Genomic DNA, 71482 nt, shown 5'->3' with positions numbered 1-71482 from the left:
ACTCACGCCCTGACCAACTAAAATGAATACAAAACAAAGGAAAACAGGTCAGGAACGTGACAGAGATGTTTATTAAATCAGTTATTTTGGGAAAACTTTTTATCTCAAAGGAGCCCATGGAGATGTTTTAAGATTGCGTGCATTGTATTCTAATGTATTTGCAATCTGCTTGTAGGTTTGGGAGGGGCTGGTGTTTTGGACAAAGCAGAGCCCTGAGGGCCTATCTACAGGTGGTTCATCGCCCCTTGATTCTTCACCTCCCGGCCCCTTTCCCCGAAGGCCTTCTCACCAACACCCAACGTACTGTCCAGGTGCACCCTTGCTCTCTGCCCTGCAACTCATCAACCTCCGCTCCATCTTTTTGTTTTTCCAAGATGGCTTAGCAGTTCAGACGTCATTTTTGTCCTCGTACTGTCTTGTCCTGTATATATATATTTACATATATATTTACACCTTCTTCGCATATCTTTTATATTTTTTATTATCCAAGAACTCAACTACAAAAGCTTTCCTGCAACCCGCCTCACCAATTACAACAAAAAAAAAGTATTATTTACCTCAAATCTGAAAATCCACAGTGGAAGCTAACCAGGGGCTAATCAGAAGTTAGCCAGAAAGCTAACCAGAAGCTAGCCGAAAGCTAGCCGAAAGCTAATCTGAAGCTGCCCTGAAGTTAGCCGGTTTGCTGGCTAGCGTTGGTGTTTCAGCTGCCCACGTTTTGTGGTCATCAGCTATTCCTCTAGCTCGATAATCTACCGGCACTTTTGTGCAACGCGACTCGGACCGGAGCACACCGGGCCTTTTTTTTTCTCTCAGTTTCCCCGGATTTCAGCCGCAGGCTCTGGACATTTGCACCTTGATTTCGCAGCTAGCTAGCTGCAAACCGTGTGACTATTGGCTTACGTCGATCCCGGAGCAAACTTAAGTTATTCCGGAGCTAGCCAGCTGAGGAGTTCCATCAGCCATTCCTGGGCTACAGTCACCTATCCGGACCCGATTTTTTTTGCTGCAGATACGGAGCCCCACCGGGCCTTCACGATTGACTGCCGACGTTATCTGCCCGAGGGAGTTATCCAACTGGCACCTCCGTCGCGACGTTACCTGAACGCTCATCTGGGGCCCGCTAATTGTTAGCTGTCTTATCGGCTGCTATCTGAATAAGTATATCGGCCAATTTTTTTTCTTGGGTCACTATATCTATTTTGCCAATTGGATTGATCCCCTCTACAAGACACGGAACCCCACTAATCTACCGACGGAAACGCACGAGGTGTCTAAAAATAGACCTCCATCCTATGCTATCTTGCTACCGATAGCCATCTACCCGGCCAGCTGTCTGGATCGCCGTGACCCCAACCAACCTCTACTCACTGGACCCTTATTGATCACTCGTTTAAGCATGCCTCTCCTTAATGTAAATATGCCTTGTCCATTGCTGTTCTGGTTAGTGCTTATTTCACTGTAGGGCCTCTAGCCCTGCTCACTATACCATATCCAACCTTTCAGTTCCACCACCCACATATGCGATGACATCACCTGGTTTCAATGATGTTTCTAGAGACAATATCTCTCTCATCATCACTCAATACCTAGGTTTACCTCCACTGTATTCACATCCTACCATACCTTTCCTACCATACCTTTGTCTGTACATTATTCCTTGAAGTTATTTTATCGCCCCCAGAAACGTCCTTTTACTCTCTGTTCTAGACGTTCTAGACGACCAATTCTCATAGCTTTTAGCCGTACCCTTATCCTACTCCTCCTCTGTTCCTCTGGTGATGTAGAGGTGAATCCAGGCCCTGCAGTACCTAGCTCCACTCCTATTCCCCAGGCGCTCTCTTTTGATGACTTCTGTAACCGTAATAGCCTTGGTTTCATGCATGTTAACATTAGAAGCCTCCTCCCTAAGTTTGTTTTGTTCAGTGCTTTAGCACACTCTGCCAACCCGGATGTTTTAGCCGTGTCTGAATCCTGGCTTAGAAAGACCACCAAAAATTCTGACATTTTCATCCCCAACTACAAGATTTTCAGACAAGATAGAATGGCCAAAGGGGGCGGTGTTGCAATCTACTGCAAAGATTGTCTGCAGAGTTCTGTTTTACTATCCAGGTCTGTTCCCAAACAATTTGAACTTCTACTTTTAAAAATCCACCTCTCTAAAAACAAGTCTCTCACCGTTGCCGCCTGCTATAGACCACCCTCTGCCCCCAGCTGTGCTCTGGACACCATATGTGAACTGATTGCCCCCCATCTATCTTCAGAGCTCGTGCTGCTAGGCGACCTAAATTGGAACATGCTTAACACCCCAGCCATCCTACAATCTAAGCTTGATGCCCTCAATCTCACACAAATTATCAATGAACCTACCAGGTACCACCCCAATTCCGTAAACACGGGCACCCTCATAGATATCATCCTAACCAACTTGCCCTCCAAATACACCTCTGCTGTTTTCAACCAAGATCTCAGCGATCACTGCCTCATTGCCTGCATCCGTAATGGGTCAGCGGTCAAACGACCTCCACTCATCACTGTCAAACGCTCCCTGAAACACTTCAGCGAGCAGGCCTTTCTGATCGACCTGGCCGAGGTATCCTGGAAGGATATTGATCTCATCCCGTCAGTAGAGGATGCCTGGATATTTTTTTTAAATGCCTTCCTCACCATCTTGAATAAGCATGCCCCATTCAAGAAATTTAGAACCAGGAACAGATATAGCCCTTGGTTCTCTCCTGACCTGACTGCCCTTAACCAACAGAAAAACATCCTATGGCGTTCTGCATTAGCATCGAACAGCCCCTGTGATATGCAACTTTTCAGGGGAGCTAGAAACCAATATACACAGGCAGTTAGAAAAGCCAAGGCTAGCTTTTTCAAGCAGAAATTTGCTTCCTGCAACACAAATTCAAAAAAGTTCTGGGACACTGTAAAGTCCATGGAGAATAAGAACACCTCCTCCCAGCTTCCAACTGCACTGAAGATAGGAAACACTGTCACCACCGACAAATCCACTATAATTGAGAATTTCAATAAGCATTTTTCTACGGCTGGCCATGCTTTCCACCTGGCTACCCCTACCCCGGTCAACAGCACTGCCCTCCCCTCTGCTACTCGCCCAAGCCTTCCCCATTTCTCTTTCTCCCAAATACAGTCTGCTGATGTTCTGAAAGATCTGCAAAATCTGCATAATCTGGACCCTTTCTTTCTAAAACTATCTGCTGAAATTGTTGCCACCCCTATTACTAGCCTTTTCAACCTCTCTTTCGTGTCGTCTGAGATTCCCAAAGATTGGAAAGCAGCTGCGGTTATCCCCCTCTTCAAAGGGGGGGACACTCTTGACCCTAACAGCTACAGACCTATATCTATCCTACCCTGCCTTTCTAAGGTCTTCGAAAGCCAAGTCAACAAACAGATTACCGACCATTTCGAATCCCACCATACCTTCTCCGCTATGCAATCTGGTTTCAGAGCTGGTCATGGGTGCACCTCAGCCACGCTCAAGGTCCTAAACGATATCTTAACCGCCATCGATAGGAAACAATACTGTGCAGCCGTATTCATTGACCTGGCCAAGGCTTTTGACTCTGTCAATCACCACATCCTCATCGGCAGACTCGACAGCCTTGGTTTCTCTAATGATTGCCTCGCCTGGTTCACCAACTACTTCTCTGATCGAGTTCAGTGTGTCAAATCGGAGGGTCTGTTGTCCGGGCCTCTGGCAGTCTCTATGGGGGTGCCACAGGGTTCAATTCTTGGACCGACTCTCTTCTCTGTATACATCAATGATGTCGCTCTTGCTGCTGGTGATTCTCTGATCCATCTCTACGCAGACGACACTATTCTGTATACTTCTGGCCCTTCTTTTGACACTGTGTTAACAACCCTCCAGGCGAGCTTCAATGCCATACAACTCTCCTTCCGTGGCCTCCATTTGCTCTTAAATACAAGTTAAACTAAATGCATGCTCTTCAACCGATCGCTGCCTGCACCCGCCCGCCTGTCCAACATCACTACTCTGGACGGCTCTGACTTAGAATATGTGGACAACTACAAATACCTAGGTGTCTGGTTAGACTGTAAACTCTCCTTCCAGACTCACATCAAACATCTCCAATCCAAAGTTAAATCTAGAATTGGCTTCCTATTCCGCAACAAAGCATCCTTCACTCATGCTGCCAAACATACCCTTGTAAAACTGACCATCCTACCAATCCTCGACTTCGGTGATGTCATTTACAAAATAGCCTCCAAAACCCTACTCAATAAATTGGATGCAGTCTATCACAGTGCCATCTGTTTTGTCACCAAAGCCCCATATACTACCTACCACTGCGACCTGTACACTCTCGTTGGCTGGCCCTCGCTTCATACTCGTCGCCAAACCTACTGGCTCCAGGTCATCTACAAGACCCTGCTAGGTAAAGTCCCCCCTTATCTCAGCTCGCTGGTCACCATAGCAGCACCTACCTGTAGCACGCGCTCCAGCAGGTATATCTCTCTGGTCACCCCCAAAACCAATTCTTCCTTTGGCCGCCTCTCCTTCCAGTTCTCTGCTGCCAATGACTGGAACGAACTACAAAAATCTCTGAAACTGGAAACACTTATCTCCCTCACTAGCTTTAAGCACCAGCTGTCAGAGCAGATCATAGATTACTGCACCTGTACATAGCCCATCTATAATTTAGCCCAAACAACTACCTCTTTACCTACTGTATTTATTTATTTATTTTGCCCCTTTGCACCCCATTATTTCTATCTCTACTTTTTTCTATCTCTACTATCTCTACTTTTTTTCTTTTTTTTTACTTGCTATATTGTATTTACTTCGCCACCATGGCCTTTTTATATTTTTATTTATTTATATATATATTTTGTTTGCCTTCACCTCCCTTATCTCACCTCACTTGCTCATATTGTATATAGACTTATTTTTCACTGTATTATTGACTGTATGTTTGTTTTACTCCATGTGTAACTATGTGTTGTTGTATGTGTCGAACTGCTTTGCTTTATCTTGGCCAGGTCGCAATTGTAAATGAGAACGTGTTCTCAATTTGCCTACCTGGTTAAATAAAGGTGAAATAAAAATAAATAAATAAAAATCTCCCTGACCCAGCTCCAATGGCCAATTGAGGAAGACAGCTGAGGATCCTTTGGACACTGACATTATGCAGCAGGTGGATGACTTGAAACGTCAACAGTGTCTAGCAATGGCCATCTTCGATGTCATGGTACCATGGATGGTATTTATTCCAGCTGATCAATGTCTCCCGTTTGTCTGGGACGTGATGATGTACTTTCACAGGGCCATCAATCAGTAGTGTCCGCCCCGTCCACTCTCGAGTGAGACAGAGCCCTCCGTCTCACTCCAAAAATGTGTGTTGTGTGTCACGTTCGTCGTAATGTGGAAGAGAGGACCAAGGCACAGCGTGAAGTGAATACATTTTTCTATTTATTTAAGAAGAAACACTAACCAAACTAATACAAAACAACAAAACGAACGTGACGCTATATATAACAGTGCAGACACAGGCAACTAACACATAGACAATAACCCACAAAATCCCTAAAGAATATGGCTGCCTAAATATGGTTCCCGATCAGAGACAATGATAAACAGCTGCCTCTAATTGAGAACCAATCTAGGCAACCATAGACATACAAACACCAAGAATAGAAAACACGCCATAAACATACAAAACCCCTAAACAAGACAAAACACATAAATCCCCCATGTCACAACCTGGTCTAACCAAAATAATAAAGAAAACAAAGATAACTAAGGCCAGGGCGTGACATTGTGTGCTTTTTTTCTTATTCACATGTAAGGGTGGTGGGTAATTTACAGGGTTTTTTTTGCATGATTTTTTTATTGACTGAGGAAATAATTATTGTTACTGGTGTTTACTTAGTTTTTTCTCTTATTTCCCCTTTCACCACACTTTTACCCTGTGTTTTACGTATCACTATTTTCCTATTGAGACAGTAAATAAATATCTAAAAGGTCTGCAAATGTATTTGTACTTGTGGCAGAAAATATTACTGTTTTGAATTAGTCACTCAGTAAACTTGTACTACTTTGTAGATTAGGTTAATGTCTTGGGGGTCTGTCCTTATTGTCTACAGCTGGACACTCAATCTCACCCATGTACTATAGCAGGAAGGTCTCCACTGAAAGGCCACTACACATAACAAGGTCTAGCCTCCAAAGAATATGAAAAACTAAAACAAGGATGAAGAGACTGTCATTATTGTAGTCTTTATTGTGATTTGTAAAGTGTGAATAAGAAGAACAGGGAAACCATTTTGTGTAGCTCAACATGACAGACATCAACCAGAATAAGAGAATGTATGTAAACACGTTTTCCAAACCACACTCCAACATTTACATGTCTTTTGTTACATGTCTGTGGTGAGGGTAATTGTTGACGGCCACACAGGCCTTCACAATGGTCTCAGCTTTCTCTAGGATCCTCGTGTCTTGTAGCAAGGATCCCAAAGCAGTTCTCTGAAATTCTTTTGGTTCTTGAGTGGCAGTAGCTGTAGATCTTAGTGTCATCAAGGCCATAAGACCCTTTGAATAAAATAAGCATTTCCATTAGTATTGAACAGGAATATGAAGGCTATCAATGTACTGTAACAACTGTGTAGCATATGCTTTGGACATAGGCCCTTATTCTCTTACTAAGATGCTTGATCACTTTTATGCATATCAGTACAATGTCTATATTGGTATAATTTTCACAAATGTATATAGTCACATGTATTCAATGTATCTTACCTGGATATGGTCGCATCAGGTTTACCCTCAGAGGGAATGCCTCGCATCCCACAAAGACATATGGGCTTGGTGTTTGGGTCCCCAGCAAGCACTCTGGCATTGGTAGCAGCAGCTGGCCTGCAATGAGTGGGTAGCCAAAATTGATAGACTGACATGTAACTAGCTAGCTACAAGTATTTGTAAACAGGCATGTTGTCTTTAGCTAAAGTAAAAAAGAGTGTCTCGGCCCCTATAGCTTGGTCAACTACTCTGGCTCCCCAAGCCCCTAGTGGATATACACTACACAAGGCGGACTTCCTCTCTGGGTGGAACGCAACGAAAAGAGTCCGCTGCCCCAAAAAATCCCACTCCACCGATGTGCACACACGTAGATCAACAGAGTGGAGCCTCGAGCGGCCTTATATATATGCATATTGAGACACAGCCCATGCAAAAAAAACATTGCTAACTTACACTAACAGATTTTGAAAGGGATCTTTGTATTATGTTACTTAGATTGACGCACAGGTGCGTCAACAGACTCTTAAGGATTTAAACTGGTACTGGTTACCTTCAGACGAGTCCATGGAGTGGTCATATTAGTTTGTAGGCCAAACCGTTCGTAAGCTACATAGCTAATTTTCAAATTGTACTTGTAGGCGTAGACCAAGTTCAAGAAAAGTTTTTTTGAATTTCCTGTCTCAAATATCACAACCAAATCAAATTTGTCACATGTGCCAAATACAACAGGTGTAGACCTTACCGTGAAATGCTTACTTACAAGCCCTTAACCCTTGACCAACAATGCAGTTCAAGAAATAGAGTTAAGAAAATATTTACTAAATAAACGAAAGAAAAAATGTAAGAAAAAGTAACACAATAAAATAACAATAACGAGGCTATATAAAGGGGGTAATGTGCGGGGGTACAGGTTAGTCAAGGTAAATTTGTACATGTAGGTAGTGGGGGGGGGGGGGGTCAATGTAAATTGTCCTGGTGGCCATTTTATTAATTGTTCAGCAGTCTTATGGGTTGGGGGTAGAATCTGTTAGCATGTGAATGACAGTATTAAACTTGTTACGCATCCCAAATTGTTTCATGAAGTAGATTTTATTGTTATTTGAGTCATCTGTAACTTTAACTTTTCTATTTTGAAAACAGCTTACAGTGTTTTGTAACATTGTAACAAACACTTAAACAAATATGTACAGTAAGTTTTGAATATCAGTTCAGTCAAAACAATATTCACTCTGTAAAACAATGTTTTGTTGCTATGCCTTCATTTAGCTTTGGTTATTGAAATCCATCTTAGGTCAGATCAAAAACAGCAAATGTTCAAAACAAATACACAAAAAAGTCTCAAACACTTTTTCAAAGCATATCTGGACCTTACCTGCAAGCCAGAACAACACTGTAGTCAGTAGAAGTATTTTTGTTGTTCAATGTTTAATGTTCAAAATATCAGGTAAAACCGAGCAGAAGGTGGTTTTGTCAGTGTATGTCAGTGTCTGAGGGGCATGTCAGAAAATGGCCAACCAAATATATCGAGCCTAATAGAGAGCGCGCTTGTTTTCTTCTTGTTTTTGCATAGTTGGGTTGATTTAATCACATTGAATCATATAATTAAAAGTTGTGAATGTTTAATAGGCAAATATAGGATAGCTTAGTACACATTTAGAAATGTGAATGGAAGTTGTCCTGATATCTGTAAAAATAAAAAACAGCTAATGACTGTAAGAAATTGAAATAGAGACTGGAAACTAGCAATAACTACACTTCAACATAAGCCATATATTATACAAAAACACACATACTCCTCATTTCTCTTGGATATATGCTGGACTTAAGACACCAACTATAGACACACATAATTCCCCTCCCCCATAATAACCACAGACACACCCAACCCATGGTTGGACCTCAGGACAAAGAACTCTCAGGAACCAATGGAACGTGGACACCAGGCCTGATCAGGACTACCCAAGACCCAGATCGACCAACCGGAAGGCCGGACTCGCAGATCTACCTACTTTGCTTGTTGTCTATATAGTACTGAACATTTCTGGAAACTGCCTCTTTCCCGGACGATTCACTAGGAGTCAGACTGGAAGAGCCTTGCTGCAAGATTTTACTAAGATATCTTTACATGTAATTAAACGGCCTTATTATAAAATTATCCACCTCGTCCTATTGTCTCCTCTTGTTCTCCTGTCAACAGTAAACGTTTTATTAACAGACTTGGTAAGCAGAGGATGGTCAAAACATATTTTAATTCGGCCCAATAGAAAATTCATAGGACAGGAGACGAGAGGGAGAAAGATTCCAGAGGAGAGGTGACCTTTGAGGGAGAATCGCGATTCAACCCACACAGGAAACTGATCAGAGAGCTCGAAACTAAAGAGGTGAGCAGAGACCCGTTTAACCGAAATCTGTATATTGTATTATAGCCAATATCTAAATTTAATGATCAGGAGTACTGTGGTGAGTGTGAATTGTTGCTAAATTTATGTGGAATTGTTTAGAATCTAAGGCATAGTGTAAGGATATCTGCGTTAAAAATGTATTCCAAGTAGTCTGATATACCAGTGAGGAATTGAATAGCGAACCTGAGTCTACTGGAGTTGGCATTCCAGCAGACAGAAGGCTATGCTGTATGTATTCCAAGTAGTCTGATAACAGTGAGGAATTAAATGAATTTTGTCTGAAATGTATTCCAAGTAGTCTGATATACCAGTGAGGAATTGAATAGCGAACCTGAGTCTACTGGAGTTGGCATTCCAGCAGACAGAAGGCTATGCTGTATGTATTCCAAGTAGTCTGATAACAGTGAGGAATTAAATGAATTTTGTCTGAAATGTATTCCAAGTAGTCTGATATACCAGTGAGGAATTGAATAGCGAACCTGAGTCTACTGGAGTTGGCATTCCAGTAGACAGAAGGCTATGCGTGGTATTCTGTATGTATTCCAAGTAGTCTGATAACAGTGAGGAATTAAATGAATTTTGTCTGAAATGTATTCCAAGTAGTCTGATATACCAGTGAGGAATTGAATAGCGAACCTGAGTCTACTGGAGTTGGCATTCCAGTAGACAGAAGGCTATGCGTGTTATTCTGAATGTATTCCAAGTAGTCTGATAACAGTGAGGAATTAAATGAATTTTGTCTAAAATGTATTCCAAGTAGTCTGATATACCAGTGAGGAATTGATGAAATTAAATGATGAAATATGAAATAAGTTGCATGAGCAGAACCGAGACTAGTCGATAACGCCAAATCAATCTGGGTGATTGAACGTTCCACGAGACCGAATGCTACTAATTAGCTATATGCTAAGTTCAGGCTGCAGTTCATAGTGACCGCCGAGTCAGAATCTGTGGGCCGCGTTGAAGCAGCCATTTGCGGCTGATGAGTTGACCTGCTTTTCCCCTCTTGTGCTGTTGGCAAATCCTTAAGGGTTAGAATTCATTTGAAAATTATTATAGAAGCGCGTGAATTACTAGTATATTGTCCCAAAAGGAAATTTCCGAAATGTTTTGGCAAAGTATTTAATTAATCGAAAAAGTTCAAATTAATCAGAAAAGTTAAAAGAAATAATATCTTTCGAATTAAAGACCTTATAGTTGCCATTCCAATTATATCAGGAGCGCCTAAATTCGTTAGTATATTGTCCCCAAAGGAAACTTCTGAAATATTTTGCCAAAGTATTTAATTAATTAAATTAGCGAAAAGCAATAATATTTTTTATTATAAGTACCTAAAAAACTGTCATTCCAATTATAACAGGAGCGCGTGAATATATTCGTATATTGTTTCAAAGAGATATAGCTGAAATATTGTTGGAAAACGAAAATAATTCATCGAATACACGGCAATAAAATCCTTTGTCCACGCGAGTCGGACACGAGACTGGGGGAGCTAGGGGAAGAAAAATACATCGCTGGTTTCGATCAGTGACGGGCTAAAGTATACAAAGATAATAATAGACCCAGACATAGCTTAACGACAAAATGACCACGACTATCGTCCCCAAACACAAATTCAACGAATATTTAGATCAGAGAATGAAAGACAGAGCAGGCGGGAAATTACACTACAAACCCGTTAAAAGAATTTGGGAGGAAGTCAGGCTAAGATGGACTCAAACAGGTTTCCTTAGTGGAGTCGCCCCATCAAAAGGGCAACTCCTCATTATGGAGAAAGAATTGGAGGAAGCAGTGAAGCAAGGGATAGAATGTGAAGTTGAGAAGAATAAGAGTCACTTATTTAAAAAAGAAGGGACAAAGCAAAGGGAAAAGGCACAGGATGAGATGAGAATAGGTTTATGGGCAATTGAGGAAATTAGGAAAGCTCTCCCTTACCGGAAACCTGATACGATGGGAGTGGTCACTGGAGCACCAACTGACACCAAAGAGGGCAGGCCCAATAATAATGATGGCCCACCTACCACCACAGCAACCCCATCGGCCCCCACCCATCTATACCCAGAACTGCCACAGGGAGAGAAAAAAGCACCACCTCCCTATTTTCAAAATCCATTCACTCAGCAATCACCTCCCCCCTTCCAGGGCATGTCTGACGAATATGCTCCATGGCCCTGAAGCTGCGCACCACTAACCTACACTCATCATTGACCTGGACTACTGAAGCATCAAAGGCTTTTGCACTCTTGAAAACAGATCTCTAAGTGGCAGTAGCCTTAACAGCACCTGACTAAAAAAAAAACAAGTTCCATCTGGATGTTTCTGAAAAGGAAGGATTTACATCATCCATCCTTTTTCAGAACCTAGAGGGGGAGAGAAGAGTGTTGAGGTATCACTCCTCCAAACTGGACTACATTGAAGAAGGACAAACCACATGCTCCAGGTATGTGGCTGCAGTGGCAAAAGCTATTGGAAAAACAGCCCACATGATAATGTGCCATCCATTGGAAATCCACACCCACCATGGGGTTGCAGAATATCTGATGAGCAAAGAATTCACGTTCAGCGCTGAAAGGAAAACGAAAATCCAGAATAAATGCACACAATCACACATCACATTTGTCAACACTGACAAAAACATGGCAGACGCACTCAATGCTGAAGGTCTACCCCACTCCTGTGCAGAAAGAGCTGCACAGGAACTGAAACGGAGACCTGACCTGGGGAATGAACCACTCACCAACACACACAGATATGGGGAAAGACAATGTGACTAATGGAAAAAGGTACCTGTTAGTTATGGTAGACAGGTTCTCTAAATGGGTTGAGGCAATACCAACAGCAGGGGAGGATGCAAAATAGGTCATTAAGTGGCTGCAAACCGAACTCATGTGTGTTGTTTAATGACAAACGCTCCATGTACCAATAGGGTCGGATGTGTAAATGTCAACTGATTAATGTGTATTGTGTAATGACAAACGCTCCATGTACCAATAGGGTCGGATGTGTAAATGTCAACTGATTAATGGATGTTGTTTAATGATGGGGTTAGTGTACAGGTCACAATCTCATAAGTCTCGTGGAACGCGCCAATCAAATGTATGTGCAGGTTTGAAGTTGATTTGGGTTGAAGTCCTGCCCCTGGCGTTGCTGGCCATGATAGCCTCTCCAGGTGCAGGCACCCATCTCTCTCCTCATGAGACAATGGCTGGAGGAGTCATTCTGGGTTCACCAAGGAAGGGAGGTCATATGCCCGCCCTTGATGTACAACAAATTGTAATGTTTGATAATTGACGGAACTTTCTGCAGCTCTCTCCACACAGATTCACAAGGTCCAACGGGGAAGCAGAAGGGAGATCTGGCACACGGAAGGTAAAAATTGGTGACTGGGTGGGGTTAATGTCCACAAGAGAAAGTGGCTAGAACCCAGGTGGACTGGACAGTACGAAGTGAGGGAGGTTACTTCACACTCAGTCCAGGTCAAAGGTAAATCAGGCGCACCTTGGCACCACCTCACACATTGCACTCCAGCCCCAATCCCTTCTAGAACACTGACAGAAGTCAGAGCTGACTTAAACAGCTTAAATTCGATTCCAAATGAAGACATTTCTGACTCGGGTGATGCGGAATCAAACTCCGCCTCCCCTGATAAAGGAACCTCGCCCAGTTAGAGGGATATTTCTCCCTCCCTGGGCAAGGCTAGGGATATCTGGCCCCTTATTTGTGATATTCCTACTGACATTTGGGGTGTCCCTGGGCACTTTCACAGGGTTAATAGAATAACTATAACCGGATCCCCATGGATGTATGTCACGGAGACTCTAGTCTAACTAGGTAATAATAGATTAAAAAATTTAAAAAAATTAAAAATTTAGAAAACAATAGTTAAAATAAGAAACTAATATGGCTCAAATTGAGAAGGTTGAATAAGAGTGGGTGGAGAGCTATGCAGAGAATGGACAGAAGATGGCAGTATTGCAGCACCCAATGGTCTCCCAGCCGACTGGTTGAATGCTGGTGACATAATTTTGTTTTTTGGAGTAAACATTAAGGTTAAGGGTTTCCGTGTACCCAGAGATAAGATATCTTAAAAGAATACACTCATATGGGAATAGGAGTTTTACTTTCTGAGTTTTATTTAGGCAAGGGACTTTGAGAAGATAAAGGGTTCTTTTGGTATGTCTAGATATGGAACACGAATGTAGGTGTAACATTTTGACCTGTTTTCTGTTTCCATTGCATTTTCCGGCGACTTGATCACTCGCGGGGAAATGTAGTGAGAATAATGAGATTGTGTCATTTGGGATACTAGTTTTGAGGTAAATTGATTATAATAGAGTTTATAACTCTTGACCATAAGGTAAGCATTTGTTTTGGCCATTAGAAGATAGAGATAGGTTAATTAAGGTTATGTTAGGACTTTAAAGATTGACACTATAAGACCTGTTGTTATTTTTAAATCCATGCAGATAAAGTCAAAACAGTGAGACACTTAGTTAATATTGTAAAGGAACACATAGAAAAAGGCAGACAGATGGGTCTACCCCGCACTGTTGAGACCTTGAAGGTTTGAGAGCAGAGTGGGGAGGGTGGACCAGGAAATGAGCAAGGTAGGCTGTGAAATAAGATAGGAGAGAAAGGGGTTAACATATATAAGCAGCACAGATACATTTCAAAGTAGATAAGTCACTTGACAGAGAATTGGAAAAGAATAGATATGAATGTACGCCCAAGGGAGAATTGGAAATGCGGGGAATAAAAGGGACGTTCCTAGAATATGATGTACTAAGTTATTATTTAGAGTAGGTAAGGTTGATACCTGGCCAGAGCCAGGTATCAAACGAAGGAGGGTACATTGTGGACTAGGAAAGGATGGGGCCTATTGGATAATAAACTTATTTAAAATTAAACATTTATAGCTAAAAAAATAAATAAATAATTAGGCATAGAAGTTAAATATATAATCAGAAAGAACAAATGAGGAACTGTTTGCTAACCAAACCTGTATGTCCAAGAGTTTATACATTGCAGGTGAATTAAGGGAGAAGGTGAATCACTCGACCTGGGGGCATATCGCACTTGGAGGGTGAGACACACCGACACTGCCGAATGATCACAGAGTTAAGGAGAAGAACTGTTGCTAATAAAGCTCAGGGGTCAACTCCTTAATGAAGAATTCCCTGACCCCGACCTTTCCTCACTGTGTTCGTTCATAGAAGTGAAAGTGTTGCTTGATCTCTGGCTGATGATGTGTTCATTGAGAGAGGGTGGGGTTTTACAGGACTGCTTGTAGTCCTGAGCTGTCTGATAAGGATATGATGGGGAGGTTACCATCGCAGTGCTGCCGGAACCACCACCAGTTCCAACGGACCAGGGTTCAGCCGGCCTCCTCCACCACTTCAAGACCAAGTCCCACGCCATCACCTAAGCTCTCCAATCTGGTACAGATAATAAATATAAAAGACATCTCAGATAGTGAACATTTGGGGACTGAAACTGTTTGAGGAAAGGGAGAATATGTGTTTGGCCTACAAAACACTTAATAGAAAGGACTGTGTCGTATGTGGACATGCCAGACCTATTCTGGCTGCTCACCCATTTGTCCTAAGTAATGGGGAAGGTTGGATGTGCATATTGGAAAAGTTCGAGCCAAATTCAACCCTGTGTAAAACTCTGAGTCTTGTGTTCCCAGTGGTCCCTCCCCAGAAGGTACCGTGGGGAGTTAAGGCATATGGGGGATGTAACAGCTGTATCCCTGGCACAGGTAGCGGTATGGACTATGGAAGGCTCCCTGCTACTACCTGCATCACTAATACCACTAGGAACTAGAGGTGTTGCTGATGTATGGTGGATGTGTGGACCTGCCAGGCGGTTGACCCCATTTTTGAAAGGAAATTGTCGTTGCTCATGTGTTTTGGCCAGTCTGATACCACCGTTGCCTATTATGATAGCTAATCAACTTCTGGGAAGATACACAGGACACAGAGGCTTGGGACCAACCCAGGAGACGGCAGAAACGTGACGCTCCTTGGTCCGAGGGTACAGATAACATGCACACCAACCTGTTGGGGGTCCCAATAGGGGTCCCCCACGAATTCCAGACATTAACCAGGAATGATGGCCTGTGGCATCTGATGCCCATCCTTGGCCCAGCTATTGTTGATGTTAAAACAAAAGGTCTGGATCAATTATAAACACACCCACACAGGACTTACAGGGATGGCTGAACAATTGGATGCTGCCTCACAAACCAGTAGACACAATAGACTAACACTGGACATAAGTCTGGCCAACAAGGGAGGTGTAACAGTGTTGCACGTTTGTTCCTAACAATACTAGTCCGGATGGGAGCATTTCAAAAGCTCTGAGTGGGTTGGCAAGGTTATCAGTGGAGATGAAGGGTCTTGCAGGTGTGGAGGAGAGTGGACTGTTCCCCTGGCTGGGTGGTTGTTTTGGTAAGTACACTGCAATGATGATTACTGGATTTCTGACACTAGTTGTGGTTTTTCATTTCTGTGTTGCCTGTATCATACCTTGTTTGAAGAAGTTTGTTACAGATGTGTAAGGAGCCTCTAGTATGATGCCGTTGCTTGATGCTCCAGTTGGAGAGGCTGATACGAAAACGAGCTTCCGCAGGAGAGTGGGCTGACAGAGGAGGACCCTTGGTTTGGTGTAGTTGATGTTGAATGAATAAAAAGTGATGTTTGTCCTCCCTGTTGTGAAGGTTTGAAGTTCCCGGGTGGCGACGAGCCCACCTGGTACAGGTTGCATAGAGGGATGGACCTGAGGGTTTAACATATTCTCGTTTTTTGGTTTACTAATGTGTGGTTGGCCACTCCAGGGGTAGTTATTGGAGTGGTCTCCTTTTTGGTCCTTGCTCATTTACGACTCAACTTACATTGATGCTATTGGTGTCCCTAGGGGGTGCCAGATGAATATAAACTGGCGGACCAAGTGACAGCTGGGTTTGAATCATCATTTGGTTGGTGGTGTACAGTTAATAAAAAATGTGGACAGAATTAACTACATTCATTTTAATGTCCAGAAACTGGGCAATTGGACTCAACAAGGCTTCGAGGCGGTCCATGGACAATTGGCAGCTACGTCCCTGATGGCATTTCAAAATAGAATCGCGGTTGATATGATATTGGCTGAACGGGGGGGGGGTCTGTGCAATGTTTGGTGCACAGTGGTGTACCTTCATTCCCAATAACACAGCTACGGATAGGAGTCTGACTGTAGCATTGGAGGGACTTCGTACCCTTAATGGTAAGATGAAACAGCATTCTGGAGTGGACACTACTATGTGGGACTCATGGATGGATGCCTTTGGTAAATATAAGACGCTGGTTTCCTCTATCCTAGTATCAATTTCTGTTTTTGCGGCCATTCTTGTAATAACTGCAGCCATAGACCCTAATCAGGAAAGGGCCCAAATGTTCCCATTGCTTGAGGATGGGGAAGCTGGACCTGTCTATCTATTTGAGGACTAAGATACTTCTATGTCACGTCTCTTGTGAGACGTGAAGAGAGGGAATTAAAAATGTGTCTTCTGACAAATTTTATCCCTTAGCTTTGTCTTTTTATACTTTTATGTCACGTCTCTTGTGAGACGTGAAGAGAGGGAATCAAAAATTTGTCTTCTGACAAATTTTATCCCTTAGCTTTGTCTTTCCATACTTTTATGTCACGTCTCTTGTGAGACGTGAAGAGAGGGAATCAAAAATTTGTCTTCTGACAAATTTTATCCCTTAGCTTTGTCTTTCCATACTTTTATGTCACGTCTCTTGTGAGACGTGAAGAGAGGGAATCAAAAATTTGTCTTCTGACAAATTTTATCCCTTAGCTTTGTCTTTTTATACTTTTATGTCACGTCTCTTGTGAGACGTGAAGAGAGGGATTTGTAAGAAATTGAAATAGAGACTGGAAACTAGCAATAACTACACTTCAACATAAGCCATATATTATACAAAAACACACATACTCCTCATTTCTCTTGGATATATGCTGGACTTAAGACACCAACTATAGACACACATAATTCCCCTCCCCCATAATAACCACAGACACACCCAACCCATGGTTGGACCTCAGGACAAAGAACTCTCAGGAACCAATGGAACGTGGACACCAGGCCTGATCAGGACTACCCAAGACCCAGATCGACCAACCGGAAGGCCGGACTCGCAGATCTACCTACTTTGCTTGTTGTCTATATAGTACTGAACATTTCTGGAAACTGCCTCTTTCCCGGACGATTCACTAGGAGTCAGACTGGAAGAGCCTTGCTGCAAGATTTTACTAAGATATCTTTACATGTAATTAAACGGCCTTATTATAAAATTATCCACCTCGTCCTATTGTCTCCTCTTGTTCTCCTGTCAACAGTAAACGTTTTATTAACATGACTCAAATATGCGAACGTTAAATGCTAATGAATTTCCAATATTTGGTTCAATCAATGTTTCTTATGGCTTGTACCTGGGACTTTTATTTTTCGATGGCGCGTACTTGTCATCTAGCTAGACAGTTTTGCTCACTGCCATTGGCTGTTGGCGTATCCAATGAAATAGAGTGTTGGTGTCTTCCTTACAGCCTCCCATGCGTGTGAGTGCGTGTTAGCAAAGCAACACAATGGTAAATTTACTGAATATTTGTTTAACTTTTAATAATCTCATATTTGCTTAAAACATCAGATTATTTCTGACTCCAGTGTAGAAATTAAGCAAATATTTTGATGTCGGACTCTGTTTAAACGTTGCTGATCCAGGTTACCATGCTGGCTAGCTTCTTAGCGTTAACTAGCTAGCTAGTTTGCTAGCCAAACACAGCCAAGTGGACATTTTGGACTGTTGTGTATTTAAGATTTTATGGTGTTTTTTTTGTTTGTTTTTTTACTTTAATCCATGATACTGTTTTATGAATGAATGATACAGCCAGCGTTCAACTGTACATGGTGTGTTTTTGTCTGATTGTAGCTTCGCCGAGAGACGAGACTGAGACGGGAGTATCTGTATAGGAAGGCCCAGGAGGACAGAGTGCGGACGATTGAGGAGAAGAAACAGAAGCTGAAATCTGCTCTTGATGGTGAGGATTGCATGTAATTCAGAAGATTGGGTGAATGATGAACAATCTTAAATGTTTTGATACTTTTTAGGATGGCAATAGACATGGCCTTGAAAACAAGTGACAATTTGGGTAACATTAGTTAGTTCCAAGACTTTGACTCTTATTATTTATTTTTTTCGCAGACAATCGTCTCATCCCTACGGAGGTACGCAGAGAAGCAGTACAGTTACAGAAATTGCTGGAGTATGACGATGAGGGAGCGGAAGGTTTGTTCCATAGAAATAGAATGACATTCTCCATATAATTCAGTTTTTTCCGCACATCGGGTTCTGCATCTGCACATCCACTGTAAATATTATGTCGCTCATGACAATGAGCAAACCAGTGACTGACTGGGACCTTCTCTGTGCGTGCAGGTGTCAGTTCTCACATGGATGATGAGTATAAATGGGCTGGAGTGGAGGATCCAAAGGTCATGGTCACAACGTCAAGAGACCCCAGCTCTCGACTCAAGATGTTTGTCAAAGTCTGTCCCCATTTATATGTCTCAAGATATTGGCCCTTTCTCAATTTGTCTTTCCTTGATTCCTTGCATCTTCCTTACTCGCCTCCTTCTAAAAAGGCTTTGGAGAAGATAGGGGGCAAGGAGATAGGATTAAGGAATCGTAGTAAGATTAATTGAGAGATGCGTTCTTGTTAAATGTCTGTCCTCTGATCAATCTCTAACACAAAGTATGTTTACAGTAATGACTACTCCTCAATTGTGCCTGATGTGTAACTTTTGCTGTTGACAGGAGGTGAAGCTGATCTTTCCAGGCGCTCAGCGTATGAACAGGGGAGGTCATGAGATCAATGCTCTGGTACAAGCCTGTAAAGCCAACAATGTTACAGACCTGGTCATTGTTCATGAAACCAGAGGACAGCCAGGTAAGCCCATCCATAACCAACACCAAATCCTCTCATTTAAGTATCATAGCCCTGCACTCTTATTTCTCTAGGTTTAATAATATTAGGTGTTTAATGCGAACAGAGGTTGTAATTATCCAGTCTGTTTGTGTTATATCGTGCTATTTCCTTGTCACTCCTTGCCAAGTTTGGCTTCACAGAACAGCAATAGTGTAGGCAAGAGTGCACAAATGGATCTGGGTAGACTATAATGACTATTTCCAAGTATAAAAACACTGCATTGAGGTAACCTTAAAATAACTACTTTTATATTGCCTGTGGTATTAATAGATGGGCTGGTGGTGTGCCATCTACCTTTTGGACCAACTGCATACTTCACCCTTTACAATGTGGTAATGAGACATGATGTGCCAGACATTGGAACCATGTCTGAAGCCTACCCCCACCTCATCTTTCACAACTTCTCCTCACGACTTGGCCAGAGGGTGAGCCTTGACACTTAATAAATGTTTAGACTTATTATTTGAGTAGTGAATGCAAATGTTTGACACTGACTGTAAGTAAATCTCAATCAGGTTTCCAATATCCTCAAGTATTTGTTCCCAGTGCCTAAAGAGGACAGTAGACGAGTTATCACATTTGCCAACCAGGAGGATTTTATATCTTTCAGGTGAGTAGAGGGATGCTTTGGATGAGCTATTTGGGAAAATGTACCTTGTGTTTTTTTGATTCATTTTCTAGACTCAGTCAGACTTATTCACTTAAAGTAAGGACCTATTTTCATTGCAGACATCACACTTACAAGAAAACGGACCACAAGAACATTGAGTTGTCAGAAGTTGGGCCCAGATTTGAAATGAAATGTAAGTGCAATGTTTTCCCTTTCTCATCATTAGCAACATCAAAGGAGTTTTTTTTTTTACAAGGTGGAGTTTTGTATTAATTGCAGTTTTACCCTTTCTTGCACTGTAGCCCCTATACCATTTGTGTATCTTCCTCTTGTGTGTTTTGATGATGTACACACATTATAATTGTTATATTATAAAATAGTGCTTTAACTGGTTTTCCGTCTGTAGTGTACATGATCAAGCTTGGTACCCTGGAGAATGAGGCTACAGCGGACGTTGAATGGCGCCACCACTCGTACACACACACTGCCAAAAAGAGGAAGTTTCTCAGCGTGGAGTAGCCTCAACCAGTATTCCCCTTTCATGGACCGCTCATGGCAAAAGCAGCCCAACCACATAGTTGCATAATGCTGTGTTAAGTTTTACACACCATTCCTCGGATATGTATTTCATGTTAATATGGTGTCAGACCATGGATGATTTCATGGAAACAGACTCTACCAGACAAGTCATGTATAATACAAACTAGATTTTGACTGGACTGAATATACATTTTTACTTCAGTGGTTTTGTACTACATATGGGTCTTTATATAAATGAAGGGGCCAATGTGTGACATCAGGGTAAACATTTCTAAATGGTTTGATATACATGTGATTTTCTTGCAGCTTCAAATGTGTAGTTTCAGGAATACGAGTCTAGATAAGCACAATGAGACCATAACTACTAGCAACAACAAAACATCTACATGTCATTCAAAATGTCACATGAAAACTGCATGTTTCTTTGTCATGCCTAGTAGGCATGTCTGTTTGTGCTTTAGTCAACTTCTCTAAAATGTATAGCCATGCTAAACCTTCCAGAAGAATGAAAAAGATAACAGCATTTCAATATTTTTTTAGTCGTTTATTTAATACAATGGGTTCTGTAAACAAAATGATTGACAATAACCACAACAAGAAATGTTCACTGGTACCCAAGTTTAGAGAAAGACACAAATTTGGGCTCCTGAGTTGCACAGCGGTCTAAGGCACTGTATCTCATGGCAAGAGGGGTCACTGCAGTCTCTGGTTCAAATCCAGGCTGCATCACATCCGGCCGTGATTGGGAGTCCATTTGGGCGGCGCACAATTGGCCCAGCATTGTAAATAAGTATTTGTTCTTAACTGACTTGCCTAGTTAAATAAAAATAAATATGGACTGTATCTGAGCTAGTGACTTGCCCAGAGATGATCAACATGTGAAAATAAAAGCAGTCCCAGGTTTTAATCTTGTTTTTACTTGCTCATATGATGCAAACCACCTTCCCAATTTACTGCAAAAAAATCAGGATCATACATACTGTACATTTGCTTTATCACAGAATGAGGTCCAACCTCCATTTATTGCATGTAGCTATTTAAAAAATAATAGTTATGGATGTGCCGTTTAATATGGTAGATTCAGATGTAACAATGTTCCCCCCGGATATTTAATAGGTCAACTGAATCATATCCACGTCGTTTGTAGTTTACTGTAACATAAGTTTGTACAATGTAACTTAAAAAAAAAAATGTTTACTTGTAACACCCGCCCCTTTACGTTATATTATGTTATCCAATGAGCGAGTGTACATGTGAGAATTGACCAATAGGGAGCGCGCATCACGGAGGTGTTCCGCTTTCCAAGAGATTCTACTTCTGATTGAGAGCATTCAAGATGGCTCCTTCAGGTAAGACTATTCCACAACCAAATTTGCGGTTAGTTGTTTATGAATGACTCGTTTTGCAATGGTATTGAATTGCCAATTATGTTTTCGGCAGTTGCTTATGTTATTACGTAAATTAGAGTGAAACAAGCTTTTCGTTACTTCATAGTATCAGACAGCAAAAGTAGCAACCTAAAGCGCTAGCTGGCTCACAGCTAGCTAGCTAATCCCTTTCCGCCTCATGAAAGCACTCACTCGAACGTGAAAAAAACACCTGACAGGAATTAAGAAACTATTTATAACAGCCGCGTCGACGCGGTATTGTCATTCCGTCAAAATAATATAAACGAATTGCAAGCCTCAGTGGTAGCTATGCTGAGAAAAACATGGCTTCCAAAATGTGGAAATGTCATATTGTTAAACAGTCAAATATCATTACTATATGCTAAGCTAGGATAGCTACGTAATTACATTCCCAACGACTTTAGCTATAACATTTGTAGCTTTACAAAGCCAACAAGGCTCCTACGTTACTTGACAGCAATAATGCAATTTCGCGTGCACATTAAATGTCTGGCTGTGAGTCAAAGTGCAGCGAGACATGTTGTAGTAATGAACGTTAACTAGCAATGTCTAGGCTACGTAAAGTTGCCTTTGAAGTTAGCTAGCTAGTTAGTAAGTTTAACTAGTTAAAGTGTCAAAGTAGTAATCATCCATGATAAATAACATTTGTTCGAGCCATTGACAACCTACACCAACTCAGCTGTTTGGTACAAGCAACCCTTTTAGACAGTTTTTACTGTGAGCAGCTATTTTTTTGAGACGTAAAAATGAGGCCTCTTCTGTTTATTTAGCAGTTCTTTACCTAGTTTACACAATGTGGTATCATCCTTGCATACTTAGTCAATCTATGTTCATAATTATGGGCACATTTGTCTCACTCGTTTGATTGGATTCAGATGGATCGTAGCTAATTCGTAGCACTGTCTGTTCCAGGTAAGGGCTCACTCCCCCGGATCCCCAGTGCATGAAGTTCGCCTGCGGTTGAAGCATCTCAGTGCTGCCTCCCCTGCTCCTCCTGCCTTTCATCATGTCCTCCAACTCCTCCTCTTGCTCCTCCTCTGGTGAGACCAGTCCAGAGGACGTGCCCCGAGGTGGCGGCACCATCCGCGTCTACCTCCCCAATAAACAGAGGACTGTGGTAAGACTTTCACAATAATCTTTTGGGCATTTATATTACACGAAAAATTGAATTATTTTCAACACTAATGATTCACGACTGCATCATTGATTAACTCCTAGCAGACAGTTGGTGTTGTCCCATCTGGTGCCTAAGGCCCAGTTCCAATCTATTTCTTATCATGTTTCTCAAACATGAGAAAACACATGATTTACCATAGAGATCCAAATAATTCACTGTGAATATGTAACTCACACAATTTCATAACTGTAAACGGAGTTGGTGCTGTATTTTATTATGTGAAAGTAGTTATCTTTCTCTGACACAACAAGCCACTTGCACACCCTACTTGAAATTGCTAAACTACATGAAACGCCCTACTGTTTGTGTCTGCAGGTGAATGTTCGCCCTGGCCAGACCGTTTATGACAGTTTGGATAAAGCCCTTAAAGTGAGGGGCCTGAGCCAGGACTGTTGCGCAGTGTTTCGACTCCTAGAGGGGTAAGTGTCTGCCCTAGCCCATTTTAATATCTTGTTTTGCACCATCTCCATTTTTAAGCATCTTTCTTGTCTGATCTGGCAAGGTGTGTGTACAGTTCAATAAGTAAAAGGTTCTAGCAGTGTCTGTTTACTAAATAATCTGTAAGTGGTTCATTGTTGATGCGTCTTAACCTCAAGATACATTTCTGTCAACATTTCTTTCATGGTAATAATACAGTTTTCTGATTTTAGATTTGTTTTTCTTTGATATCATTGTTTGGTTTTTTTAAATCTGACCCTCTCCCCCGCAGTCGCAAGAGACTAACTGATTGGAACACTGACATCACCCCGCTGGTAGGAGAAGAGCTGCTTGTAGATGTGTTGGATGATGTCCCTCTCGCCATGCATAACTTTGTAAGTAGCTCTTGTAAATGTTTCACCTTTGCATTTGTGTATTGTAAGGCAACACTTATTTTTCCAGTAGTGGTTAACACCACCACCTTCTGCACACATGTGCTTCTGACTGTGTGGGTTAGTATAGCAGACTTACCACTACTTTTTCACAACTCTCACCTCACTTTCTCTTCAACTGAAATGTCTGAAAAATATACTTTCACATTATTTTTATTGCAGGTACGGAAAACCTTCTTCAAGTTGGCCTATTGTGACTTCTGCCACAAGTTTCTGTTCAACGGCTTCAGATGTCAGACATGTGGCTACAAGTTTCACCAGCACTGCAGCAGCAAAGTTCCCACTGTGTGTGTGGACATGGACACTATGACAAAACGGTGAGTCTGTCGAGGACAGGGTTTTAAATTTTCATTTTTCATTGGTAGCACTAGTTTTCCCACAAGTCTAGGAGTGCCAGAAGATATATATTTTTTTATATTAGCTTTCTATATTGTGTAAAGGCACAACCTAGTGAGATGCATTACATAGACAATTCTACCCTGTCTCTTTAAGCACGTCAAGTTTGTGAGTGACGACATGCAAGAGATCACTCATTCATTCATTGTTATGATCAGTGGTCTTCTAAAGAAGCTGTCCCTTTTCCTTTCTTTTTGTGCCGTCAAATGTTTTGATGTACTGGTAAAGTAACCAGGTTGTTAGCTAATGAGGTAACCTGACTGAACAAGGTTTAAACAAATGCTCATGAGTGGTTTGGGAAGGACGCGTGACAGTTTTTAGGCCCTGTTCATAAACCAACGTTTTGGGCCACCAACCACTGTGGCAGTTGGATGAAAATAACTACCAGCCACTCAGAATTCTTACCAGTCAATACATTTATTTGCCCCCCCCCCCCCTTTCTGGTTTTCACTCTAAAAATCTCACTTTTCATTGAAAACATTTGGATAACAATGATTAAACCACAGCAGCAGACCACAATAGAATATTTTGGTAGGTATAGTTTCCCTTTAATTTCAATTACGCACCTCAAGAGACTGGTGTTTGGTTGGCGGTGTTTCTGTACTGCATGTGGAATAGAGTTTGCAAAACAAAAGACCACCCGATTGATACAAATCATCATGATATATCATTCTGCGAGTTAACATTTTAATTTGCAACGTTTTTTGGGGAAGCCTTGAAAAATAAGTTTTGCCTACACAGTGGTTGACGCAGGCATTCCCATGCCGTGACTTCTACAGAAAATTGCAAGAAATACAAATCACTGAAGCGGTCTTTATTTTTCTTTACATGTAGGCTTTGGATTAAAACAAATTAATCTGTGCTTGCTTTTTTCTCTAGGGGACTTGGAAACATCTGCACAGTGAAACCTATCATTACAGCAATTATCTGGGTGTTTATTTTTATTATATGTTTTGTCTCACCGGTGCTCCCAAAATAATATGTAATGTCACAGCAAAATATCTAGGAGCATGTGCGATCCAAAGGGTTGTACTTTAGAGCCCTGGTCGAGGACATGGAGACGGAACGGGGATACTGTTCTAGATTGTATGAGTCAATAGTGAGGTAACTATCCAGTAAATTGTGATAGCATTTACTAGGGTTGCTTCCTTGTGGGGCTATAGAGCATTGCATCCCTTTGGGCTAAACTGTTTAGGATAGATGGCGGTCACCCTCTGTTTACGCTGCTGAATTTATCTCCCAGGGATGACTTGGCCTACAGGTCATGATTTAATTATTGTGAAGATCTAGATTATAGACTGCATTTCTTGCACATACACCCCCCCTACCCCCTGCCTTTTTTTAATATATATATTTTTTTACATAGAGCACATACATGCTTAATACAAATTCAGGGTACATTATGTTTATGGGTAATTTAGATTGGTTCACATGGGGGGGACCAATGTGTGGGTTTCCCTGTGGGTCTAGCCTTTTGTTTCACATCCATGGGCTTACTAACACTAAAGATAATAAATGGCAACGCTAGCTATTCTTTCTTGGCATTTGAAAAGCCCAAACTGTCCTTATTAAACGTTCCAGCTTTCTTGATATCCTAATAAGAAACCATGTTGATATAGCAGTGACCCAAGAAACACACCTGCTCCAAAAGGACTCGCATAGAATAGAGAACCATTTGTACAAAAGGCTGCTTTTTTATTAGCCCCAAACAAAACTAAAGGTGTAATCATAATATACATTCCCAATACATGGGAAACTTAAAATTACAATTCTGGGTGAAGACCAAGAAGAATCACTTTTTTTTTTTAAGTTTATTTATTTCACCTTTATTAAACCATGTAGGCTAGTTGAGAACAAGTTCTCATTTGCAACTGCGACCTGGCCACGATAATGCAAAGCAGTTCGACACACAACAGAGTTACACATGGAATAAACAAACATACAATCAATAATACAGTAGAAAGATCTATATACAGCATGTGCAAATGAGGTAGGCTAAGAGAGGTAAGGCAATAAATAGGCCATTGTGGCAAAGTAATTACAATATAGCAATTAAACACTGGAATGGTAGGATGTGCAGAAGATGAATGTGCAAGTTGAGATACTGGGGTGCAAAGGAGCAAGATAAATAAATACAGTATGGGGGTGAGGTAGATTGGATGGGCTATTTACAGATGAGCTATGTTCAGGTGCAGTGATCTGTGAGCTGCTCTGACAGCTGGTGCTTAAAGCTAGTGAGGGAGGGTGAGGGGGTCTCCAGCTTCAGAAATGTTTGCAGTTCGTTCCGGTCATTGGCAGCAGAGAACTGGAAGGAGAGGCGGCCAAAGGAAGAATTGGCTTTGGGGGTGACCAGTGAGATATACCTGCTGGAGTGAGTGCTGTGGGTGCTGCTATGGTGACCAGTGAGCTGAGATAAGGCGGGGCTTAACCTAGCAGGGTCTTGTAGATGACCTGGAGCCAGTGGGTTTGGCGACGAGTATGAAGCGAGAGCCAGCCAAGGAGATCGTACAGGTCGCAGTGGTGGGTAGTATATGGGGCTTTGGTGACAAAGTGGGGAGGCTATTTTGTAAATGACATAGCCGAAGTCGAGGATCGGTAGGATGGTCAGTTTTACGAGGGTATGTTTGGCAGCATGAGTGAAGGATGCTTTTTTTGCGAAATAGGAAGCCGATTCTAGATTTAATTTTGGATTGGAGATGTTTAATGTGAGTCTGGAAGGAGAGTTTACAGTCTAACCAGGCACCTAGGTATTTGTAGTTGTCCACATATTCTAGGTCAGAACCGTCCAAAGTAGTGGTACTGGACGGGCAGGCAGGTGCGGGCAGCGTTCAGATGAAGAGCATGCGTTTAGTTTTACTTGCAGTTGGAGGCCACGGAAGGAGAGTTGTATGGCATTGAAGCTCAACTGGAGTTTAGTTAACAGTGTCCCACGAAGGGCCAGAAGTATACAGAATGGTGTCGTCTGCGTAGAGGTGGATCAAAGAATCACCAGCAGCGAGAGCGACATCATTGATGTATACAGAGAAGAGAGTCGGCCTGAGAATTGAACCCTGTGGCACCCCCATAGAGACTGCCAGAGGTCTGGACAACAGGCCTTCCGATTTGACATACTGAACTCTATCGGAGAAGTAGTTGGTGAACCAAGCGAGGCAATCATTTGAGAAACCAAGGCTGTTGACTCTGCCAATGAGAATGTTGTGATTGAGAGTCGAAAGCCTTGGCCAGGTCGATGAATACGGCTGCACAGTAATGTCTCTTGTCGATGGCGGTTATGATATCGTTTAGGACCTTGAGCGTAGCTGAGGTGCACCCATGACCAGCTCTGAAACCAGATTGCATAGCGGAGAAGGTACGGTGAGATTCGAAATGGTCGATAATCTGTTTGTTAACTTGGCTTTCAATGACCTTAGAAAGGCAGGGTAGAATAGATATAGGTCTGTAGCAGTTTGGGTCTAGAGTGTCTCCCGCTTTGAAGAGGGGGATGACCGTGGCAGCTTTCCAATCTATGGGAATCTCAGACAATATGAAAGAGGTTGAACAAGCTAGCAATAGGGTTTGCATTAATTTCGGCAGATAATTTTTGAGAGGGTCCAGATTGTCTAGCCCGGCTGATTTGTAGGGGTCCAGATTTTGCAGCTCTTTCAGAACAGCTATCTGGATTTGGGTGAAGGAGAAGTGGGGGAGGTTTGGGCGCGTTGCTGTGGGGAGCGCAGGGCTGTTGACCGGGGTAGGGGTAGCCAGGTGGAATGCTTGGCCAGCCGTAGAAAAATAGTTATTGAAATTCTCAATTATTGTGGATTTATCGGTAGTGACAGTGTTTCCTATCCTCAGTGCAGTAGGAAGCTGGGAGGAGGTGCTCTTATTCTCCATGGACTTTAGTGTCCCAGAACTTTTTTGAGTTTGTAATACAGGATGCAAATTTCTGTTTGAAAAGCTAGCCTTAGCTTTTCTAACTGCCTGTTTATATTGGTTCCTAACTTCCCTAAAAAGTTGCATATCACGGGGGATATTCGATGCTAATGCAGAACGCCACAGGATGTGGGCAGACAGGACTGGAGTGAACCAAGGGCTATCTGTTTCTAGTTCTAATTTCTTTTGAATGGAGCATGCTTATTTAAGATGGTGAGGAAGGCACTTTTATTGTATCAATAATGCAAATGGTCTCTTATTAATGTACTCTTCAAATTCTTATGATCCTACGTTTTTTTGCATTTTCTGAACTGCATATTGTTAGAATTAACTGAATTCCATCTGGTTATTGGGACCGACATGAATGGTATTTTGGACATGTGGAACAAATCTAATAAGACCAACTACAATCCACACGCAACCAAGGCTCTCCAGCATATACTCTCTGTTTACAACCTCATTGATGCCTGGTGAGCACATAATCCTAAAGTAAAAGAGCACGCTTTCTACTTAAACAGGCATAAATCATTCACAAATTTCATACTATTATCTACACCTCTATTTTCTTTAATTAATCAATATATGAGCTTGTCTGACCACCACGCTTTTCACTGCCAACTTGAAATGTCAGAATCTCCTAAAAGAGCCACAAAATGGCATTAGAACATTTCATGACAAAAAAATCCTATATTCTGTGATCAATTTGAAATTGAACTAAATTTTATTCATAATGATCAATCAAAATTAAGTCGATTTTCCCCCTGATCCTATGAGATGCCGCTAAAGGTTTTATTAGAAATAAAGCAACTACCTTTCATCTGGGTTGAATAAATCACAAAGACGATAACAATTCCAAATCTGCTATTGATGTTAGAGCATTATCAACGAACACTATTTTCAGACCAGGTAGCTATTACTCTTTCGAAAATCAGGACGGTACTTAAGGTGCGTGCACTAAGCCCAGACAAAGTTTAAAAAAAAATTACAATAAAAGTTAGTAAACATGCCAAACGATGTTTAAAATCAATCCTCTGGTTGTTTTTGTCATAAAATAATCAATATTTCAACCGGACGAAAGCTTCGTCAATAGGAAAGGAGAAACAAAGGTGCGTTCCCGATCAGGCGCATGGCTGATGAATGGAAATTTCCACTGGCCACTGATTGAAAGTGCTGTATCTCCCTCATTGTTCAGAGTAAATGCCTGAAACAATGCCTAAAGACTGGCCACATGTAGAGGAAGCCACAGAGCTCGTGAACCGGGTCCTAAGTCTTTGTATGGTGGATAGGCTTTCAATGGAAAAACAGCCTTTCAAAATAATAGTACTTCCTGGTTGGATTTTCCTCTGGTTTTCGCCAACCATATCAGCTCTGTTATACTCACAGACATTATTTTAATAGTTTTGGAAACTTTAGAGTGTTTTCTATCCAAATCTAGTAATTAGATGCACATCTACCTTCTGGGCCTGAGTAGCAGGCTGTTTAATTTGGGCACGTTTTTCATCCAACATTTCAAATGCTGCCCCCTACCCTAGTGAAGTTAATTTATACTGAACAAAAATAGAAATGCTAAATGTGAAGTGTTGGTCCCATTCTACTAAGCTAACATCTGGAATTGTTTTCAGGTGGTGATATCGTGGATCATATAGCTATTTGATTTAGAATTTTAGAACCCCTTTAGGTATCCCCCACCCCCCCCCAAAAAAATATATTTCATAGAATATTGAATTTGGCCTTTACTACTGTAGCCCATAGAAATGCATTGAATAACACATTCATAAATTGCAACAAAAAAAAGACAGTCAAAAAGTAAATCATATAGAGTAAGGTGTAAGAGTAAAGTGTCTGTCCTATATGTAGGAGATATAAGAAAGCTCAGAAAAAAAGAAAAACAAGTGGACACTTAACACCTTATTTTTGTTGGCACAACTACCTCCGTACTTCCATTCATTTGACGAGTCGCGTGACATTAGTGGGGGTTGTATAGAAAAACGGAGAACACCATTATGTTCGAGAGTTTCATCTTTTCATAGTTAGGCCAAACCATTTGGAAACTACAGACATTTTCTTGTGAAGACAGGTTTTGATTAGATTTTTTTCTTCCTGGGATATCTGTTCATCTGACAAACCGTTGTAGCTCTGCCACTTTCCACTGCAGATGCGGAAGAGCGACATAAGGGATGCAGTGGATAGACACCATACAAAAAAAACAGTCCAATTTTTATTATTATTATTTTTAAATGGAGACTTATTTATTGTGTTCATTGTTAAGATATTCTGCAGGTTAAATCCTTATCAAAATTAATACATTGTCACGGTTGAATTTCTGTAGTTCCACCCACCCCGCCCTTCAAAAAGACCGAACGAAGTAAAAAGTTGGTCACAAACTAAAATAATCAAATCCCATAATGTTCTCCATGCATTTTGTTGTGCTTTTCACAATGTCACCAATATCACTTCTTATTTGTTTTACTGTTAGCATTGTGTGACTGGAACAGCTCTTTACCTTCTGCTTACCCTCTGTGTGTGTACTGTACCTTATTTCCAGGTTCACACCTAATCCCTGCACAGATGAGTACCCTCAGATATCCATACTGTTGCCAGACAACTCCATATCCCAGAGCGACATAGCCTTAACCCCAGATTCTTCTGGGTAAGTGGATCTGAACCATAGTCACATGCGTTCCAAAGGACACCCTATTCCCTATATCAGGGATGGGCAACTTTGATGGGGGTGGGGGCCACAAAAAATCTGAACTCATGAGAGACCGCAGTGACTCGTGGGTCTGCATACCCATACATGCAGTCAGAGCCGGCCCTAGCCTTTTGGGGGCCATAAGTGACATTTTGTTGGGGAGGTCCCCCCCACCTTACAAGCAAAACATGCTTTGCGGCACCCCTCTTGACAGCGGATAAATATTTTTAGAGTTAATTTCCTGCAATTCGATACATTTTGTCATGGGGCGGAGTGAAGATTTAGACATTTTATAACACATTTCATGCATTTCTACTCATTTTGCCATAGGGTGGAGAGAAATGTTTGCAGTTTTGAATATGTCTGAGTGACTAACAAAATGAATGGGTGCCCCCTGGTAATTTGACCATGGTTACTAAAAGTTTAGATGGCTGGTTAAATTAGTCAAAAAAATGTAGCTGACATGGGCTAATTGAGTGACTGACATAACAAGAGAGAAACTGATGATGCGATGCCAAATTTCGAAATTATACCTTTTTATTCTAAGTCAGTAAGTTGACACCGACTGAATTTTTATAAATGTTTGGTCTTAGGAAATTGCTCTGCGGACCATGCCTTATATAGTGCACTACTTATCCCATAGGTCTCTGGTCAGAAGTAGTGCACTACTTATCCCATAGGGCTCTGGTCAGAAGTAGTGCACTATAAAGGGAATAGTGTGCCATTTAGGATGCAGACACAGAAACCATATGGTATTGGTGCCCCCTCAAATGGATAACCGTAACTCTTCAGAAATGAACCAAACCTGTTCTGTTGTGCCCCTTTGTGTCTTGTAGGCATGGACTTCTGTCCCCGACCTCTGCCTTCCTGTTCCCCCCGCCAGTTGGAGATGGACCATCCCTACAGAGGCATCGGTCCACCTCCACCCCCAATGTCCACATGGTCAGCACAGTGGGCCCTGCCGGAGTCAGCATCATAGAGGTGAGACAGTCACTCCTATAACACAGGGTTTACAAAACAAATTCATTAGTCTATTTGTTACAGTGAACCATGGAAATGTTTTCTGCTTATTTCTCAACCCCTACAATAGCATACATCACACACACAGTGGCCATCAATGTGAGTCTGTGAATGTTTCATTAATATTAGACGATGTGTTTCTCCTTTAGGAGGCGTTAAAAATACAAAACAATACAATGGGTGAGATTTCAAATCTGATTTCTTTATCCTTACTCATGTCTTTGAGATTATTTTGCACTTGCTCATTTGTTTCATAACCTGCTCATTTGACAACTGTTATTTACAGGTCCTGAACCCTCATCCAAACCCTCCACCAGCCCGCCCTCCCTGGACTCCCCTGGCAGGAGACCCCCTAAATCCCCCTCAGAGCACAAAGAGCGCAAGCCCTCCTCATCTGACGACAAAAAGAAAGTGGTAAGTAAAGTTTAGATTTGCCGGCGCTACTAAAACCCTTCTATGGGAATGAGTATCTCATCTGGGTGAGAAAAGGTTCTGGCATCAGTTGTTGCAGTCTTTTTGGGAGATGCCGTCATTACCTTTTATTTTTTTTAGAAAGTGGTATGTGTCCGAGACTGAACCCTTGGTGCTCCTTGTTAATTAGTGATGGGGATGTTGTTGAAAATTGTTTTAAGTAAAAGTGTGTTTCAGCACCGTGGCGGTTATAGAGACTCAAGTTACTACTGGGAGGTCCACTCTCGAGAAGTCACCATGCAGAAAAGGATAGGTGCAGGGTCCTTTGGGACTGTCTTCAAGGGAAAGTGGCACGGAGATGTGGCCATCAAGATCCTCAAAGTGACAGAGCCAACACCTGAGCAGCTGCAGGCTTTTAAAAATGAAATGCAAGTCCTAAGGTGAGTATTGTACCTGCCTTCTTACATTGACAAATTAATTCATGATTTTTTTTGGAGGTCTTGATATATGACACACTACTTGATGATGGTGCTGTATTGCAATTTACGTAGCTGTTTTTACTGAAACTGTCCTACCATGAGTTAACATGCCGTTTGGGTGAGATATTGATAGCAGTGTGTGTTGTGACTGATATCGGTGTGTGTGTGTCCCCTGCAGAAAGACACGCCACGTCAACATTCTGCTGTTTATGGGCTTTATGACTAAGCCTAACTTTGCCATCATCACACAGTGGTGTGAGGGCAGCAGCCTGTACCGTCATCTGCACGTCTCCGAGACCAAGTTTGAAACCATGCGCCGCATCGACGTTGCCAGGCAGACAGCACAGGGCATGGAGTAAGCTATTTCATTTTAAACACTGTTATTAAAGTGGTAATCCATTTTATTTATTTTTTAAATTCATGATATACAGTTGAAGTTGGAAGTTTACATACACCTTAGCCAAATACATTTCAGCTCAGTTTCACAATTCCTGACATTTAATCTGAGTAAAAATTCCCAGTCTTAGGTCAGTTAGGATCGCCACTATATTTAAAGAATGTGCAATGTCAGAATAATAGTAGAGAATTATTTCAGCTTTTATTTCTTTCATCACATTCCCAGTGGGTCAGAAGTTTACATACACTCAATTAGTATTTGGTAGCATTGCCTTTAAATTGTTTAACTTGGGTCAAACATTTCGGGTAGCCTTCCACAAGCTTCCCAGAATAAGTTGGGTGAATTTTGGCCCATTCCTCCTGACAGAGCTTTTGTAACTGAGTCAGGTTTGTAGGCCTCCTTGCTCGCACACGCTTTTTCAGTTCTGCCCACAAATGTTCTATAGGATTGAGGTCAGGGCTTTGTGATGGCCACTCCAATACCTTGACTTTGTTGTCCTTAAGCCATTTTGCCACATCTTTGGAAGTATGCTTGGGGTCATTGTCCATTTGGAAGACCCATTTGCGACAAAGCTTTAACTTCCTGACTGATGTCTTGAGATGTTGCTTCATTATATCCACATCATTTTCCTACCTCATGATGCCATGTATTTTGTGAAGTGCACCAGTCCTTCCTGCAGCAAGTACAATCTTTGTCCCCATGTGCAGTTGCAAACCGTAGTCCGGCATTTTTATGGCGGTTTTGGAGCAGTGGCTTCTTCCTTGCTGAGCGGCCTTTCAGATTATGCCGATATAGGACTCATTTTACTGTGGCTATAGATACATTTGTACCCGTTTCCTCCAGCATCTTCACAAGGTCCTTTGCTGTTGTTCTGCGATTGATTTTCACACAAGTACGTTCATCTCTAGGAGACAGAACACTTCTCCTTCCTGAGCGGTATGACGGCTGTGTGGTCCCATGGTGTTTATACTTGCGTACTATTGTTTGTACAGATTAACGTGGTACCTTCAGGCATTTGGAAATTGCTCCCAAGGATGAACCAGACTTGTGGAGGTCAACACTTTTTTTTTTTTTTGAGGTCTTGGCTGATTTCTTTTGATTTTCTCATGATGTCAAGCAAAGAGGCACTGAGTTTGAAGGTAGGCCTTGAAATACATCTGCAGATACACCTCCAATTGACTCAAATTATGTCAGTTAGCCTATCAGAAGTTTCTAAAGCCATGACATCCTTTTCTGGAATTTTCCAAGCTGTTTAAAGGCACAGTCAAATTAGTGCATGTAAACTTCTGACCCACTGGAATTGTGATTATGTGAAATAATCTGTCTGTAAACAATTGTTGGAAAATGTACTTGTGTGATGCACAAAGTGATGTCCTAACCGACTTGCCAAAACTATAGTTTGTTAACAAGAAATTCGTGGAGTGGTTGAAAAAAAGGTTTTAATGACTAACCAAAGTGTATGTAAACTTCAGACTTCAACTGTATAGCTATGGAGTCTTTTAGAATATAACTTATGAGCTTTGTTCAACTGTCTATCACAACACATGGTGCTTTGAAATGAAAAGTATTAACATGCAGTATACTCTTTTTTTAGCTTGTTTACTTTGTATACATTTAAAAATAACTTAGGCCTTTTTCTTATTTTTTTCAGTTATCTTCATGCCAAGAATATAATTCATCGAGACCTGAAATCAAACAGTATCCTTTCTTGAGCTGGGCTTTTACTTCTGAAGTAGAATAAGATGAATTTACACTGAACAAAAATATAAATGCAACATGTAAAGTGTTGGTCCCATGTTTCATGAGCTGAAATAAAAGATCACAGAAATGTTCCATATGCACAAAAAGGTTATTTCTCTCAAATGTTGTGCATAAATTTGTTTACGTCCCTGTTAGTGAGCATTTCTCCTTTGCCAAGATAACCTGATTGATAACCCATCCACCTAACAGGTGTGGCTTATCAAGAAGCTGATTACACAGATGCACCTTGTGCTGGGGACAATTAAAAGGACACTGTAAAATGTGCAGCTTTTGTCACTGACAGATGTCTCATATTGAGGGAGCGTGCAATTGCCATTCTGACTGCAGTAATGTCCACCAGAGCTGTTGCCAGAGAATTTACTTTTAATTTCTCTACCACAAGCCGCCTCCAACATTGTTTTAGAGAATTTGCCGGTACGTCCTACCGGCCTCACAACTGCAGACCATGTGTGGGTGAATGGTTTGCTGTTGTGAACAGAATGCCCCATGGTGGGGTTAGGGTTACAAACACAATTGCATCTTATCGATGGCAATTTGAATGCACAGAGATACCGTGACACGAGCCTGACACCGATTGTCATGCCATTCATCTGCCGCCATCACCTCATGTTTCAATATGATAATGCACAGCCCCATGTCGCAAGGATCTGTATACAATTCCTGGAAGCTGAAAATGTCCCAGTTCTTCCATGGCATACTTGCCAGACATGTCACACATTGAGCATGTTTGGGATGCTCTGGATCTGTGACGGCGTGTTCCAGTTCCTGCAAATATCCAGCAACTTTGCACATCCATTGAAGAGGAATTGGACAACATTCCAAAGGCCGCAATCAACACCCTAATCAACTCTATGCAAAGGAGATGTCGCATTGCATTAGTCAAATGGTGGTCACACCAGATACTGACTGGTTTTCTGATCCACACCCCTACCTTTTTTTTTTTTAAAGGTATTTGTGACCAACAGATTCATATCTGTATTCCCAGTCATGTGAAATCCATAGATTAGGGACTAATGCATTTATTTCATTAGACTGATTTCCTTATTTTAACTTTAACTCAGTAAAATCTTTTACATTGTTATGTTGCGGTTTATATTTTTAATCAGTGTAGATTATATGGATAGGGAGGACTTGATCTTAGATCAGCAGTCCTAAGACTCTTAATGAATACGGGCAATGAGTTTGGATCTGTGGTGTGCTTAACACTGTCTGGTGAGGATCTGTCAGTTCTAATGTAGGCCTATGTGGTTGGCCAGAAGCCTAGTTAGAAGCCAATGATCAACGACCACAGAAGCATTTTTGAGCACCCGATTTATTTGTGCGTTTTGTCTGAGTTCAGTGCTATGTTCACCATTTAATATTTTTATGGTCTGTCAATATGTGTTCAGTTGTGAAATCTTTGCATCATGAGTTTAGTGCTTATATTGCTTGGTGTGAGACTTTTTTAAGCTTCAAACTGTGCCAGTGTCTTGTCTTCCTCTTTTTAAAGGCGAAGTAGCCTTTAAAACACATTCTCTGACAAATCAAACATTTATGGAGATTAATTAGAACAAATGTATCAAATTATCGTATTTGTCAAAATGTATCAAATGTTTGTCAGAGAAAGATGCCCACCACCAGTATCACTTGAGGTCAATGCTTGTCCAAAACTAGATCGCTTTTGTAGAATGCTATCAATTTCAAGTCTATTTAGTCATTTTGAAGGTTGCGTTAAAATCAGTGTGATTTTGCTTTTCCAAATGTATATACCTACCTACCTGCTGCCATGTTCCTGAGCTCTGTTGTCAGACATCTTCCTCCATGAGGGCTGGACTGTGAAGATCGGGGACTTTGGGCTGGCCACAGTGAAGTCTCGATGGAGTGGCTCCGAGCAGGTAGAACAGCCTAGCGGTTCCATTCTGTGGATGGTAAGTTCCTTGAACTCCTGGGTTGCATTAATTTACAGCACAGTGTCTCATTGAACAAGTTCAGGTCGTCTGTTTCAGGCCTTTTTCTTCCATTTGGTGTCGAGGAATACAACCTAGATATCACTGGCTGAGTGGGGGTAGCATCATTTCACATCAACTGTCAAACTGCATTTAGCAATGTGATTTGTAATGTCTGAGTTTTCCTGGAGAGTTTAGAGGGGTTGTATTTTTCATGCGTGATTAATCTTTCAGTATAAAGACCGCAGTTGTGACATCTTAAATAGAGTGTCTGCGGGTCCTTGAAGTGTTTGTCTTAAATTCATTTAATTATCTGATTTAAGTCTTAGTGTCTTCAATTCAGGTCTTAAAAAATACAACGGAAATAATTACATAGTTTCTGTTAGATTGTGCAGCTGCTTAATTGTTGCCGCCACGGTAATATTTTTATTATTTTTTACAAATAATCATTCTTGAGGCACACTTTGTCAAGGATGTCAGACACGTCATCCAACATTTTAACACAATTAGAGAGCGCTGTCTGCAAGTGGTCTACAGTGTTTACCAGGGGAGAAAAAACAGAATTGACGTCCTTGAGGACCTCAGTGTGATGATGTTGCAGGCGCCACTGGAGAGTGGCAGTGAGTTGGCTTCTTTGGTAGTCAAACTGCCTGTCCATGGCACCAGTAACATCCCGTCTTCCACTCTCACTGAGCTCTCTCAGCGTGTGAGTTCGAGTGCTCAGTGAGTTTCTGAATTCCATGGCACTCTGTTGTTGCTCTTCACTCAGACATTTGAATTTATGGTGGATTAGAGTTTGGAGATGTTGTTGAGTCCGACGAATATCAAGGATGTCACCTTGAAGTTGTAAGACTACAACCTCTGGAGATAAACCAGACAATGGGGGAAGGTTGGGCGTCAGAGGGAGGGCTAGCTCAGTACTTCCACACAAATCCATGTCAATAAGTGAGTTACTGGTTAGACCTCCTGTGGCCTGTGGTCCAGACCGAGCATTCAGGTTCCCAGGGCTCTGGCCCAAATCAACTCCATTATCCATTATTTCCATTCACATTATGATTTGTATTGTTGGCTCGGTGGTCAGAATGGCCCTGTGTATTCCCATTGACAGGTAGGATATGGATGAGCACATTTTCTTGGAGTGAATCCATTGTTTTAATTACACACAAGATTTGCTTTGGTTAGTTCTCAATGTTGAGGTCCCATCTGGGGTGCCATTTTTTATATAACGGTTTTGACTTGAGGTTATTTATAGGGGTGCCAGGTAGGTTGTGCCTACCAGAGAAAGCATTGGTTTCTCCTTTTAGTTTGGGAGGGAATGAGTCCCATCTGGTCCGTCAAGTCACACCAATACAAAGGACTTATGTAAAAGTCAGGATGGAAATATACTTTTCATAAACCCCTTAAAACATTGGAAAGAACTTCAAACAAGTGTATTCTTTTGCGTGGTTGTATTAAGAACATAAATGATCACACACACACAATAATATAACAATTAATGGACTTATGTTCATTTAGAAATGTCCTGTACCTCGGGCATAAAAAGAGTCCAACCCGGTAAATAAGTTCTGTGACCTTAGTCACGCAACGTTTGTCCGTAGCGTAAACCCAGTATATTCATACACTCAAAATAACACTTATTTTGCAATACAACTATAAAGCGTATCAAAGACTAATCAAAGAATAATACGTCCTCACAACTACATAAATCACAGTATACATCACCCCAAACAAATGAAATACCGTGTACAAAAAGTTGTAGTCAGACAATCCGCCAACAGATCTCCAGCAGAGAAAAGGCCACGAAAACCAACGGAGAGGTGTAGTCCACAGACGCACAGAGTGGATCCAATCCTGGGTAAACTCGCTTTAAGGCTACAAAACACACTTTGAGGCAACAAAACAAACGGAATAGCGACGCTTCATGAACTGAGGGTAGTACACATCCTCATTCATGTCTCAATCACAACTTCACCTTTGCGCAGCTGATGCTGGCTATTTAATGGGGAATTAAAGGGGAAGCGCCCTATTAGGAGAAGCACTGAGACGGTTCAGAAATATTCAGGGCCGTCACAACTTTCAAGATGTTACAGAGCTTATCTGCATGTGCAAGTCAGGCTGTTGCAGAGAGAGAAAAGTGGTCTTCACAATTTAAGACAACAGTAACTAGAGCTGGGACGATTAACTGAAAATTAGACACCGACATTGCCCTCTTACCGAAGCAATTTTGATTACGTCTATAATTTTGGTGATCAGGCTAAATGCCGTTCCTGATGATTTTTTTGGGTTCTAAAACATTTTTTTTTTCAACAGTAATGTGCATTAACCAAGGTTCCTACGGTCATGAAAATCCTGGAAAAGTCATAACATTTTGAAATTGTGTTTTCCAAGCCTGAAAAAGGTTTGGAAAATTATAGCATCCTAAAAGTTTTGGAAAGGTCATGGAAATTAATTATATTTTGGCACAGTTTAAAGATTTTGTCCGTCAAATAAATCAACATATCCGCCAGGATCGGAATGACACTTCAGCTCGTTTGTTTGCTCGCATCACCTGCATGTGTGCAAGACGAGTGGGCCGTTCGTTGCTCAAGGAGTCAGTCAGACGTTGCAGCAGCAGGTAGGCCTATAAAATATGATAAAGAACAGACTAGTAACCAATTCAAAACAAAACATATCTTGTACCTTCTAGTTAACTGTTTAGATATTATTAGCATGTATTAATATTTGTAATGACCCCAAAAACGTACCACTGACACTCGCGAACAAGGTGGATTTACTTTTTTAACTATTAATTTAACAAGTATTATTATGAATGTATTTTACCCCCTTTTTCTCCACAATTTCTATCTTGTCTCATCGCTGCAACTCCCCAACGGGCTCGTGAGGCGAAGGTCGACTCATGCGCCCTCCAAAACATGACCCTCCAAACCTCGCTTCTTAACACTCGGCCGCTTAACCCGGAAGCCAGACGCACCAATGTGTCGGAGGAAACATCAATCAACTAATGACTAAGGTCAGCCTGCAGGCGCCCGGCTCGCCACAAGCAGTCGCCATGTAAAGCCCCTCCGGCCAAACCCTCCTCTATCCCGAACGACTCTGGGCCAATTGTGCTCTGCCCAATGGGACTCCCAATCACAGACGGTTGTGATACAGCCCAGGGTTGAACCCGTGCCTGTTGTGACGCCTCTAGCACTGCGATGCATTGCCTTAGACCGCTGCACCACCCGGGAGGCCCTAAACAAGTATTTTTGACGAAACAAATGATTTACTTCACCATTTATATTAGTTGAGATTTGGTTCAATAACGATTAATCAAGTCAAAATAATTTGAATCACAGAGTAATTTTAGGAAAATAGATTTGATGTAGCCTTTTTGATTATGTGGCTTCAATACTTGTTTTGTAGATACTTCCAGTTGATTTGGTCATACAATGTATGGGACATTGCAACTCAATAGATGCTAATGAACCTGCAAAGTAAACACTTAAGGTAGCTAAGATTGATTAAACTGGAAAAGGTACATTTCCTGAGGAAAATGTTAGCTTGCTTCAGCTGTCTAAAAATATTTGTGTCCTACCATAGCCAGTTGATCTCTGATACATATTGAATAGGCTAATTATTTCAAAAGGCATGAAACGTATTTGGTTGTAATGTTGCAATTTTATACATCAAGGGTGGTCATCCATCCTCCGTGAGAGCTAATGGGTGTGCTTTTCCCATCATTTTAGAAATAAACTGCTCAACAGGACCATGATAAAGTGGCTCTGGTGTGTTTGAGCAGGGCTTGCTCAAAAGCTTTCATACCCAGTACTCCAGACTGAGGGTAGACCATGTGTTTTATACAGTTGCCTAACAGGTATAATACTTTGGGGTGGGGGCGTTAAGTGCCTTGCACGGCGGCAGGAGATGGTACATGGGATCAAAGAGCAGCCTCCCAGTGTCAATACCATATTATGCATAGGTTTTTGTACGTACATCAAGATGTCTCTAATTGTTGGTCATGGAAATTTGGTTAGAAGTAATGGAAAAGCAATTCCATTCCATCTGTCAAAATGTGTATGAATCTGGATTAACCTGGTTCCTGCAATGAAAGTCACTGCCATGTCTCTGTTTCTCTGCCTCTCCCTCTCCCCTTTGCACATGAAGTGAAGGGAGAGATACTTTCTGTTAAGTGCAAGCATACTGACAGTTGGGCAACATTTTCAAAATGTATTTGTGGGAAAGACTGTTTTTAAAACTACTGTTAAGAGGACAGTCTCCGCTTTATGTTAGTATAACAGTTAGGGTTGTTGCTATACTCGGAGGTATCCTGGCAAGGACACAAAACATGAAGTGAACTGAACTTGTGAATACAATTTTTATTTCTCTGTGTGCAGTTTGAGGAAAGTTGCTAACTAGTGCAATTGCTAACTAGCGTTGGCGCAATGACTAGCAGTCTATGGATATCTACTCTATGGGTATCTAATCTTGAAGTCAAACTTCCATCATTGAAGTCGTTTGGTGATGAAGGGCGGGAGGGCTGTTGGGATTGTCTCAAACCAGTCAGAGTATCAAAGCCAATGAAGAATTTTCAAACTGCCGCTTTACCCACGTGTGTTCCGGCTCTGGCCCAACCCATCGGTTCCTGGACCAGTCAGACGGCCCGAATGTGTTCGCATTCAGTGAAGAGTCAGGGATGTACTCCAATCCAGACTCATTGCAGAGAAGAAACTGGGTAGCCAAGCAAATGGAAAAAGTCTTAGTCTTAAATGCATCTTCATGCAACCTGCAGATAAAATATAATGTTTGTACTTGAGTCAGCTGTCCAACGATATGTGTGTGTTTTCTGTTTTTAGGCTCCTGAGGTGATTCGGATGCAGGACACCAACCCTTATACGTTTCAGTCAGACGTGTATGGCTACGGGGTGGTTCTGTTTGAGCTGATGTCAGGGACTCTGCCTTATTCCCAGATCAACAACAGAGACCAGGTGAAACGATTATAATGGCAGCAGCAAGCAGAGTTACGAGAACAAATAATAATTACAATGAAATTGTTACAATTTTACAAAAAAAACATAAATATAAAATGAGACTACTGAGAGGATGGGAACGGTTTACCTCTTAATACAGATCTGAAGGGTGCAGCTAACATGTATGCTATTTAAGATCATTCACATTCAAACGTCTCGTACATAAGAACTGATACTGTGGCATATTCTATTCCCAACCAGAGACATACATTTACCAACCCGTCTTTCCTCTCAGATACTCTTTATGGTTGGGCGTGGCTACTTGTCTCCAGACCTCAGTTTGCTGTCCAGTAGCTCACCCAAATCAATGAAGAGGCTCATCATTGACTGCCTGAAGTTCAAACGTGATGAGAGGCCCCTCTTTCCACAGGTGAGAGAGAGCATTGCCAAAGCATTTAATCAAAGTCAACAACAGGGTCTTTTCCTCTTTACATACTGTTCTCTTATTGTTTTTGTTTTATCCATCTCCGCCTCCTAAGTTCTTGCTGTTTATGGTTTGAGTGTGAGTATCTTTCCAATTCTACAATGTTTACTTTGTTTCTCCGCAGATCATGTTAGGCATTGAGCAGGTCCAGGACCTGTTACCAAAAATCGAGCGGAGTGCCTCGGAGCCCTCCCTCCACAGGGCTGTGCATGCAGAGGAACTGAACCCACTCCTGTTCAACACCACTCGGCTGATGCCCATTTGAGCCCTGACCTTCCAGGCCCCCAGTCCCAGAAGCTATCTGTCTGTCCCTCTGTCTGAGAGAGAGAGAAGAAAAGAGACCATCACTGATGCAACCGATGGCTGCATTATTCCCATAAGAGAGAGTGCACTGACAGCTGCCCATCCCAACACCCCAGAGGCTACGTACCAAATGGCACCCTATTCCCTACATGGTGCACTACTTTTTACCCGATCCCTATGGGACACTATAAGACTGCCAATTGGGAAACAACCCAGCATTCCCCTTCCTCTGGCACTGGTTGGGGCTCCTCCCACAGACACCACCACCAACACATACAACCCCTCGTCAAGCAGACACTCCCCATCACAACCCCCTGAGCCCTCAGTCTCTCCCTACTCCACTTCAAACACACAGCTCCCCTCCCTTCCCCCTGCTCACAGGCATACACAAACTGGACCTGCAGAACACACGCTAGCCTGGCCATGTCAGACCCCCTACATTCCTATACTGTAACTGTACATGCGTGGCTATGGATTTCTCAAGGCTGCTTTTGGGGGGGAAGGGACACCAAACTTTTTTTTTTTGTATCATTTTGAAGTCGGCGTTCTGAGAATAAGTGCAAGCGATGGAAGAGAAGTGCTTGCAAAACAACAGCATGCAGAGAAGTGAATTTCACTTGGGTTTTATGACCATATTTATAGTTATTGGTCCTTCTGGTTCCATAACGGTTTTGGTAAATTAGTGTCGTCAATGCGTTGTTAGAATATGAAGATGAATAAGTTGTATTGCTGCTTTACAACATGGATCGATATGCCACTGTCTAAGACCATCTGTTTGGAAGCCGTGAACTGCAGTGTCATATGGGTACAGCAACATTTTGAAATGCGCAGAGGGGTCGTATTCATTAGTGCACACCATGACATAGTGCTTTGCCATCGGAAATAAAAAACAAGTGGTTCTTATCTGACACGGTTAGGTAGTCCCTCCATCTTTCAGTCTGTTATCTTCCGTTTGGTGCCTAATGAATACGACCCAGACATGTTCAAACCTGTGCATTTTTTTCCATTGAATACATGTAGGTTAGTTCAGCCCAGAGCTTCTGTATGACCATGAAACCTGTAGTCTTAACAGATGAGTATTGAGATGAGTATTCTCAATGCTTTACATGCTTACAGTCTGCTTGACTCCAATGCACCATGGGGCAGCACTTGTGCTAGCTTTGACTAATCTGGTTAAAACAAGCTGCCTTACTTGTACAGTTTTCTTGCTCATTGTAACACTATGGTTATGGCTGTGGTTGAAGTGAAAAGTAGTCTCTTCCATGGATGTTTTTGGTTTAGTTTAAAATGTGCTAGTCACTATCAATCATGTGACCTCTAGTTTGACGTCTGATTCCTACTGTCAATAACTTTATTTTTATTTTTTTGGAACAGTTAAAAACGCATACAAGCCATATTTTTGAGTAGCTTAAACACTTTGGAAAATAGTTGCTGTTAAATCAATCATTTCTCCTGTTCCTCCTTCCTATTGCTGTTGATTGCGGGCTGCTACTTCAATTGAGCGTTGTAACTAGTGAAAGGTGGTTGCTTACTTGGTTCGCATTAGCAGTGATGAGCCTATTAGTTTCCAGCTTCTTTCAGTGAAAGTGCATTGATTGTTATTTTGAGAGGCTTTTTCAATTGATGCTAAGTAGATGGCTCCATGGTGCAATGGGGTGGGGATGGCAGTTATTTGGCTGAATACTGGTTACAAAAAGAGGCAGATTTGAATCATCATTGGTAACTTTTTTTAACTAACCGTAACTGTGATCTTAACCCATAAGGGGTCTGTTGTTTTTGGTGTTATGTATGCTCGCAAGGGGCGTGATTTCTTGATGCTGTATTTGACGTGATCAATTTAAACAAGTGCAGGTTCTATCATGGGTCGACGGTTACTCAACAAACATAACTGACAGCTTTTATAAAAACATGATATACAGGTTTTTAACCTAGATTCTTTAGAGGGGCTGGGCACCCTATTTTGTTTCCTCATTCCAATGAGGTTGGTGGTTATGATTGGGTTGTATGAATAGGTTTGGCTTGGGGATTTTGGTAGAAAAGGGTTGGAAAAGATTTCTCATCTTATTTATTGATATTACATAAAGCAGTGTGATGGATCTGCTGTCATGGACCTTTTGGTGGACTAAATATTTACTGAGTGATAAGAGATCACTCTTTACAGCATTTAAATCATGGATGGTTTGGGTTCTCTCTAACTTAACGAAATGTCCTTTCTAGTCATGGTACTGTCTCAAACTATTCTAATTGAGCTTCAGATTTCTGATACGCTGTATCATGCAGGTGTATTTATTTGGCTTTTGATTACAACGTTTTCGTTTGCAACTGTTACTTGGCCGCAGTGAGTAATTTACTGGGGTGGAATAATGTCGTATACACCCATTATACTGCATATACAGTGTCCTCTTGGGCCACTGGGCTACATTATGTCATACCCAGAAATCGCGGTTGGCATATTCCCGGAATGAGCAGGAAATCCGGAAGCCTCTAACTAGGATTCCTGAAACTCAAACTTTTGGAAAGTTAGCAGAATTTTGCAACCCTACCCTCCTCTGATTAGACCAGTAAACATGGAATGTGTCATTAAAATGGCATGTACTGTTATTATTGCGATATGCAGCAAAAGAAAGAAACTATGGAACACATTTAAGGCGTTGTACATCAAACATTACTTTGTCTTATGATATGTAGGTCATAAGTAATTGAATAGCCCAAAGGCTGAATGAAACATATCTTTCCAAATTAAATCCCTTTTTATAGACTTTATTTCTTTTTGTCCTGTGTGTTTAGAGATATGCAGGAATAGTCTAGCATCTTACGTTTGGTGACATTGCTTTACCATAATGTTAGTCGGTCAGTTTCTGCTGAATTAATTAGTAAACATGTTTGTCACTCAGAGGGACTCTGTGGCGAGCTCTTTAAAAAAAACTATCCCATTTAGTTTATTCTGTTGTATGTTTGCAGAAAGGAGGACAAAAGTGCTACATTTACTGGAATTTTGTACAAACTAAATAAAGAAATTGACCTCCCCTGAAATGGACTGTACTGAAGGCATGACGTCACATTGAAGATGCCACTTACTGTGCTTTAGACACATGGTAATTAAAGGGGCGCATGGCATAAAAACCGGACTGTCATATTTGACCAGAAAATATAATTAACGAACTCAGTAGTTTTGCATATCTCTAGGTGAATTGAAATAATTGTGTGTATAGTTTCTAAGGTATCAGGGGTGTTCAGTTTGCAATAAATGGTATATTCTGCTGTGTACAGTAAAACATTTTAAATTACAAAATTGTACTTCTATTTTTTGCGATGGTTTTAAAAAAGAAGAATTATTTTAAAATTTAAAGGAAATCTTAAGTTTTTTTGTCTTAAAATATTGATGCAGGATTTTATTCTTTAAATAAAACTGTGGAATACTTATGGAATGCTTAAATGTCTGTTTTAATTCTCTACTTAAAAGGCCCAGTGCGTGTCAAACATTTCATTCCAAAATTGTAGGCATTAATATGGAGTTGGTCCTCCTTTGCTGCTATAACACCCTCCACTCATCTGGGAAGGCCTTCCACTAAATGTTGGAACATTTCTGCGGGGACTTACTTCCATTCAGCCATAAGCATTAATGAGGTTGGGCGACTAGGCCTGGCTCTGGGGTGAATTGCAACGCCAACAAAGGTGTTCAATGGGTTTGAGGTCAGGGCTCTGTGCAGGCCAGTCAAGTTCTCTTCCACACCAATCTCAACAAACCTTTTCGGTATGGACCTTGCTTAGTGCACAGGGGCAATGTCATGCTTAAACAAGAAAAGGCCTTCCCCAACTGTTGGCATGAAGTTGGAAGCACAGAATTGTGTAGAATGTCATTGTATGTTGTAGCATTAAGATTTCCCTAAGGGGCCTAGGCAGAACCATGAAAAAAGTCCCAGACCATTTTTCCTTCTCCACCAAGCTTTACAGTTGGCACTATGCATTGGGGCAGGTGGCGTTCTCCTGGCATTCGCCAAACCTAGATTTGTCCGTCGGACTGCCAGATGAAGCGTGATTCATCACTCCAGAGAACGCGTTTCCAGAGTCCAATGTCGGCGAGTTTTACACCACTCTAGCTGACGCTTCACAGTGTGCATGATGAGCTTATGCTTGTGTCCGGCTGCTAGGCCATGGAAACCCATTTCATGAAGCCCCCGACTAACATTTATTGTGCTGATGTTGCTTCCAGGGGCAGTTTGGAACTCGTAATGAGTGTTTACACCCATTCTGTGCACTTGTGTGGCTTACCGCTTCGTGGCCGTTGTTGCTCTTTAATGTTTCCACTCCACAATAACAGCACTTACAGTTGACCGAGGCAGCTCTAGTAGGGCAGAAATTTGACGAACTGACTTGTTGGAAGGGTGGCATCCCATGACAGTGCCACGTTGAAAGTCACTGAGCTCTTTAGTAAGGCCATTCTACTGCCAATATTTGGCTATAGAGATTGCATGGCTGTGTGCTTGATTTTATACACCTGTCAGCAATGGGTGTGGCTGAAATAGCCAAATCCACAAATTAAGGGGTGTCAACATTTCTATAAACAGTGTATTTGGAATGTATTCAGACCCTTTCACTTTTTCCAAATTTTGTTACGTTACAGGCTTATTCTAAAATTGATTAAATACATGTTTTTCCTCGTCAAACTACACACAATATCCCATAATGACAAAGCAAAAACAGGTTTTTAGAATGTTTGCTAATTTATAACTTTAAAAAAAACAGACCTTACACAAGTATTCAGACCCGTTGCTATGTGACTCAAAATTGAGCTCAGGTGCATCCTGTTTCCACTGATCATCCTTGAGATGTTTCTACAAGTTGATTGGAGTCTACCTGTGGTCAAATTTAATTTATAGGACATGATTTGTAAAGGCACACACCTGTCTATATAAGGTCCCACAGTTCACAGTGCATGTCAGATGAAAAAAAGTAAACCATGAGGTAGGAGTTGTCTGTAGAGCGCAGTGACAGAATTGTGTCGAGGCACATGTCTGGGGAAGGGTACCAAAACATTTCTGCAGCATTGAAGGTCCCCCAAGAACACAGTTGCCTCCATCATTCTTAAAGGGAAGAAGTTTGGAACCACCAAGACTCTTTATAGAGCTGGCCGCCCGGCCAAACTGAGAAATTTGGGGAGAAGGATCTAGGTCAGGGAGGTGACCAAGAACCCAATGGTTACTCTGACAGAGCTCCAGAGTTGCTCTGTGGAGATATTAGAATCTTACAGAAGGACAACCATCTCTTCAGCACTCCACCAATCAGGCCATTATGGTAAACTGGCCAGACGGAAGCCACTCCTTTGTAAAATGCACATGACAGCCCACTTGGAGTTTGCCAAAAGGCACCTAAAGGATTCTCCGACCATAATAAACAAGGTTCTCTGTTCTGATGAAACCAAGATTAAACTCTTTGGCCTGAATGCCAAGCATCACATCTGGAGGACACCTGGCACCATGGTGAAGCATGTTAGTGGCAGCAGCATGCTGTGAGGATGTTTTTCAGCGGCAGGGACTGGCAGACTAGTCAGGATCGACGGAAGATGAACGGAGCAAAGTACAGCGAGATCCTTGATGAAAACCTGCTCCAGAGCGCTCAGGACCTCCGACTGGGGCGACGGTTCACCTTCCAACAGGACAACGACTCTAAGTACACAGCAAAGACAATGCAGGAGTGGCTTCGGGACAAGTCTGCTCCCAGAGCCTGCTCCCCATCTAACCTGACAGAGCTTGAGAGGATCTGCAGAGAAGAATGGGAGAAACTCCCCAAATACAGGTGTGCCAAGGTTGTAGCGTCATACCCAAGAAGACTTGAGGCGGTCATTTTTTGTCAAAGGTGCTTGAACTAAGTACTGAGTAAAGGGTCTGAATACCTATGTAAATCGTTTATTTCAGTTTTTTTATTTTAGTATTTTATCGTTCCAGAATAAGTCTGTTGAAAAGGTCAAGGGGTCTGAATACTTTCTGAATATAGTGTATTTCTGTATAGTGTATTTCCACAATGGGGTTGGAATAATATGGTGAAAATTATGATACTGCCTTTTTAGTGTAAGAACTGTTTGAAAATTTTGCCTGATATTTCCGCCTGTTGGTGGGATGGAGTTAGTTAATATACCAATAAGAAAGAGTTCCAAACCTCTCTGCCAGTAACAGGTAGATTTCAGTTTTTTTCCAAAATTCTTGATTGAGATTTTGCTATGTGCTAAGAAGCTTTTGTTTTTTTCTGAAAAAAATATCACAGTAAGGGACTTCATTGTTACACAGAAATTATTTGATATTGAGATAAAAACATCTGCATTTGACCTTTAATGCATAGGCTACCTTCAAGTGTATTTGCAAATGTACCTGCAAGATGTTGCATATGGTTCTCTCACCTCAAGTTAAATATATCCCACCCCAGGATTGAGAAAAAAGGTAAAGTGTGGGTCCCATGTTAATGTGTTTACATTCCTGGTTAGTGAGTATTTATCCTTTGCCAAGATAATCCATCCAACAGGTGTGGCATATCAAGAAGCTGATTAAACAGCACGGTCATTACACAGGTGCACCTTGTGCTCGGGACAATAAAAGGCCACTCTGAAATGTGCAGTTTTGTCACACAACACAATGCCACAGATGTCTCAAGTTTTGAGGGAGCATGCAACTGGCATGCTGACTGCAGGAATGTCCACCAGAGCTGTTGCCTGATAATTGAATGTTCACTTCTCTACCATAAGCTGCATCTACAGGAGTATTTCTGTATGTAATAAGGGCCTTTTGAGTGGAAAAAATCTTTCTGATTGGCTGGGCCTGGCTCCCCAGTGGGTGGGCCTATGCTCTGCAAGGCCCACCCATGGCTGCACCCCTGCCCGTCATGTGAAATCCATAGATTAGAGACTATTTTATTTCAATTGACTTATTTCCTTATATAAACTGTAACTCAGTAAAAACGTAGAAATTGTTACATTTATATTTTTGTTCCGTATATTAAGGTGGTGTGAAAAACTGCAGATTTACATAGAAAGGGGCCTGAATGGAGATGCACAACAAAAAGCATCCTTTATTTCCTTGTTACAAACACAAACGACCCAGCCCAAACAATGTGGTAGCGTTTTCACTCAGAGGACTTTTAACAAAGGCTCCTTTTATTCAACTTCATCGCCCTCGTTGTTATATTGTGAAACCACCAGCATCAGATAAGCTAAAAATAGTGGTTATATGAACACTCACAAAGCAGGTTGAAAGTTAGTGACAGGAAACCATGTGATGTTGAGAAGCAGCAGTCACAAATAACATAAGTAACTACACAGTAAGTCACTGCGTAGTTACCAAAGATCGAAAAGTAATTTCAGTCAGATTCATTGTGGGGTTAAAATTAAATAACAGCTCAATGTTTATTGAATTATTTGGGTTGTTTACAAAATGTGTCAGTACAGTCACAGTATCAATAGTATTACATAGCATTCAAAAGTGCAGGTAGGTAGCATAGCTGTTAAGAAGACAAAAAGGACACTGGTTAGAACCCCCAAACTGTCTAGGTGAAAACTCTGTCGATGTGCTCTTGAGCAAATTGCTCCTGTAAGTCACTGGATAAGAGTGTCTGCTAAATGACTCAAATGTAAAAAGTGCCTGCCTTTTAGCATGTAATGAAATGAAACATCATAGAGAGCATAAACAGAGAGGGGATTATATTACAAAAAACAAACAAAAAAATAAATGCCGTTTTCATCATTTGTAGCTGAGTCCAGACTGGCTTATGTGGCAGAACAGAGTCACGGAAAAACACATGCCCAGGACCTACCAACATTGAAAAAACAAAATGGATGTGTTAGTCTACATGGTGTTCTGGTGGAGTTTTCATTTCCAACTAATACATGTTTAAAAACTCATGCAACAGCCTCCCAAATGGCCATACATAGTGCATGGTCAAAATGAGTGCACACTGCATTACATAGGGAATAGGGTGCCATTTGGGACACAATACATATATCTTAGAAGCTATACATGATGATTGATACATATAGTTGAAGGTTTATCGTGGTCAGGAATAAGACATGTTTGTCATGTGAATGTGGAAAAACCTGTCACTGACCCCCTGTATTAACAAGTATGGGAAGATGACTATACCTCAATAACGCAGAGCACAATCACAGCAACTCCAGTGGCTAGGAAGTTCTCCTCAAACCAGGCCTTCAGCTTATTGTAACAACCCTGAGATGAAGAAGAGAAAACATTGCTGAGTGACAGCTATGTTTTTTTAATGTACAGTAACAGTCAAAAGTTTGGACACACCTACTCATTACAGGGTTTTTCTTTATTTTTACTATTTTCTACATTGAAGAATAATAGTGAAGACATCAGAACTATGAAATAACACATATGGAATCATGTAGCCACCCTTTACCTTGATGACAGCTTTGCACACGCTTGGCATTCTCTCAACCAGCTTCATGAGTTAGTCACCTGGAATGCTTTTTCAACAGGAATTCCCACATATGCTAGGCATTTGTTGGATGCTTTTCCTTCACTCTGCGGTCCAATTCATCCCAAACCACCTCAATTGGGTTGAGGTCGGGTGATTGTGGAGGCAAGGTCATCTGATGCAGCACTCCATCACTCTCCTTCTTGGTCAAATAGCCCATTCACAGCCTGAAGGTGTGTTTTGGGTCATTGTAGAACATCATTGTAAATAAGAATTTGTTCTTAACTGAATTGCCTAGTTAAATAAAGGTTAAATAAAATAAAAAATGTCCTGTTGAAAAACAAACGATAGTCCCATTAAGCGCAAACCAGAAGTATGGCGTATCGCTGCAGAATGACTTGAATCTAAATGAATCACTGACAGTGTCACCAGCAAAGCACCCCCACACCTCCATCTCCATGCTTCACGGTGGGAACCACACATGCGGAGATCACAAAGACACGGTGGTTTGAACCAAAAATCTCAAATTTGGACTAATCAGACCAAAGGACAGATTTCCACCGGTCTAATGTCCATTGCTTGTGTTTCTTGGACAAAGCAAGTCTCTTCTTATTGGTGTCCCTCGGTAGTGGTTTCTTTGCAGCAATTTGACCATGAAGGCCTGATTCACGCAGTCTCCTCTGAACAGCTGATGTTGAGATGTGTCTGTTACTTGAACTCTAGGAAGCATTTATTTGGGCAGCAATTTCTGAGGCTGGTAACTCTAATGAACTTATCCTTTGCATTAGAGGTAACTCTGGGTCTTCCTTTCCTGTGGCGGTCCTCATGAGAGGCAGTTTCATCATAGTGCTTGATGGTTTTTGCGACTGCACTTGAAGAAACGTTAAAAGTTCTTGACATTTTCCGGATTGACTGACCTTCATGTCTTAAAGTAATGATGGACTGTCATTTCTCTTTGCTTATTCGAGCTGTTATTGCCATAATATGGACTTGGTCTTTTACCAAATAGGGCTATCTTCTCTATACCACCCTTCCTTGTCACAACACAACTGATTGGCTCAATTGCATAAACACTTTTTTGGTTACTACATGATTCCATATGTGTTATTTCATAGTTTTGATGTCTTCAATATGATTCTACATTGTAGAAAATAGTAAAAATTATTTTAAACCCTGTAATCAGTAGGTGTTTCCAAACTTTTGACTGGTACTCTAGTTTTATAGTTCAGTTCACTTGTTACCCACATGAAAGGATATTTGTTATTTTTTTAGTTGATTTTTTTTATTTCACCAGGTAGGCCAGTTGAGAACAAGTTCTCATTTACAACTGCGACCTGGCCAAGATAAAGCATAGCAGCGCGACAAAAACAACACAGAGTTACACATAAACAAACGTACAGAATAACACAAAATAAAAGAAAAATAGAAAGATCTATGTACAGTGTGTGCAAATGTAGAAGAGTAGGGAGGTAGGCAATAAATAGTCCATAGAGGCAAAACTAATTACAATTTAGCATTAATACTGGAGCAGATGACGATGTGCAAGTAGAGATACTGGGGTGCAAAGAGCAAGAGGGTAAGTAATAATATGGGGATGTGGTAGTCGGGTGTGCTATTTACAGATTGGCTGTGTACAGGTACAGTGATTGGTAAGCTGCTCTGACAGCTGATGCTTAAAGTTAGAGAGGGAGATATAAGACTCCACCTTCAGAGATTTTTGCAATTCGTTCCAGTCATTGGCAGCAGAGAACTGGAAGGAAAGGCGGCCAAAGAAAGTGTTGGCTTTGGGGATGACCAGTGTCATATACCTGCTGGAGCGCGTGCTACGGGTGGGTGTTGCTATGGTGACCAGTGAGCTGAACTAAGGCGGGGCTTTACCTAGCAAAGATTTATAGATGACCTGGAGCCAGTGGGTTTGGTGACGGATATGTAGTGAGGGCCAGCCAACGAGAGCATAGAGGTCACAGTGGTGGGTAGTATATGGGGTTTTGGTGATAAAACGAATGGCACTGTGATAGACTCATCCAATTTTCTGAGTAGAGTGTTGGGGGCTATTTTGTAAATGGCATCGCCGAAGTCAAGGATCTGTAGGATAGTCAGTTTTACGAGGGTATGTTTGGCAGCATGAGTGAAGGAGGCTTTGTTGCGAAATAGGAAGCCGATTCTAAATTTCATTTTGGATTGGTGATGCTTAATGTGAGTCTGGAAGGAGAGTTTACAGTCTAACCAGACACCTAGGTATTTGTAGTCGTCCACATATTCTAGGTCAGAACCGTCCAGAGTAGTGATGCTAGTCGGGCGGGAGCGTGTGGGCAGCAATCAGTTGAAGAGCATGGACTTAGTTTTACAAGCATTTAAAAGCAGTTGGAGGCCATGGAAGGAGTGCTGTATGGCATTGAAGCTCGTTTGGAGGTTTGTTAGCACAGTGTCCAAAGAAGGGCCAGAAGTATACAGAATGGTGTCGTCTGTGTAGAGGTGGATCAGAGAATCACCAGCAGCAAGAGCGACATCATTGATGCATACAGAGAAGAGAGTCTGCCCGAGAATTGAGCTCTGTGGCACCCCCATAGAGACTGCCAGAGGTCCGGACAACAGGCCCTCCGATTTGACACACTGAACTCTATCTGAGAAGTAGTTGGTGAACCAGGCGAGGCAGTCATTTGAGAAGCCAAGGCTATTGAGTATGCCGATAAGAATGCGGTGATTGACAGAGTCGAAAGCCTTGGCCAGGTCGATGAAGACGGCTACACAGTACTGTCTTTTATCGATGGCGGATATGATATCGTTTAGGACCTTGAGCGTGACTGAGGTGCACCCGTGACCAGCTCGGAAACCATATTGCATAGTGGAGAAGGTACGGTGGGATTCGAAATGGTCGGTTATCTGTTTATTAACTTGACTTTTGAAGATTTTAGAAAGGCAGGGTAGGATGGATATAGGTCTATAACAGTTTGGGTCTAAGGTGTCTCCCCCTTTGAAGAGGGGAAGACCATTATGTGGTACCATTCCATTTCAATTCCAGTCAACTCAGAAAGTAAACCAAATTCTAATTCCAATTCAAAATGTTCATCATTGAAAAGCATTGAAAGGAATTGGAAATGGAATTTCAGTGTACTTTCTGAATTGACCCCAAGCCTGGCAGCATATCTCTTTCCAGTATACCGGCTGATTGATGTCACATTGGGTCTTGGAGCAGCAGGACGCAGGCATTTTATCCTTCCAGTCACTTGAGTTATGGACCCCACAGCACTGGAACTACATGTATGTAATAGAATTAAACATGACAAAAGCAGTGTTATCAACACATGAAACAACATCACATTTCCACTCACTTTTGTTCACATGCCTGGGAGGGCTAAAGAGGGAGTATACATGTTTCATTGTAAAGTCTCAGTGTCTCCCTATAAGACCTGGTCATGTCACTATATAGTACATAAGGTACCATTTGGGACGCACACTAAATGTTTCTTATATATATTTCACAGCACACGCTCACCGTGGTCTGAATGATGTCCCAGTCACCCGTGCTCATTGTTGAATTCCCACCTTTAGCTGATTCCCGGGACTTCTCCAGACTGTCTGTGAGATCCCTCTGTAGGAAGCTGCCAATCTAAGCACACACATTAATTACTTGGCAGTATGTCCATCTCATAAAACGCTACCTGATTATCTCCTATCATCTTTGAGCTTTCCTCACAACAATCGCCCTCTCTTAATCCCTGATGTTCCTCATGTAAATTAGTATTGTATTAAAGTTCTCTTCTTCACTTCATTTTCTGTCACCCCTCTCAAACCTCCTCCCAACATCCCAGTGCCCATCTGCTATATCTTACCTTGCTCTCATATAAAAGCAGTAGAAAGGCTGCAGTCAGCTCCACCAATATCAGAATGAACAGCAGGATGAAAAACTGAAAATCAAGAAAAGTACAAGTGTTTGTAAGTCATTTTAATTTAAGCAAGGACAGTGAATGATCCCCACCTGGGCAAAAACTGGTTGAATCAATGTTGTTTACACGTCATTTCAACCCAAAAATTCAATGTGATGACGTTGAATCAATGTGGAAAACTGATTGGATTTGAAAAAATACATCAACGTCAGGGAATTTTGTCTTTTTTTCACCCAACTTTTAACTTAAATCCAACGACAGGGTGACATTGTTGGATGATTTCATGTTGAATTCATGTTAGACAACTCAACCAAATGTAAATCAAAACTAGACGTTGAACTGATGTCTGTGCCCCGTGGGATGAGACCAATGTCTCTAAAAAATATATAATTATGTCAAATGTGAGACCTACAGTGACAAGGAGGCAGCGGTTCTCTTTCAGGGCCCCCAGGAACCCCAGGAAGGACACACAGGTCATGATGATGCCAATGATGAAGAGCATGTTGGCAATGTTCATGGAGGACAGGGATGGGATGAGAGACGACACCTTAGAGTTCATCATCATGAACACTCCAAAACCAAACCCTGCAGTTCCACAGATCTGACAAGAACCAAACACAACAGCATGTGTTCAACATACAGCACCAGTCAAAAGTTTGGACACACCTACTCATTCAAGGGTTTTTCTTTATTTGACGATTTTCTACATTTTAAAATAATAGTGAAGACATCAAAACTATGAAATAACACATATGGAATCATGTAGTACCAAAAAACTGTTAAACAAATCAAAATATATTTTATATTTGAGATTCCTCAAAGTAGCCACCCTTTGCCTTGATGTCAGCTTTGCACACTCTAGGCATTCTCTCAACCAGCTTCATGAGGTAGTCACCTGGAATGCATTTCAATTAACAGGTGTACCTTCTTTTCTTCTCAATGCGTTTGAGCCAATCAGTTGTGTTGTGACAAGGTAGGGGTGGTATACAGAAGACAGCCCTAGTTGGTAAAAGACCAAGTCAATATTATGGCAAGGACAGCTCAAATAAGCAAAGAGAAATGACAGTCCATCATTACTTAATACATGAAGGTCAGTTAATACGGAATATTTAAAGAACTTTGAAAGTTTCTTCAAGTGCAGTCACAAAAACCATCAAGCGCTATGATGAAACTGCCTCTCATGAGGATCACCACAGGAAAGGAAGACCCAGAGTTACCTCTGATGCAGAGGATAAGTTCATTAGAGTTACCAGCCTCAGAAATTGCAGCCCAAATAAATGCTTCACAAGAGGTCAAGTAACAGACACATCTCAACATCAGCTGTTCAGAGGAGACTGCGTGAATCAGGCCTTCATGCTGAAAAGAAACCACTACTAAAGGACACCAATAATAAGAGACTTGCATGGGCCAAGAAACACGAGCAATGGACATTAGACCAGTGGAAATCTGTCCTTTGGTTTGATGAGTCCAAATTTCAGATTTTTGGTTTCAACTGCCGTGTCTTTGTGAGACGCAGAGTAGGTGAACGGATCATCTCTGCATGTGTGGTTCCCACTGTGAAGCATGGAGGAGGAGGTGTGATGGTGGTGTGGGTGTGCTATTCAGAATTCAAGGCACACTTAACCAGTATGGCTACCACAGCATTCTTGCAGCGATATACCATCCCATCTGATTTGCGCTTAGTGGGAATATAATTTGTTTTTCAAAAGGACAATGACCCAAAAGACCTTCAGGCTGTGTAAAGGCTATTGACCAAGAAGGAGAGTGATGGAGCGCTGCATCAGATAACCTGGCCTCCACAATCACCCGACCTCAACCCAATTTAAATGGTTTCGGATGAGTTGGACCGCAGAGTGAAGGAAAAGCAGCCAACAATAGCTCAGCATATGTGGGAACTCCTTCAAGACCGCTGCAAAAGCATTCCAGATGAAGCTGGTTTAGAGAATGTCAAGAGTGTGCAAAGCTCAATGCAAAGGGTGGCTAATTGAAGAATCTCAAATATAAAATATATTTTGATTTGTTTAACAATTTTTTGGTTACTACATGATTCCATATGTTATTTCATAGTTTTGATGTCTTATAACCTGTTTGGGCTGCAGGGGCAGTATTGAGTAGCCAGATAAAAGGTGCCCATTTCAAACGGCCTCGTACTCAATTCTTGCTCGTACAATATGCATATTATTATTACTATTGGATAGAAAACACTCTCTAGTTTCTAAAACCGTTTGAATTATATCTGTGAGTCAAACAGAACTCATTTGGCACAAACTTCCTGACCAGGAAGTGGAAAGTCTGAAATCGATGCTCTGTTCTACTTCCTGCCTATAAATGGGCATGATACGTATGAGTATACATGCACATCATTCACCTTCCCCTGGATGTCAAGAGGCGGTGAGAGAAGAAATTTAGTGTTTATCTTGGTCTGAAGTGGAATATAAGCTCTTTGTATGACGTGTCCCCCATTTCCGGTTTTCTGGAGAGCGCGAGGCGGTACCTGGATTTGCCTTCTGTTTAGCTGCCGTTATAGTTATAGTATAGTATCTACTATCTCCGGCTTTGATTTTATTTGATACATGTGACCATATCATCGTAAAGTATGTTTTTTCAATATAGTTTAATCAGATTATTGAAATTTTTTCGGGAGTTTTGCCGTGTTCCGTTCTCTGACTTTGTTGACGATGGAGCGATTCGTGCCACTTGGCTAGTGCGCTTGCTAAATCGAGAGGGAAAGTGGCCGTTCTAAATCCAAACAACGACTGTTCTGGACAAAGGACCCCTTGTCCAACATTCTGATGAAAGATCAGCAAAAGTAAGAAACATTTTACGATGCTATTTCATATATCTGTCGTGCATGTGAACTAGTCGTCGGCGCCCAACGTTTGGGTTCTCAGCTATACCGAAGCTGGATGTCGTAATGAAGTTATTTTTTAGAATTCTAACACTGCGATTGCATTAAGAACTAATGAATCTATCAATTCCCATACAACATGTATTTTTTAGTTATGTTTATGAATAGCTATTTGGTCAGAATATGTGTCAGAAAAAGTGTCAGAAAAATATCAGAACGTTGTGGGAAATAGTAGCTACGTTAGCAGAATGTATAACCACTGATTTCAGCTCTAAATATGCAAATTTTCAAACATAACATAAGTGTATGTATAACCTGATGTTATAGGACTGTCATCTGATGAAGAATATCAAGGGTAGTCAAAAATTATATATCTTTTACTGGTTTGTTACGATCGCTAACCTTTTGCTACTGGGAAATGGCATGTGTTTCTGGCTATTGTGGTAAGCTAATATAACGCTATATTGTGTTTTCGCTGTAAAACACTTAATAAATCGGAAATATTGGCTGGAATCACAAGATGCCTGTCTTTCATTTGCTGTACACTATGTATTTTTCAGAAATGTTTTATGATGAGTAATTAGGTATTTGGCGTTGGTGTCTGTAATTATTCTGGCTGCTTTCGGTACAATTTATGATTGTAGCTGCAATGTAAACTATGATTTATACCTGAAATATGCACATTTTTCGAACAAAACATAGATTTATTGTATAACATGTTATAAGACTGTCATCTGATGAAGTTGTTTGTTGGTTAGTTAGGTTGGCTTTGTGCATGCTACCTGTGCTGTGAAAAATGTCTATCCTTTTTTTGTATTTGGTGGTGAGCTAACATAAATATACGTGCTGTTTTCGCTGTAAAACATTTTAAAAATCGGACATGTTGGCTGGATTCACAAGATGTGTACCTTTCATTTGCTGTATTGGACTTGTTAATGTGTGAAAGTTAAATATAAAAAAATATATATATTTTGAATTTCGCGCCCTGCACTTGAAGTGGCTGTTGTCATAAGTGTACCGACGCCGGGCTGCAGCCATAAGAATTGTTATTCTACAATGTAGAATAATATGTGCCAATATATCCTCCAAACACTGGCTTCGAGGGCATAATCACTTTAATACAACGGGTTACCAACATATTTTCATTAAAAATATTATTTTGCTGAATTTATTCATACTATTTCATCCTTCCACAAGATATAGTCCTGGTATACAAATCTAGGGTTGCTACCCAAGCCGGCTGGTCGTTTGTTCTATCGTTTCGGTTGCTAGAGACGCGACCCAGCCATCCAGTCTTTTTGTTCTGTATCTATGGACGCAGCCCAGTCGTTCGTTGTAAATGTTCAATTGCCATACTGGCTGGCAACGTTCTTATCCCTTGCTTACTAGCTAGCCAACTACGGCTAACAATTACGTCAAAAAGCGCATCCAGAATAACAGCAAAGAAGCTACATTTGCATAAGCTGTTTTCTAGTGACATTTATTTAAATACACAATAACAATGGGCTAATGAGGCGCCATTTCACCTGGCATAGAAAATGTGTTCTCTTGTCAGAACACTATTGTTCAAAGGAGCTAGCCAACAACACAGCTAACACAATCACTTCAAACGGAAGCTGGAAAGAGTGCAAGCTAGCTGCATTTCGTTTCGTTTTACCTTTTATCAATTGACATTTCTTTGTATATATCCATTAAAAAAATACCGGATGATTCATGATTTCAACTGTCTGAGAAACGCTGCCTGCGTGCCTGTCTCGTCACGACATGTTCATTACTATTTGACAGCTGGAGATCGAATTTGAATATTGAAGCAGTGTTGCAAATGTCGGAGAGACAGACAGCAAGTTTTATGCAAATCTCCGCTTTTGAAAACTAAATGTTAGTCTAAAAAAAAGTCAGATGGAACAGAGTAAATAGCCATTTTAAAGTCATAGATTTAGCCGGTGGTAACTTGTGGAATAGACACCAGCTGGAATGCGGTTTTAACCAATCAGCATTCAGGATTAGACCCACCCGTTGTACAAATTGTGATAAATGGACACTGAAATATTGAACATGGGTTTTTATCTCATTGAGGGAAGGAAGAGTAGAAGGTAATAGATGGATGTTTGGGATACGTACAAAGCACACAAAGTTAACCACACACATGGTGTATTTCAAACACTTGAGGCAATTTTGAGCCATTTCCCAGAAGTGCGTTCAGACCTGAAAAAACAAAACAAGAGACAGATAAACACTCAATGTGCCAACAGATCAATGAAAAGCGTGTCTTTAACACAGAAACCATCAGTGAAAACAGCAACATACAATACCACACAAATGCACAGCAAAGATTGTTTAAAAACTTTGAGGACACCTCTGAGTCAGATTTGTATTTTGTTCATCAAAAGAAATGAGAAGGAGCATGGTACCATTGTCTGAGACTGAGTAGTGAGGCCATCAAGTGTCACACAGTATGAGGAAATGAGCCTGCTTTATTTGGTTTCCTGTGTATAATACTTCCTTTCTATTTATCCAGGCGACCAGGCTGGTTTTCATCATAGTTTTTACCCTGATGTTTAGACCAAGACAGTTTGATATCGATTCATCTTTGAGGAAATATCTGTCGAAGTAAACCAACATCATAACAATATTTCATTCAACTGCGGGATGAATGTGGGTAGAATTGTACACCTTCTTCAGGTTAATATACTGAACAAAAATATAAACGCAACATGGAACAATTTCAACGATTTTACTGAGTTACAGTCCACATGAGGAATCCATAATCCATGGATTGCACATGACTTGGAAGGGGCAAAGCCATGGGTAGGCATAGGCCCACCCACTTGGGAGCCAGGCCCAGCCAATCAGAATATGTTTTTCCCAACTAAAGGGCTTTATTACAGACAGAAATACTCCTCAGTTTCATCAGTTGTCTGGGTGGCTGGTCTCAGACGAACCCGCAGGTGAAGAAGCCGGATGTGGAGGTCCTGGGCTGGCGTGGATACACATGGTTGGCGGTTGTGAGGCCAGTTGGAAGTACTGCCAAATTCTCTAAAATGACGTTGGAGGTGGCTTATGGTAGAGAAATTAACATTCAATTCTCTGGCAACAGCTCTGGTGGACATTCATGCAATCAGCATGCCAGTTGCACGCTCCCTCAAAACGACATCTGTGGCATTGTGTTGTGTGACAAAACAACACATTTCAGATTGGCCTTTTTTTTGTCCCCAGCACAAGGTGCACCTGTGTGTAACGATCATGCTGTTTAATCAGCTTCTTGATATGCCATACCTGTCAGGTGGATGTATTATCTTGGCGAAGGAGAAATGCTCACGAACTGGGATGTAAGCAAATTTGTGCACAAATTTTGAGAAAAATAAGCTTTTTGTGCGTATGGAAAATTTCTGGGATCTTTTATTTAATATAATGAAACATGGGACCAACACTTTACATGTTGCGTTGATATTTTTGTTCAGTAATGTGTCCAACCCAGTAATCCTCTGAAACCATGCTGTGTCTGTAATTGATAAACATATTGAAATTAAACTATTTCAATGTCAAATTTAAAATGTACTTAATTTCCTTCTTGACATTCAAGCTAATTTCAATTACTGCCAAATTACCTCTAAGAGCCTAAGAAACCCCAAACTACCCTACCTTTCTTGTTATACCACATTTATAAAATGTCTTCAAATAGATGTTTTCAATAATACTGACAACATTACATTTTAGATTGTTCTCAGACACGGTTTAATAAGTTATAGTTACTCTCTCTTTATTAACCCATGACCAATGTCTCTTATCCCTTGGTTAGCTATCAAATCAATTTTATTTATATAGCCCTTCTTACATCAGCTGATATATCAAAGTGCTGTACAGAAACCCAGCCTAAAACCCCAAACAGCAAGCAATGCAGGTGTAGAAGCACGGTGGCTAGGAAAAACTCCCTTGAAAGGCCAAAACCTAGGAAGAAACCTAGAGAGGAACCAGGCTATGAGGGGTGGCCAGTCCTCTTCTGACTGTGCCGGGTGGAGATCATGTGGACATTAGCTATGTCTATTAGATCAATAGACTCATGCAGTAAGTCACTCATAACAATCAAAATACAATCATATGTCCTCTCTGTTTTATAACCAATAAAATATAACTTTCAATTAAAGATGATGACATTGAGACGTCATTAAATTCCTGTGAGAATGGTATCGATTGAGCTTTAGTGAACTAAGAAAATGTCAACCTTGGGCTTACCTTGTCAGTTGAAATAGTGATACAAGTGTAACTCAAGCCCAAAACCCTCTACAATACATTGTTTAGAGGATGTACTGCTCCTTTGACTTTACCGTACTGGTATTTTCCATTCTCATTAGACTCTGAAGGCAAGGGGTTTGTCAGTTCATTCTACTTCCTTATTCTGGGGCACACTGGGACAAATCTATACTGAGAACTTGTGTCGTGCATTTTAAACTAGCAAAAGGAAACACACAAAGTCTAAAGCTGTGGTAACCCTTTTCTACCAGTGGAGGGGAATTTGGCACCTATGTTTTCAACTATAAATAACCAATGATCCAAAAATATTTTCTGAAGTAAAAACTGACTCATTGTTGTTTCAATCATGCCTACTCTGTAAGAGTGAAAATGTGCTATGCACATCCACGTTTTGAGAGGTAATCAATGGTTTAATACACAGGTAGGAGCAGTCAAAAATGTAGATTATTATTGTTTACATTAAAAAAAATCTGTAAATTTGAAACAATCCCTGTAACATACATATATATTAGTCTCTCAGGTGAGATTCATCCAGAATGAAATCAAAACATGAAAATACAGAATGATACCTGAAAATGGCTCAGTCTCAATGGCAACTGTTCTTGTCAGATGCTTGGTCATTATGCTAAGTACTCATAACATAACTTCTCTCAAAAAAGGTACCCGATTGCTTTGTGTTCTATTTACAGACAAAGTGAATGAGATCCTGTATTGCGTAATAAGCCAGTTGAAAGTCATGGGTTCTTCTTTTACTTGTAACCAAATCCATTACGACTGAAGTGTCAGAAGATGGGGACGGTGAAACACAGGCAAATCAACTGCAAACAATAACAGAAACATGTTCTGGATGCATAGTCAGCACATTTGAACTAAGACCACAGACAGTCTTATAGACTAAGGAAGAGGAAACAGGCTAAGTAGAATGAAGAAGATGGTGAGAATCACATTGGCATCCTATTCCCTATATATAGTGCACTACTTTTGACCAGGGTCAATGGGCTTTAGTCAAAAGTAGTGCACTATATTGGGAATAGGGTGCCGTTTGGGACACACACATTGATCCAAATAAGTAAAAGCGTAGAAAGTGTACTGTACCTGCAGAATGAACAGGGGTATGACACCTGCTCCAGTGCTGAGAAAGTTCCTCCCCAGTTCCTGAGCTTCATATGACGGCCCAGAAAGAGACAGAGGTTACGTTGTTGTGACTGTTGAACTATGTCACCTCCTGTTGGGCACACCACGAATCAACTGCACCCATGGTCCCAGTGAAGATTGACGGACACGACACGGAAGCTCTATTAGACTCCTGAAGTATGGTTACGCTCGTAACCACGTGCCTGCTGAACCAGGAGACCGAACGGGGTAGGGAGATGTCATTTCCTGTGTTCACTGTGACACAAAGCGGTATCCAACCGGATGGATCAACATCGTAACACCACAAGGGAGTTGCCAGATGATGGTGGGTGCAGTACCAGAGTTGCCGGTACCTCTCCTAGTGGGACGGGATTGTCCGCTGTTCGCGGCCCAATGGGGTCACGAGCTGAAGCAAAAGATACGAGCTGGCCGAAGAAGAGAGCGGGGACGACCCATCGCCTGTGTGGCCCGGAAGCAACCGGTTGACCAACCTGTATCTACAGGTCCGGAGTCGGAGGGGGCGCCGGAACCCTGGAGGAGGAGCCCAGCCTCCCCCTCCTCAATTTCGAGGGTCCAGTCGAGACACCTGCTGGGGGCCAACTGAGGGGACAATTCGGGACGTCCCAGTGGGAGGATACGAACTTGAAAGCTGCCGCAATCCAAGTGATAGCGGTGGATGGACAGCTACTTCCGGGGGTGAGTGACTGGCGATACCCCCATTTCCAAATCAAGAATAACCTTTTGTATCAGGTGTCGCGCCAACAGGGGGAACTTCGAGAGGTATAGTTGCTGCCCCGACGGTACGTGGGAACCGTTCTTCAGCTGGCCCACACCCACCTGTTGGGGGCGCACCTGGGAATGGAGAAGACCCGGGAATGAATCGCAGCCCAGTTCCACTGGCCCGGGTTGAGGAGGGCCGTGGAAGACTCAGTAGTCTTCGCAGCTGCCCGGAGTGTTAACCCGCTGTCCCAAAAGCACACATCCGAAACCCTCTGGTCCCCCTACCAATCATTGGGGTGCCCTTTGAACGCATCACCATGGACATAGTGGGACCCCTGGTAAAAACAGCATGAGGACACCGGTACATCCTGGTGATAGTAGATTATGCCACCCGGTATCCCGAGGCCATTCCCCTACGGCTGCGGTATCCAAGGGAATCGCCCGAGAGCTGTTCCACCTTTTTAGCAAGGGGGGGCATCTCGAACGAGATCCTGACAGACCAAGGTACTGAGTTTATGTCCCACCTAATGAAAGAGTTGTGTGCTCTCCTGCAGATCAAGCAGATCCGGACCTTCGTCTTTCACCCGCAGACGGATGGGCTCGTCGAGCACTTCAATAAAACGCTCAAACAAATGCTGCGGAATCGAGCAGGACGGGAAGAACTGGGACCAGCTACTACCCCACCAAATGTTCTCAATCCAAGAAGTACCCCAGTCCTCCACTGGGTTTTCCCCTTTTGAACTCCTCTACAGGAGGAGGCCACGCGGCCTACTGGACCTCGCCAAGGAGGTGTGGGAAGCACAACAGACCCCCTTAAGCAGTGTGGTAGAGCACGTGGAGATTATGAGGGAGCGGATGACAGCCATATGTCCAGTCGTGAGGGAACATATGGAGAAGGCCCAACGCGCCCAAGCCCAGGTTTACAATCGGGGAGCCCAGCCACGAGAATTCCAGGTGGGAGACAGGGTGTTGGTCTTAATCCCCACGGCCGAATGTAAGTTCCTGGCAACATGGCACGGGCCATACGAGGTGATTGAGAAGCTGGGACAACTGACATTTACTCCTGAGGTGCTGACCTGTTGCACCATCGACATCCATTGTGATTATTATTATTTGACCCTGCTGGTCATCTATGAACATTTTAACATCTTGGCCATGTTCTGTTATAATCTCCACCCGGCATAGCCAGAAGAGGACTGGCCACCCCTCATAGCCTGGTTCCTCTCTAGGTTTCTTCCTAGGTTCTGGCCTTTCTAGGGATTTTTTCCTAGTCACCGTGCTTCTACACCCGCATTGCTTGCTGTTTGGGGTTTGAGGCTGGGTTTCTGTACAGCACTTTGAGATATCAGCTGATGTAAGAAGGGCTTTATAAATACATTTGATTTGATTTGACTTTATGGTAGAGTGGCCAGATGGAAGCCACTCCTCAGTAAAAGGCACATGACAGCCCGCTTGGAGTTTGCCAAAAGGCACCTAAAGACTCAGACCATGAGGAACAAGATTCTCTGGTCTGATGAAACCAAGATTGAACTCTTTGGCCTGAATGCCAATTGTCACTTCTAGAGGAAACCTGGCACCAACCCTACGGTGAAGCATGGTGGTGGCAGCATCATGCTGTGGGGATGTTTTGCAGAGGCAGGGACTGGGAGACTAGTCAGGATCAAGGGAAAGATGAACAGAGCAAAGTACAGAGAGATCTTTGATGCAAACCTGCTCCAGAGCGCTCAGGACCTCAGACTGGGGTGAAGGTTCACCTTCCAACAGGACAACGGCCCTAAGCACACAGCCAAGACAACGCAGGTGTGGCTTCGGGACAAGCCTCTGAATATTCTTGAGTGGCCCACCCAGAGTCCGGACTTGAACCCGATCGAACATCCCTGGAGAGACCTGAAAATAGCTGTGCAGCATTGCTCCCCATCTAACCTAACAGAGCTTGAGTGGATCTGCAGAGAAGAATGGGAGAAACTACCCAAATACAGGTGTGCCAAGCTTGTATTGTTATACCCAAGAAGGCTCAAGGCTGTAATCGCTGCCAAAGGTGCTTCAACAAAGTACTGAGTAAAGGGTCGGAATACTTATGTAAATGTCCTATTTAATTTTTATTTTTTTATATTAGCAAAAAAGCTTTGTCATCATGGGGGGAAAAAAACATTTATTCAAATTTACAATAAGGCTGTAACCTAACAAAATTATAAAAAGTCAAGGGGTCTGAATACTCACCGAAGGGGTATATTAACTCAATTATCTCAACTAACCTGAACCCCTACACATTGACTTGGTATCGGTACCCCCTGTATATAGCCTTGTTATTGTTATTTTATTGTGTTCTTAATATTTATATAAGTAACCATTTCACGGTAAGGTCTACTACACCTGTTGTATTCGGCGAATGTGACAAATAAAATGTGATTTGATTTCTTCTACGTCCAGGTTACAAACCAGGTCTTTCTAAAAAAGAAAGTGTCAATCTGTATGGCAAACAGGTCACATGTTTATATGACAAATACTACCACCATTACCATGTTCAAATCAGGTCATAAGAACAGCAGAGAAGCCTTTAGATGTCTCTTAACTCCCTCTCAAACACCATGGCCAGCTCCACCAGCATCAAGCTAAACAACAAGATGCAAAACTGCAATTACAACAGATCACAAATCACTCACAAACCACAGGCACCTTTATAGAGCACTTCTTTTGACCAGGGTCTTATGGAGTGGCATTTGGAACGCGTACCTTTTCTGCATAGTCCTTGACAAATGACCTAATAAAATAATGAGTAAAGAATATCTGTGCAAACTCACAGTGATGAGCATACAATGGTTTTCCTTCATGGGTGATGATTCATGATTCCCAGGTAACACACAGGTCACGATGGTTCCCGTGACTACCAGGGTGTTGGCAGGGTTGACGGGGCAGATGAATGTGATGAGGGAGACAAATCTAGATTACATCATCTGGAAATCTCCAAAACCCACGATGAAGGCACCACACAACTGGAACATAAGGTTTGCATCAGGGTCAAAAAGGGGAATACCTGATCTTGTAGATCTCTCAAGCTATTAATTAAATTAAAATGTAGACATTTGAGATTTTTTTTTAAATGACAGGAATAAAAAATATTTTTGATGACTTAGTATTAACAAAGTATCTGAATAGAAAGTGGTGTTTACGCTTTATCCCCTCTACAGGATGCATTTGATATGATATATTTATGATGTCACCAGTCATTTCACGTTTTAGAGATGATAAAGACTTCATAATAATGTCTAATCCAGCTTTACAGTAGAACCATTAGCTCATGTTCTCTGGAATGCTCTTTAGGTTTTATCACCCAAAGACATCGTAAATCTCCTCTGTCAGTGTTATCTGGGCGGCAGGGTAGCCTCGTGGTTAGAGCGTTGGACTAGTAACCGAAAGGTTGCAAGTTCGAATCCCTGAGCTGACAAGGTACAAATCTGTCGTTCTGCCCCTGAACAGGCAGTTAACCCACTGTTCCTAGGCCGTCATTGAAAATAAGAATTTGTTCTTAACTGACTTGCCTAGTTAAATAAAGGTTAAAAAAAAATCTCAGAGGCCCATCCTCAGTAGAACACACAGACAATAGTTAACAGAATATTCTATTCTGTCGAATAAAACAACCATTATAATGCAATACAAGCATTATAACATCATCTTGCAATTTTCCACGACACAAGACAGCACTGTTCGGTATGGCAACCCAGCATGGTGCCTGACCCAAGCATATTTTTTTTTATTTCATACACAATTTAAACTGAATCCAATTCATTGCATGATTTACCATTACAGAGCCATGACTGACAATATGCCACTAATTGTCAGAGCCTGTTGCAGTTTACTTTTTAAGTCTAGATTTACTTTATATAATCAGATCTTTTGTATTTCACTGAAACGTAAATGGTTGTGGGCATTTTAAGTGATATAACCTTCAAACATCTCATCAACAATCTATAATGAAAAAGGTCAATTGTCCCCATTATTATTTATCGTACAGTCGTGGCCAAAAGTTTTGAGAATGACACAAATATTAATTTCCACAAAGTTTGCTGCTTCAGTGTCTTTAGATATTTTGTCAGATGTTACTATGGAATACTGAAGTATAATTACAAGCAATTCATAAGTGTCAAAGGCTTTTATTGACAATTACATGATGAGAGTCAATATTTGCAGTGTTGACCGTTCTTTTTCAAGACCTCTGCAATCCGCCCTGGCATGCTCTCAATTAACTTCTGGGCCACATCCTGACTGATGGCAGCCCATTCTTGCATAATCAATGCTTGGAGATAGTCAGAATTTGTAGGGTTTTGTTTGTCCACCCGCCTCTTGAGGATTGACCACAAGTTCTCAATGGGATTAAGGTCTGGGGAGTTTCCTGGCCATGGACCCAAAGTATCGATGTTTTGTTCCCCGAGGCACTCAGTTATCACTTTGCCTTATGGCAAGGTGCTCCATTATGCTGAAAAAGGCATTGTTTATCACCAAACTGTTCCTGGATGGTTGGGAGAAGTTGCTCTTGGAGGATGTGTTGGTACCATTCTTTATTCATGGCTGTGTTCTTAGGCAAAATTGTGAGTGAGCCCACTCCCTTGGCTGAGAAGCAACCCAACCATGAATGGTCTCAGGATGCTTTACTGTTGGCATGACACAGGACTGATGGTAGCGCTCACCTTGTCTTCTCCGGACAAGCTTTTTTCCGGATGCCCCAAACAAGCGGAAAGAAAATGACTTTACCCCAGTCCTCAGCAGTCCAATCCCTGTACCTTTTGCAGAATATCAGGCTGTCCCTGATGTTTTTCCTGGAGGGAAGTGGCTTCTCTGGTGCCCTTCTTGACACCAGGCCATCCTCCAAAAGTCTTTGCCTCACTGTGCGTGCAGATGCACTCGCACCTGCCTGCTGCCATTCCTGAGCAAGCTCTGTACTGGTGGTGCCCCGATCCCACAGCTGAATCAACTTTAGGAGACGGTCCTGGCGCTTGCTGGACTTTCTTGGGGGCCCTGAAGCCTTCTTCACAACAATTGAACCGCTCTCCTTGAAGTTCTTGATGATCCGATAAATGGTTGATCTAGGTGCAATCTTAGTGGCAGCAATATCCTTGCCTGTGAAGCCCTTTTTGTGCAAAGCAATGATGACGACACGTGTTTCCTTGCAGGTAACCATGGTTGACAGGGCACCACCCTCCTTTTGAAGCTTCAAGTCTGTTATTTGAACTCAATCAGCATGACAGAATGATCTCCAGCCTTGTCCTCATCAATACTCACACCTGTGTTAATGAGAGAATCACTGACATGATGTCAGCTGGTCCTTTTGTGGCAGGGCTGAAATGCAGTGGAAAAGTTTTTGGGGGATTCAGTTAATTTGCATGGCAAAGAGGGACTTTGCAATTAATTGCAATTCATCTGATCACTCTTCATACCATTCTGGAGTAAATGCAAATTGCCATCATACAAACTGAGGCAGCAGACTTTGTGAAAATTAATATTTTTGTCATTCTCAAAACTTTTGGCCACGACTGTTGTTTCAGCTGTGTCTGAAACAAAACAAAAATCTAACAAAAATAATAATATAAATTATAATATCTCAGTAAAATCTACTGTAAAAACTAAAAATCACTGAAGAGGACATGTGTCACGTTCGTCGTAACATTTAAGTGAGGAGGACCAAGGCGCAGCGTGATAACAATACATTCTCCTCTTTAATGAAGACAAAAACTAAACGAACACTATACAAACTAATCAAAACAACAAACAGACGACCGTGAAGCTATACAAACAATAAGTGCAGACACTGGCAACTTACACATAGACAATCACCCACAAACTACCTAATGACTATGGCTGCCTAAATATGGCTCCCAATCAGAGACAACGATAGACAGCTGTCTCTAATTGAGAACCAATCTAGGCAACCATAGACATACATACACCTAGACTAAACACTGCCCCATAAACATACAAAAAACCCTAGACAATACAAAACACATACATCCCCCATGTCACACGCTGGCTTAACTAAAATAATAAAGAAAACAAAGATAACTAAGGCCGGGGCGTGACAACATGGTACCGTACAAACAAATCGATCCAAAGTAGTCCACAACGTTCCCTCAGTTAAAACAGCAGATATAATAGCTGGGTACCACTATACTTTTGGGTGTTGACTGTTGACAGGTAAGGGCTGGAGGTGACATAAGACAAGAGAGAAAGAAGAATCAAAGGGAACTCTGCAGGACAATATTTGTTGTCAGACACCTAAGTGAAATATATACTTCACAGTAGAGTCGCCCCTCTATACACAGAATCACAATGTTTGAAGTTACAAGTAAATGCCAGAGCAATGAATATAGCGCAAAGCCAATCATATGCAAGGACCTTTTCATACATTCACAGAGTGGGTGGAGTCCCTTTCACCTGATCCTCTACTTTTAACATTTTAGTTATTTAGCAGAAAGAGGAATTAGGGTTAAGCGCCTTGCTCAAGGGTACATCGAAAGATATTTCACTGGGATCTTAACCACTAAGCTATCTGCCGCTCAAACAGAAACACCAGTCATCTTCACCTCCTGGCCTTGGCTAAACAGGCAATTACTTTGTTTACAATATTAAGTAATTACCTATGTAAAACAGTCCAATGTTCATCTATCAGACTTGGGGACAATTCCATTTAAATTCCAGTCAATTCAGGAAGTACACTAGCATTCCAATTTCAAACCTCTTCAATAGCTTGGTTTCCATCCAGTTGCGACAGATTTTCATGAAAATATTCAAAAATCCGCATAAAGAAAATATGCGCATTTTCCCTCCAGTTGTATTTTCCACCAAACTGACTTGTCGCAGATAAAAATCAGTGAGTGATGACTAGTGCACCAAAAAAAAATCACTTAAATTTTCATGTTCTGAATAAAAATCGAATGTTCACTGTGTTTCCCCTTTTCAACTCTATGGATAGTTTTGTTACAAAAACGAATAAATAGCAAATGTGCCTACTCTGGCACATCGGCTCTAGCCAACAGCTCGGAGACAGTGCGGGAAGGATAGTCTACATGATGAGATTATGGAAAAGAGCGAGAATGTTTTATATGTATTTGTCAAAACAGAAGTCAAGCATTGGGATCACCAGAATAAGACCCTTGACATTTATTGGAAAGGAGCATCATGCTCATACCATGCACTTTCACCACCCTGTGAACTTCATCATCTGTCGCCTAATTTAACCGGCATGGTTTCCCGATTCGCAGTGGGAGGACCAAATCAAATCTTATTGGTCACATACGCATGGTTAGTAGATGTTAATGCGAGTGTAGCGAAATGCTTGCACTTCTAGTTCCGACAGTGCAGTACTATCTACCAAGTAATCTAACAAATTCACAACGACTACCTTATACACACAATGTAAGGGGATGGAATACGAATATGTACATATTAATATATGGATGAGATATGGCGGTGCGGCATAGGCAAGATGGTTTAAAATACAGTATATACATATGAGATGAGTAATGTAGGATATGTAAACATTATTAAAGTGGCATTATTTATTAAATCCATTTATTAAAGTGGCCAGTGATTCGAGTCTGTATGTTGGCAGCAGCCTCTCTATGTTAGTGATGTCTGTTTAATCACTTCCGGGTTGGAGCGAGTAGTCGCATTCCGCTTCGCT

At 41.6% G+C, this 71482-nt stretch overlaps 3 protein-coding genes across 6 annotated transcripts; 2 read left to right on the top strand and 1 right to left on the bottom strand.

The window, feature by feature from the left end:
• Positions 1-16735: 16735 nt before the first annotated feature.
• Positions 16736-21275, top strand: imp4 (IMP U3 small nucleolar ribonucleoprotein 4). Its single transcript, XM_055887482.1, has 9 exons — positions 16736-17820; positions 18162-18270; positions 18435-18518; positions 18669-18778; positions 19047-19179; positions 19489-19643; positions 19734-19828; positions 19948-20021; positions 20235-21275. The coding sequence occupies exons 1-9, from the start codon at positions 17818-17820 to the stop codon at positions 20345-20347; spliced, it is 876 nt and encodes a 291-aa protein (XP_055743457.1). The 5' UTR covers positions 16736-17817; the 3' UTR covers positions 20348-21275.
• A 340-nt stretch (positions 21276-21615) lies between these two features.
• On the top strand, positions 21616-45969 carry LOC129826577 (serine/threonine-protein kinase A-Raf-like). Of its 2 annotated transcripts, XM_055887473.1 has the most exons (16): positions 21616-21717; positions 22690-22894; positions 23270-23373; positions 23664-23766; positions 23986-24140; positions 30674-30778; positions 31657-31801; positions 31990-32020; positions 32127-32254; positions 32489-32691; positions 32909-33085; positions 34779-34825; positions 36677-36795; positions 41646-41777; positions 42055-42189; positions 42368-45969. In XM_055887473.1, exons 2-16 carry the CDS (start codon positions 22784-22786, stop codon positions 42506-42508), a joined length of 1836 nt encoding a protein of 611 aa, XP_055743448.1. In that variant the 5' UTR covers positions 21616-21717; positions 22690-22783; the 3' UTR covers positions 42509-45969. The 2 variants fall into 2 exon arrangements, with proteins under 2 accessions (XP_055743448.1, XP_055743449.1); XM_055887474.1 differs by lacking the exon at positions 30674-30778.
• A 3945-nt stretch (positions 45970-49914) lies between these two features.
• Positions 49915-62927, bottom strand: LOC129826582 (leukocyte surface antigen CD53-like). 3 transcript variants are annotated; one of them, XM_055887483.1, is made up of 8 exons: positions 61936-62924; positions 59824-59907; positions 55267-55455; positions 54801-54875; positions 54464-54577; positions 54130-54222; positions 50673-50756; positions 49915-50342 (listed from the first exon to the last, which is right to left on the bottom strand). In XM_055887483.1, exons 2-8 carry the CDS (start codon positions 59884-59886, stop codon positions 50274-50276), a joined length of 687 nt encoding a protein of 228 aa, XP_055743458.1. In that variant the 5' UTR covers positions 59887-59907; positions 61936-62924; the 3' UTR covers positions 49915-50273. The 3 variants fall into 3 exon arrangements, with proteins under 3 accessions (XP_055743458.1, XP_055743459.1, XP_055743460.1); XM_055887484.1 differs by lacking the exon at positions 54130-54222 and having other exon boundaries at positions 61936-62927; XM_055887485.1 differs by lacking the exon at positions 59824-59907.
• Between the last annotated feature and the right edge of the window lie 8555 nt (positions 62928-71482).

The sequence above is a fragment of the Salvelinus fontinalis genome, chromosome 28, assembly GCF_029448725.1.
Source record: "Salvelinus fontinalis isolate EN_2023a chromosome 28, ASM2944872v1, whole genome shotgun sequence".
NCBI classification, from domain to species: domain Eukaryota; kingdom Metazoa; phylum Chordata; class Actinopteri; order Salmoniformes; family Salmonidae; genus Salvelinus; species Salvelinus fontinalis.
Note: the sequence above shows the minus strand (reverse complement) of the source record. Positions and strands in the feature narration are given on the sequence as shown.

What these genes read in the sequence shown, in the direction of transcription:
- imp4 (XM_055887482.1), top strand. An exon ending in GAGGATTTTATATCTTTCAG is followed by an intron (nt 19,829 to 19,947) that starts GTGAGTAGAGGG and finishes TTTTCATTGCAG; the next exon opens with ACATCACACTTACAAGAAAA. An exon ending in GCCCAGATTTGAAATGAAAT is followed by an intron (nt 20,022 to 20,234) that starts GTAAGTGCAATG and finishes TTCCGTCTGTAG; the next exon opens with TGTACATGATCAAGCTTGGT.
- LOC129826577 (XM_055887473.1), top strand. Translation starts at nt 22,784, where the DNA reads ATGTCCTCCAACTCCTCCTCTTGCTCCTCCTCTGGTGAGACCAGTCCA. An exon ending in CTGACGACAAAAAGAAAGTG is followed by an intron (nt 32,255 to 32,488) that starts GTAAGTAAAGTT and finishes AGTGTGTTTCAG; the next exon opens with CACCGTGGCGGTTATAGAGA. An exon ending in CAGACAGCACAGGGCATGGA is followed by an intron (nt 33,086 to 34,778) that starts GTAAGCTATTTC and finishes TATTTTTTTCAG; the next exon opens with TTATCTTCATGCCAAGAATA.
- LOC129826582 (XM_055887483.1), bottom strand. Translation starts at nt 59,886, where the DNA reads ATGGCTCAAAATTGCCTCAAGTGTTTGAAATACACCATGTGTGTGGTT. An exon ending in AATGTGACATCAATCAGCCG is followed by an intron (nt 50,757 to 54,129) that starts GTATACTGGAAA and finishes TCTTCATCTCAG; the next exon opens with GGTTGTTACAATAAGCTGAA. An exon ending in TTGTGCTCTGCGTTATTGAG is followed by an intron (nt 50,343 to 50,672) that starts GTATAGTCATCT and finishes CAATGTTGGTAG; the next exon opens with GTCCTGGGCATGTGTTTTTC.